The sequence below is a fragment of the Anabrus simplex genome, chromosome 5 (genome assembly GCF_040414725.1).
Source record: "Anabrus simplex isolate iqAnaSimp1 chromosome 5, ASM4041472v1, whole genome shotgun sequence".
Lineage (NCBI taxonomy): Eukaryota > Metazoa > Arthropoda > Insecta > Orthoptera > Tettigoniidae > Anabrus > Anabrus simplex.
In genome coordinates, this window is record NC_090269.1 from 176814114 (window position 1) to 176886202 (window position 72089).

Genomic DNA, 72089 nt, shown 5'->3' on the forward strand with positions numbered 1-72089 from the left:
GTTGATTCCCATAGGGAATCAGAAATAATTGTTCCGAATGAGTAAATTTATAATACCAATATAAATGGTCCGTTATTGGACATTATAAATTTTCCAGCTAACTCATTCCTGGTTGCCAGCGTTTCGCCCCCGTGTGCTAGGCTGGGCTCATCAGTTGGTACCTAGCACACCTACCAAGACGCTGGATAGTGCATACCGTGGAGGCCACTGCGTAGGCTAATTGTAGCCACCGGCAGTGCCAATGCACTATGAGAGACATTGTCTCATTATCAAAAATTGATGCCTGCTTGGCCATCAGATGATGTAGATGTTGATTCCCATAGGGAATCAGAAATAATTGTTCCGAATGAGTAAATTTATAATACCAATATAAATGGTCCGTTATTGGACATTATAAATTTTCCAGCTAACTCATTCCTGGTTGCCAGCGTTTCTCCCCCGTGTGCTAGGCTGGGCTCATCAGTTGGTACCTAGCACACCTACCAAGACGCTGGATAGTGCATACCGTGGAGGCCACTGCGTAGGCTAATTGTAGCCACCGGCTAATGAGATAATGAGACAATGTCTCTCATAGTGCATTGGCACTGCCGGTGGCTACAATTAGCCTATGCAGTGGCCTCCACGGTATGCACTATTCAGCGTCTTGGTAGGTGTGCTAGGTACCAACTGATGAGCCCAGCCTAGCACACGGGGGCGAAACACTGGCAACCAGGAATGAATTAGCTGGAAAATTTATAATGTCCAATAACGGACCATTTATATTGGTATTATTACCTCATTAGTCGAATTAATGGAAAATTTGGAGACGCCCTTAAGCAACATGGCTAAGGGGTGGGGCAAGCTGCTGAAACCGGGCAACATAACGGGGGACATCATTGGAGGTTGAGAAGGTTCAAACCCTGCATTACTCATAAAGAATGGTGGAAGTTGTCTTAGATGATCGGACACTTGTTCCGATGGGGCAGATGTTTGTTGAGTAGCAACAGATTTCCTACTCTCAGTAGCCCTATTAGAGTCCTCTTCTGCAGCCAAGTTTACAGTTTGAACAGGGTCAATTTTAGCACTGTCAAGTGGCCTCTGAAGAGACCGCGTGCAGGTCTTTCGATTTGACACCATGTAGGCGACCTGAATTTTAGCACTAGCGGCCCCAGACAACAATTGATTAACCCTATTCGACATATCCGACAGGTGTTCCACTAGATTACTTGCTTCCTTAGCATAATCATCCTTCAGTTTTAGAGACAATAGGTCCCTAGCCCTATTGTAGAAATGAAACAGTCTAGCCTGAACTCTTTTAAGTTGATTAGCAGAAGGATCACTTACTTCAAAAAAACGAACTACACAAGCTAGCTTGGTGGTATTATCAGTGATCGTGGACAGAGCCTCATCAATGTCCTTCTCCCCAAATACCAGGATACAAATATGAAGTTCTAAAGAATCCTTAAGTTTGGCATTATCTGCCACAACCGTGCCTCCAGATTGGACCTTCCTAATTAGAAGTTCATAAATCAAATCCTCCTTGTGCAAGGACTTCGCAAGGACCAAACATAGTGATGGAAAATCTAACAAAATTTTTAAAATTCCAGCGACCAAAAAAAATTTTAGAGTTTGGTGTTGATTTCTATTACTAGCCATCAAAAGGGGCTTTATCCAGACCCATTCAACCACACCCTGGTACCACTTGTTCCGGGGATTCCATGGTGGACAGAGGTGAAAGAAGGTGCGGGCATAAATGGGTCAAGAAAGGACAATCAGAAGATTGATTTAAAACTTTAAAATTATGGTTATATTTCTTTCTCAGCTCTCCTCTTTTTTTTTTTTTTTTTTCTTAAGAAATAAGACTTTACAAAATTCAGGTACAAAAGATTATAAGATAGGGTAACAATTTTAGAATATTGAATAACAACAACCTTGAGCTTGAAACTCACTAATTATAAATTCTCTAATGAGCGCTGCGTCTCCTTTCAAAAAACGGTCAAGGAGACGACCCTCCCAATTTCTTTTACAGAGTATTCAAAATATATAATGTTTCAAGAGCACCTTTTGCTCCACAAAATTATCTAGGAGTCTAGGAGACTGTTCTCCACACATTACACCATTCCAGCCTTCCAAAGGCATCCTTCAACATTTACATTAACACCCAAGAGCGTCTTCGCTGTATAAAATTTACGTTTTCAACAAAATGTCCAGGCCTATCAAAGGCACAACCTACATTTTACAATTCCAACAGTATTTACTGTCTTAGATGCTCAACAGTCCAACATATTTACACAGAATGAAATAGAATTTCACAGAAGTATCGAATACCCAAACTACCAGGCCTTTGTGGAAAGAAACAATAAGGTTAAAGTTACTGGCCCAAAAATCAAAATGATGTGGAGGCGGACACTTGCACTCTTTGAAATTTGCAATTTAAAGATTGAAACCCTATTTGGGCTTCCAACCTGAAGTTACAGAGGCTAAGCCTATACTACTGAAGTGACTAGATGGTTAAAATTTAAGTTACAAAAGTTACAGACAGAAGACAGTTACAAAGTCATAGTCATCTCAAAGTCAAGTTTATAGGGAACTCGAGAGGATATCACACTCTCTATTCCCGAATTTTGGCTAAGTTCTTTTGACTAGTTTGAAAGTTACATTTTAGAAAATTACAGCTAAATTATTCAAGTTTGAAAACCTCCCCATCGAGCTAGCTTTCAAAGACTATCATTTCTGTAGAACAGCCATTACCTTGAGCTACTGGACTGCTTGATGGTGAACAAGGCATCCCGCCTCCTTTGTAAACACACACACTAGACCGGAACAATGAATAAGACCCTCTGGTCGAAAATGTGCCAGCTTTTATACCCGAAAGGAAGGTTCTAGAGAGCTCTGGGCTAAGGCTCGACACACCCTCAATTTCCATTGGATAATGAAATAGTTACAAGATAAATGTAATTGGCTGAAAAATAAATACACGAAATTTTCTATTGGCCAACATCTCAAGTTGGCGGGAAGAGATCGAAGTATTGACAACTTTAACATACCAAAAGCATAGAATAATCAACTCAATGTAGTAAACCTTAAAATAAAAAATTACTTTAGGATTTTAATAGTTCCTCTTCACACTAAAGGGCATAACATAAGTTTTTTTTATTTGGTAGAGACATCTGTAGAGAAAAGTCCAAACTTCTTGCACTAGTTATTGTGAGTTTTAGATTGAAGATGGCATTTTCCAAGCCACTTCATTTAAATGAATGAAGCAGGTGTACCCCGCGGTACACTTGTGACCATTACTCAACCAAAATTCGTTAAACATGAATACTTAATGAGGCAAACATGTAAAATCAGTTGAACTAAACTATCTGAAAAATATTCAGCTCAAAACATCCATACATATACTACTATAAAAAGACTTACAATTCCAAAAGATTCTGTATTAAGTAATAAGCATAAGATAAATCTTCTTAACATGCCTCTAGGAATTTAACACAAATATGTTTAAAACAATTAGAGCTTAGAGGCGCATGGCTGTGAGCTTGCATCCGGGAGATAGTGGGTTCGAACCTCACTGTCGGCGGCCCTGAAGAGGGTTTTCCTTGGTTTCTGTGCCTTAATTAAGGCCACAATCGCTACCTTCCCACTCCTAGGCTTTTCCTATCCTTTCATTGCCATAAGACCTATCTGTGTTGGTGCAACGTAAAGCCAGTAGTAAAAAAGAAATGTTCAAAACAGCTCAGTGTAATACTTTTGTACACTAGGCAAATGCTAGGGCTGTGCCTTAATTAAGGCCACAACCGCTACCTTCCCACTCCTAGGCTTTTCCTATCCTTTCATTGCCATAAGACCTATCTGTGTTGGTGCAACGTAAAGCCAACAGTAAAAAAGAAATGTTCAAAACAGCTCAGTGTAATACTTTTGTACAGCATATTGTGAAGATTTGTATATGATGTGCTTCATCTCAATACTCATCTGTCACTTTGACTAACATTTTCAACCCTCTTGCTATGGAATATTTCTCTCCTTTCTCCATTAAGACCTACCCCACTCTCTAATACCATCCTTCAACTTGGTAACCATTGGAAGATTACTGATTACATATTAAAGATGAAATATTTCTTAAGGAAGCACATTGAAAAACATTCTACCATACAAAATTTTAAGCACTAAGAAGGTGGCTTGGAGCAAAATAAAATTTTACATATCAGTTGGTAAGTAAATGATTACAGCATACTCAACCAAGTATCTATGAATCTGGGCATGTTGACCTTAGTGCACTTCAGCAATCTTTCAACCTCTCACCACTATGACTAGGAAGGGAGTCGTGTATCTCCTCAGACGGTAGGGAATACACAGCTGTTTGAACCCTCAAGGACTCGCTCCGCAATCTTTTCGACCGCGCATCACATTCACCTTTACCTCCATAACTTGCAACGAGCTGAAATCTGGCTATGCTCTTGCTCCTCTAATCCTTTGTTAGACTGTTGGAAAAAACTGGTACAGCAACAGTTAATTTAAATATAGTGCCCATTGTTGTCTTGATGAGGAAATTCTGAAGTCAGCAGAAGTTGCGGTCTTTTCTTCCACGCGCGACTAAATGTGTTTCACTGTGTTCTTTTGTTTGTGCTGTGTGCATATGAGTCTGAATGCTTAATTCTTCACCAAGCGAGTAGGGCGTGCAATTAGGGGCATGTAGCTGTGAGCACTTGCATTCAGGAGGTAATGGGCTCAAACCCCACTGTCAGCTTCTCTGAGGATAGTTTCACATTTTCACACCAGGCAAATGCTGGGGCTGTACCTTAATTAAGGCCACTCCTTCCCACTTTCAGCCCTTTCTTATTCCATCGTCGCCATGAGACCTATCTTGTGTCAGTGCAATGTAAAGCAACTTGTTAAAAAAAGATTAATTCTGCAGGTTGTGTTATTTATCCTTATAGAAGATACGGATCGTAAGGAACAAGAAAGAATTTATCAACTTCTCTGAAGTGTAGGGAAAAAAAAAGAATTGATGAACCGTGCTTTTCAACAAGAGCAGATTACTGTGAGATGCTATTTGTTTGATGATGACGATTCTGATTGTATGCTATTTGAGGATAGCCAGACTTCTGGTGATGAACATCTGTCAGGAAATGATTCAGTGAATGAAAGTGCACATAATACAGAAACTGAAGAGTCTGGTGAATCTGAACGTGAAACAGACATTCCCTCCATAGTGTCTGATCCACCTCCCTATCTAATTGGTAAGGACAATAAAACAAGGTGGGGGGCCGATGACCTTCGATGTTAGGCCCCTTAAAACAACAAGCATCATCATCATCATCATCATCATCATCAAAACAAGGTGGAATGCTCTCATAATACATAAAACAGGTCATACAAGAAAACGGAATATAGTAAAACCATCTCATATACCAGGGGTGCTATAAGAGAGGCAAGACATGTCTAGTCTTCCTTAGAAGCCTGATAGCTGTATTTCCCAAATGAGGTACTTGAGGAAATTGAAACATATACCAATTTATGGATTGAAAAAAACGGCCTAAGTATGACCGACCACTTAATGCTGCTAACACAAACATTGTAGAAATAAAGGCTGTGATTGGTCTTCTGTATTGGCAGGTGTACACAAATCAAGACATTTAAACCTGAGGGGCCTGTGGATTACAGACGGGACTGGTGTTGAAGCTTTTCACCTTACAATGTCCAGAATAAGATTTCAGTTCATCTTATGTGTACTCAGATTTGTTAATATAAACGATCGAAGTGATAGGATTAAATTTTGTAAGCTAATACACATCAGGAAGGTTTTTGAGGACTTTTTGTCTAGATACATGAATTATTATTCACTTAGTGAATATCTCACAATTGATGAGATGTTAGAGGGCTTTCGTGGTCATTGTTCCTTCAGGCAGTGTATTGCAAATAAGCCAGAAAAATACTGTATCAATGTATTTTCCTTAGTGGATGCCAGAATATTCTACACCTATAAGATGGAAGTATACATAGGTAAACAACCTGATGGGCCTTATATGGTTGATAACAGTGGCAAAAGCTTAGTTGAGTGGCTAGCTCAGCCCATTTCTGGATCCAGTTCCAATATTACTATGTACAATTGGTATACCTCAGTACCACTAGCCAAATCACCACTCAGTAATCACAAACTTACAATGGTCGGGACAATGAAGAAAAATGAACCACAGATTTCCTCAGTCTTTGACCAAACCAACCCTCGTGAAGAAAATAATTTTACTTGCTTTACGTCCCACTAACTACTTTTACAGTTTTTGGAGGCCTCATAAAGAAAATACTAGCATGTTTGCATACTGAGGAGAACAAACACTTCTCTTACATGTTCCTAAAAAGAACAGAAATGTACTTCTCCTTCCTACTTCGCATGACAATGATAAGATCAACCCAGATTCAAGAGAAACCTACAAATCCGATATGCTTACTTTTTATAACCTTACAAAAGGGGGCATCGATGTTGTCGACAAGATGAAATCTAAATTCTTTGTTTCTAAAATCAGTATTCGCTGGCCCCTTACATTATTTTACATGCTTTTGAACATTGAAGCAATCAACAGATTCATTATTTTTAGAGACAGACCAAACGGAAGTGGCATAACTCACCAGAACCATTTGAAGGAGCTCTCAGTCATTACATGATTTATCATTAGGGCCCGGATTCATATGCACTAAAAACTCCAAAAATATGCATGCACATATGCACTAAAAATGTTGAATATATGCATGAAAATATGCACTAAAATAAAACAAAATACACTTACCAAATGCATTATTTCATTTCAACTCAGTGTTAAATTGATAAACATGTTTCATTCCTTGTAAATGATGCATGTCAGTAGGTCATCTACAGTTTTTTCAATGTTTTCAGGGATCAATGACTTTCTGTTATCGGACAGAATTAAGTTATACGCTGAAAATTATCGTTCTACGTCGACGGACGTAACTGGGCAATGCTTGTACACTGGCAACAACTGGTCGGAATTTTCTTCTGGTAAAGACTGCCTGATTCCACTTATGTAGTTGCCTATGGACTGAATCTTCTTCAGTCCTGGGGAGTCCAACACCACACTGAGTTTCCTTTTAACTTCTTCTACAGTTCCACCACGGACACCATTTAAAGAACTAACGGGTGTTTTGAATTAACTGAAGGGATTCATGTAGGAGTGCGCTGCGAGTTTCTAGGCCCTTAATCGCCTTCGAAAGTGACGAATCATGCACATGGACGCAACTGACATATAACAGTTTCAGATTCAAATGCGCACTTTGCTTTACGAACACGAGCAGTATGACTATCATGTATACTTTTAACTACACCTTTCACTTGATTAAAGTTCTCCTGCTAGAACGATATTGCAGATAACCAAGTTTCCCATCTTGTTAGAAAAGGTTCTGGCGGAAGAGAAACCTGAGGCAGATGAGTTTTGTACAACTGTACACAAGCTGGTGTTTTTAGGAACATATTTTTTTCCTACTTGAAAATACTTTGTTGACAGATGGAAAGAGAGTAGGTATTTTTTCTGCAATACAATGCCATCCATGGGCCAAACATGTGACATTGATGCAAAATACTCGAAGAGACTGACTAGCTCTCATTATATACGAAGCTGCATCTGTGATTAAAAGGCGCGCTTTGTAACAATCGCTCTCCGATTCACTAGGCCACAGAAGTCGCAGGGAATCGTTAACAAATCTTGCAACTGTAGCGCGATTGGATTTTTGTAGCACTTTGCACGAAAGTAAATGAGGTTCGCTGGATTCTTCTGGACATAATTTACCCACTATGAAGTTCCGCAATGTATCGACCACACGAATCGGTTGTTCATCTACCGATATGTCAGATCGTATCGAATCCATGACAGAAGCATGCATTGAAAGTAAATAGTTCTCCCTAAGGGTAGATTCTTCCGGTATCCTTTGATTAGCACAATCATTTTCAAGAAACGAGCGTAGAGCTCGATGCTGCAGTCGCTTAAGTGCGGCCAGTATCCAGTATTGGGGAGGTAGTAGGTTCGAACCCCACTGTCGGCAGCCCTGAAAATGGTTTTCCGTGGTTTCCCATTTTCACACCAGGCAAATGCTGGGGCTGTACCTTAATTAAGGCCACGACCGCTTCCTTCCCACTCCTAGCCCTTTCCTGTCTCATCGTCGCAGTAAGACCTATCTGTGTCGGTGCGATGTAAAACAACTATCAAAAAAAATATTCAACCTTCATACAAAAGTTTTACAAATATCAGTGGAAAATATACTAATTTCATGCTGTGTTTCCATGTCGGTTAAAAGTAGTGTTCCGTATTTTTACTCTGTTCTTTTGATCTGATATGTGAAGTTGTTTTCAAATGCTATTCAGTTTGAAACATTTTATCGCATTTTACACTCTTGATTCACAATGAAGTATTTATTTATTTTCCACCTAGTCGATACAATGATTGCCTAAGGCAATTTTTATTGGTCAAAAGTGGTACATGTTTCGTATATTATCAACATCTTCAGCCACATGAATGCATTACTTTGTCAATTTTATATTTTTCATCTAAACTGTGTTATGTGGCTGAAGATGTTGATAATATACGAAACATGTACCACTTTTGACCAATAAAAATTGCCTTAGGCAATCATTGTATCGACTAGGTGGAAAATAAATAAATACTTCATTGTGAATCTATTGAAGTGCGATACGGACCATGAAGCTGATTTTATGTAATTTTACACTCTTGTCGCACACTTGACAGTACACTACATCAACCTCACTTGTACAGTCGTACAGTCACTATCGCCTGATATCCACAGTTTAATTAAAAAAGACTAGAGCTCTTATCTTTAGGCATTTTTACATTTTTATTTCATAAAAACACTGCAATAGATGAAGAGCAAGTTAACAGATGAGCGCACTTGTTTAATCAAACTTTGGGAGGCTACTGTAAGGAGGAAGGAATGTCAGAAAGAAGGAAATAGGTGTTGTGAAAAGGATCATTGCCAATATACATGCTTGTATTGCAAAACTGAAAGCATTTTCCTTCATCAAGCAAGGCTTCTCGTGTTGCCAAGGGATGTACAACATATAGAGTTCATTAGATTTTCATTTCGTTCAGAAATCTTAGATAACCGATCACACACAAGAGAAAAATATATCTGTATATGCACTATCACTCAAAATATGTATGAAAATTCAAAATATGCATTAGCATATGCGCATATGCATTTTTAAATAATCCGGGCCCTGTTCATCATGCATCAGTTGACTGTATTGCTCCTGATACAAAGGTCTGGTTGCGCAGCATTTTGCGTCTTGAAGAAGAGGACCGGTGTCAGCTACCTTTTAGCCAGATACTGCATGCTGTGCTTTTTGTAACAAAAAAATTGTAAAACAAACACCAGATGTGCTTCATTTTCACATTTCATCTGCCCAGAACACATATCACCATCATGTGTCCAGTGCGCAGTAAAAATATTGAAATGGTAGAGGAGGATAATGATGACTAAATACTATTGCCTGGATGAGTTTAGATAAGTTGTGAAATAGTTTTCATTCTTTATTGTATTCACCATGTTTCCAGTGTTATCTTCCTGGAATGAACTTTTATCAAGATTTTTTGAATTGGTGTTAGAGGATGAAGATAACAAACGACTAGTGTATTGTGGAGTTTGGGCATGTCCTGAATGGGTTTTCATTCAGTAATCTGTTATTCGTGTTTACATTTCATCTTCCTAGAACGCAATTTCAAAGAGATTTGTATTCTCTAATGAATGATATTCATTGTTACCATGTTTTTGTGGATCACAGAGCAGTGAAAGAAGGTGCGGGCTTGAATGGGTCTATCTACGATATCAAAATTCATATAAAGTTTTAAAATAAAGGTTATATTTCTTTTCAAATCTCAAAACTTAACAAAGTCTTCACTTACTGAAGGAAAACCAATGTATCAGATACAATGACAACTTAGATACCAGAATAGAAAACCCCAGAATAGGAAATTTAAGACATTTGGGCTTCTAGCCCTTAATTTACAAATTTACAATGCCGCCAATGTAGCGTTTACACAGAAAAGAAGAGAAATCTCCCAAGACAGAGCACCTTGCTCCAACCGATACACATTTACAGCCTTCCAGAGGCACCCCTCAATATTATAGTAAAATTAGCAATCACTGAAAAGAGCTTACATGTTCTCCAACTTTAACCAAGGAGACTGCGCTCCCAATTTCTTACAGCCCACTCAAGGCAACATTACACCAAAAATCTTACAAATTTCTAGCCTCTCTAGGCCCAACTTAGAATTTACAATTTGTACACAGGGGTATCTATTACCCAAACTACTGGGCCTTCGTGGAAAAGAAAAACAGGTTAAATTACTGGCCTGAACTCAAAATGTATGGAGGCGTACACTTGCGCTCCATAAAACTCAGTCTTAAAACTCTACTTGGGCTTGTGGCCCGATGATGCAGAGGCTAATCCCACACTACTGAGGTGACTAGAAGAACAAGTTACTTGGTAATTTACCGGAGAAAAACTGTTACAAAATCATAGTCACCTCAAGTTAAATTGAAGGGGAACTCGAGAGGGTAAAGCACTCTCTATCCCCGATTTACAATTAAAGTCTTTATGAAATTTTACATTAGCCAAAAGAAAGTTTACATTTTAGAAAACAGGTGTTTACATAATTAGAAATTCGAACCTTCCCCTCATGTAAGTCTGCAGAGATAGCTTCAGAAATATAAAACTGGTGGCCATACCTGGGCTGATGTACTGCTTGCCGAAGAATGAGGCTCCCCGCTTCCTGTCTTAACACACACACTCACAGAAATTCAGCGATCAAAGACAAGGTAGCTTGAAAAATCCGCAGCTTATATACCCGGGGGGATGGTTCGAAAGGGTTCTGGACTAAATCCGGACACACCCTCTCATTTTTATTGGCAAATTCAAACGGTACAAGAAGCCTATTGTTGGCTGAAAAATAATTACAGAAAATTCCTTATTGCCCAGATTCAAAAGCTGGTGGAATGAGAAAGGAGTGTTGCAAACCTTGAAATAACAAAATAAATGAAAGTTAATTTAGTTGAGAAAACATAATAACACAAAACTTCTTTAAATCACTAGTTCTTCCACCGTGCAACAGAGTGCATGACTACAGTTTTTGTAAGGGCATCTATGGAGAAAAGTTCAAACTTCTTGAAGTAAACAAACACAAAACAAATAAATTCAGTCAGTTTAGGCAACTTCAAAATAACACATTACTCTGTTATTTATGAGTGACATCTTCTGATTAATATCCCAACTTCATGCAGTAGCTGTTTCACGTTTAGTATGAGAGATAGTGTTCCTTAAGGCGCTTCTTTTAAATGTGCGGAGTTGAGGTGTACCACCCGGTACATTCATAACAGGTAGTTCTGATTGCCAAACATTCTTCAAACTAATGAGCTGAATATTTAGTTTTGATATGTGTAGTAGGGTACCTTATAATGCCAAATACTCTCAACAGGTTAGACATACCTTTGTATAATAAAACCATGGTCCGACATTTCACTTTGGCATCCACCAAACTCACGTCCCACCTCATCATTTTTTCGGCTGGGTGGCCCTCAGCTCTATCGCCAACTCAGCCGGCCCAAGGAACAATAAATAGGCAGACGCCTAGTTGGCTGTTGCCTTCCACCTCCACCATGGCTTTCGCTCTCATCACTGGCGTGGACATTACCTACGACGACCACTTCATCCTCACTGAACTTCACAAGTCTGGCTCCTCCATCCGTAAAGTTACCTGGGTCCAGGATCGTTCAACATCACACCCTTTGTTGCTGGTACTAGCTAACCTACGTCATCCAGTTGACATAGACACCCTGGTAACCACCGGCATGACCATCAATGGCAGACTTCATGCTGTGGTGCCTCCTCCGGACTCCATTAATCAGCAAATGTACTCTAATCCTTCTGCCATTCCCTGTATTTACTCACAGCCTCCCCTTCCAGCCCCCACTGTCACTACATCCATCCTCATCACTACTACTACTACTACTACTACTACTACTACCACTACCACCACCATCACTATTTCTACCAATACTACCCCGTCCACTTCTCCCTTTACTATTACGAGTAGCTACCTCTCTCCAATCATGTCCACACCCACCATGTCCCTCTCTGTCTCTATACCTAGTCCCCAGCAGCCCTCTGCGAACATCCCGGATGACTTCACTACAGCTCAACTAACCTCTCAAGAACAAGCACCTGCTGAAACAGGCCCATCACACGTCTCCCTCTCCGAGTTGTGTCATCCGTGGCATTGATCCAGCTATCACCGAACGGACCATACTGACTGAACTCCAACTGGCAGGCATCCCGGCCCGTCGTGCGTATCATATATTCAACATCAACGGACCAACATACATGATTTTCCTACAACTCCCATCTGCAGCCGACGTAGACCGCCTGATCACCAACGGCGTCCATCTCCAAGGGCGAACCTACCGAGTGGAGCACTCCCGCTCCCCACCCCATATCGTATGCTCCCCTTCTCCTAACCCTCCTCACAGCCACCCACCTGCCCCACCACCCACCCCACCTCCGTAACCTGTTTACCTACCCACTCTGCAACCCACATTCTCCTTTGCCACCTCTCCCGATATTGGACCTTCTTTGTCTTCTCGCCACCTCAATAACCAACATCACAACCACCCTCTACTATCTCCTGTCGCAACACTACCCTAGTTCCTCCAACTTCACATCGAACCCGTATACTGTCCCAGCACCATACATGTAAAACTCTAGTTTGTAATTCTATGTTCTCCTCTTTCTCGTATGCGCGCCTGAGATACGTAAACCAATGTGCATTCCTTTTTTCAATAAACAGGGACCTAGTTGGGGTTTCGATGCTTGGGGGCTGCGATGGCGGGTCTCTCTCCTGGGGTCCCCTTGTGGTTGCCTAACCCCTGCGCCAACTTCCCTTGCTTCTTCCATTATGTATGTACCACACATACTTGCAATGTGCGCTTCGTTTCTCCAAACATTTTTCTTTCTACGGCCAAAGAGCTGCTGTGGCAGGAATGAAATAACTTATTTCACTTCGCTTCACTTTGGCATCCTCACTTATTTTTGTGATCCTCACTTATTTTTGCTTCGGCTGGTTGTCGGCTCAACTCCATCTTCGCACCCAGCTGACCCAACAAGCATATCGGCCAGACGCCAGATTGAAAGTCGGCTATAGATAATGTTCACCTGTGTTGTCCTGGACATCCACCACTCCATCTCGGAAGAAACCATCCTCTCCGACCTCCACACAACGGGAGTGTACAGTGCAACCAGACTCTACAAAGGCTCCATACCAGCACCAGACGTACTTCTATTTCTTACCTCTCCGACCGACCGTGACCATCTTCTCGCCACTGGTGCCCATCTTCGCAGCGGTCTTCATCGCGTGGAACCCACTCCTCGCCAAGTTCTCGACCAACTACCGGACTACTCGACTGATCTTCCTGCATCTGCTGCTTCTACGCCACCTCCCTACATCCCCCCGCCACAACCCTTGTCCTCTCTCTGCATCACTTCTTCAACCACTACCACCACTATTACCACCATCACCTCCTCTGTTCACAACCCCATCACCAATTCTATCACCACCTTGGTTACTTCCCATCCCAACCCTATAATGATAACTAATGTCCCCACCCCTTCCCCATCAAATGAACAACTAGCATCTGAAACTGCCACTGACACGACGCCATCATCATCGCCACATTGCACCTGCGTCATGCGAGGAGTGGGTCCGTTCTTATCCCCAGATACCATCGTCCAAGCCCTCCGTCAGACCGGAACACCAGTGTGCCAAGCAACCCGGATCTTCAATGCCTCAGGACCTACGCACCTCGTTCGCCTTCATCTAACGACTCCAGACACCGCCCAACACCTCATCGACAATGGAATTCATCTCCAAGGCCGCCATCATCAGGTTGAACCCTCTCGTTCTCCTCCCCAACCTTCAACCCGACCTCGCACATCTCGTCGCCATCCCTGGCCAGCTCCACCTTGCCTTCCACCGAGTCCACAAATCTGTTTTTTTCTACCTCCACCCGATTTCTCTCCCACACCACCACCCCTATCAAACCCCCTCCATATATTACTCCTTTCACTGCATCACTTCTCTTGTATCTTCCACAACCTCACCCATTCCTTCACACCTCACATGCACTCCTCACAAGTCCCACAGCCTTTGCATCCACCCTTTAATCTTTGTAACATGTCGCAACTGAAATTGTAAATTGTAAATCTGTAACTAATATTGGCAATAAAATCTCCCAACACATTACACTCCCCCCTCCCTTAGCCAAGAGGCCCCTTTGCTCAACACTCTTTAATATTACACATCTCCTTTCCCCTCTCCTATCAAATCTCCTCAACCCTGCCCAAGCTCCCGGCCAGAGGGAGGGCGTTACCCTTCAGGTAGCTCACCCCACCCCTTCAGGGTGGGGAATGAAAACGTGTAAAAAAAAAAAAAAAAATTCACTTTATTATGTTTTTACAATGCTTAGTAAAGCTAAAGGTTCCACCTATTCAATACGTTATCGTAATGGTCTATTTAGAACATCACATATTTATTTAACTTATCATAAAATACATCTTTGGTACCGGTTTCGGCAATCCACTATGCCATCATCAGCCATTGAGTTTTTTTTATAGCAAGGAACATTCAAAAATTTAAAAATATGCAATAGCAAGTCCTATTCTTACATGAAAAACATTAAAAATATAGCTAAATAGCATAGGCCCATTGTACTATACAAATTAACATGTCTTTTTTGAAAAATACAATATTATTTAGTGCATCTAAAATTATTTTATATATAATTGGCAAAGTCTATGATTTGGTATACCTTATGTACAATAGAATCATGTAAAATTGATAAAAGAATCTACTTTTTGCCATTTAACCAGTTTTTAAAACAACAAGTCCTATTTTACATGGAAAATATTAAAACTTGGCTAGTTAGTATTAACCCTTTTTTTATGTTATACAAGTAACATGTTTTGTTAAAAAATAAAGTATCTTTTTGTGCGTCTAGAATTGTTTTTTAGGTGCTTAAAAAGACTATGGTTTGATATAGTTGCTACACAGGAAATTTGATGTTTCTATAAAAACCTCTGTCATTTTTAACACAGTTTCTTAGTTCCTCGTAATATGCGACTTATACTGTTTTAGATAATAAATACAGGTTTTTCTTCCTTAAAACTTATTGAAACAACAGTCTGTTTGACTATGTAAGTCCTGATGTGTTTTTTCTTGTTTGAGTATTGCTTCTAGTATTTTCCAATGTAAATAACTGTGTGGCTGAGGCCGAAACTATGGTTAAGATCTTGAATATTATTTTATGTGCCAGAAACCATAGTTTCGGCCTCAGCCACACAGTTATTTACATTGGAAAATACTAGAAGCAATACTCAAACAAGAAAAAACACATCAGGACTTACATAGTCAAACAGACTGTTGTTTCAATAAGTTTTAAGGAAGAAGAACCTGTATTTATTATCTAAAACAGTATAAGTCGCATATTATGAGGAACTAAGAAACTGTGTTAAAAATGACAGAGGTTTTTATAGAAACATCAAATTTCCTGTGTAGCAACTATATCAAACCATAGTCTTTTTAAGCACCTAAAAAACAATTCTAGACGCACAAAAAGATACTTTATTTTTTAACAAAACATGTTATTTGTATAACATAAAAAAAGGGTTAATACTAACTAGCCAAGTTTTAATATTTTCCATGTAAAATAGGACTTGTTGTTTTAAAAACTGGTTAAATGGCAAAAAGTAGATTCTTTTATCAATTTTACATGATTCTATTGTACATAAGGTATACCAAATCATAGACTTTGCCAATTATATATAAAATAATTTTAGATGCACTAAATAATATTGTATTTTTCAAAAAAGACATGTTAATTTGTATAGTACAATGGGCCTATGCTATTTAGCTATATTTTTAATGTTTTTCATGTAAGAATAGGACTTGCTATTGCATATTTTTAAATTTTTGAATGTTCCTTGCTATAAAAAAAACTCAATGGCTGATGATGGCATAGTGGATTGCCGAAACCGGTACCAAAGATGTATTTTATGATAAGTTAAATAAATATGTGATGTTCTAAATAGACCATTACGATAACGTATTGAATAGGTGGAACCTTTAGCTTTACTAAGCATTGTAAAATCTTGAGTCAATACGGACAAAAAATGAAGTTTTTAATACTAAACTTTATTATGTGTTTAAACAATAATTTTAGCAGTAATATCACTCATAGATTCTGTGTGGTCGAAAAGACCTGCACGGGTTCTGGCGGGAGGAATAGCAAGGCCAGTTACCAAGGGTTAACTGATGCCCTAATTTGTAAGGTTCTGGAATGTTCATAAGCTGGTCCGACAAGTTTTTAAATGGCAACTGAAATGTGTACGGTACCTTGTATTCCAAGCAAGCAGGAAGTTGGCAGACAGATCACTGCTCTTGGTTAAAGGATAGGTCTAATATCAGTGGCAACCTGTCGTAATAATCCCCCATACCATGATGCCAGAAAAAATGCATCCAAGTCTTTCAAGAATGATACTAAAAAGTGTACACTGTCCGAGTCTCTACAGTGATTTTTATCTTGGGTCAGAGAATGATAAGATTCATTGTAAACTCACATTAACATCATGTAAGTATATATGCACAAGAATTGTCACACCACCACTGTACGCAAAGCTGTTGTTTATGTGGCTTTATTGGGAGTAGACAAATGTCCTTAGAGAGATTTCTTCTCCATCTGTCAGTTCTACCCAAGATGTGTGATGAAACAAGCTATTCCTGGGTGGCCTCTACATACTTTTGTGAACATTATCTATATCTAACTTACCAGAAGTATGGTATGTTGTTTGGCTCATTAGTCTATAGACTGGGTTGATACAGCTCTCCATGCCACATTATCCTGTGCTAACCTTTTCATTTCTACATAACTATTGCATCTACTCTAATCTCTTTGTCATATTCACACCTTGGTTTACCCCTGCCATTCTTACTGCATACACTTCACTCAAAAACTAACTGAACAAGTCCTGGGTGTCTGTAAGATGTGTTACATCATTTTATCTCATCTTACGTTGATGCTAAACAGATCAAGTGTGAATGTGGGGCAGAACATACTCTATAGCACATGCTTCAATGTCTGCTGTGCCCATCCTCCTGATGAACTCTTTCAAGGCACACAGAATGCACTCGATGTAGCAAAGTTTTGGTCGAAATGTGTGTAATGAGACTGAATGTAATTGTAAATATATATTCTAGATGCTTATGGCATGAGAATAATAAAATATATTCTTTCGTGATCCGATCTACCCATCTCACCTTCAGCTTTCTTCTGTAACACCACATTTTAAAAGCTTCTATTCTCTTTCTTTCTGAGCTAGTTATCATCCATGTTTCACTTCCAAACTGCCCCCTTTCTCCCTGGCTAACTCAAAAACTAACTAAACAAGTCCTGGGAAAAAACTCTTTGCAGTTCCAAAATAGATTTCAGTCATTGCAACAAGTTCCAGAAGAAGACACATCAAGTTTTCCGAATAATTTTAAATCCAGTGGAGGTAACCTACAGAAGAAGAAAACCAACTGGAAGTCAAGATCGCCAAAAATTCATCTCTACGCGGACAGTCAAGGGCGGGGTATGGCAGAAGGTATCAAGGATGAGCTGTATAATCCAGAAACTGAGGTTTTAGGACTAATAAAACCAGGTGCCAAAACTGAAGACGTCCTTTAAAGTTGTGATCCTGTGTTGGAGAAGGATAACTACGTGGTGATTGTGAGTGGTACAAATGACATTGCTGCAAATGAAGGTGAGGAACTAATTACGACCCTCAGAGGTAAGATTTCGAAACTACCTGACTCAAAAGTAATTGTAGTTAATGTGCCACCCAGGTATGACCTTATTAGAAGACTTGTGTGTGAACAAAGCTGTACATGATGTAAATATAAAAATCAAGAGATTAAGTAAGAGTTTTAGAAATGTCTATGTAGTAGATAATTTAGGTCTTGGCAGGCAAATGTTCACTAGGCATGGGTTACATCTGAATGGTAATGGAAAAGCAACTCTCTGTAGACAAACTGCTACATATATCAACAGATATTTGCAAACTAATATGCACTTAAGAAAACCCATATCACTAAATTGGCATATATAGGGAAACTTGCCAGAAAACCCAGATCCTTAAATCAAGATCTATGTACAAAGATCTGGGTTCCAGGGATGTTCTCAACTCATGAGTCAAATGTTACCCAATTACAACAGTCAAGTTTTAGGGAGGAAGGGGGTCTGAGATTGCTCTTAGTAAACTGTCAGAGTGTAGTAAACAAACAAATAAAATTCAGTACATTGATGGAATCTTATGAGACTGATGTGGTGATAGGAGTAGAATCATGGTCGAGAGAAGGGCTGGGTAATAGAGAAGTATTTCCAGAAGGGTATACAGTCTATCGTAGAGACCGAGGAGATAAAAAGGGTGAGGGGGGGGGGGGGTTATTCTGGTGAAGGAAACTTATTGTTCACATGAATGGTTTACCGATGAAAGGGATGAAATATTAGGGATAAAATTAGTTTGTGATAATATGAAGGAGGTGGGAATTATAAGAACATATAAGCCTGGAAGAGAGGAAAGAGACATGGAAATATTTGAGAAAATAATAGATTATACTCATAAAAACAATAATAATGATATGGTAATAATTGGGGGAGATCTAAACTTGCCTGAAGTTGAATGGAATGGAGCTGCAAGTGAAGCCCATGAACAGAAACTGGCAAATAAGTTAATTTGGGAGGGAGGATTTACACAAATAGTACAAGAACAGACTCGTCTCAACAATTTGCTAGATGTATTCTTGGTTAAACCATGGGAAATTGTTGATAAAACTGAGGTAATTGAAGGAATAGGTGACCATAAGGCTGTAATAATGGATGTAGGACTTGTACCAAAAATGCTTAATAAGAGGGTCACACAAGACAAGAAATTATACAGAAAAATAAAGTTGATGAATTTGGGACTTACCTTAAATCACAATTCAGTTGTTGGATAAGTGAAGGGAGTAATGTGGATACACTTTGGGCTAAATTTAAAGGAATCATTTGGGAAGGAGAGAAGAGATTTGTACCTGTTAAAAGGCTAAAATGACCTCAGACCCTGTTTATTATACAAGGGAAATAAGGAAATTAAAAAGAAAATGTAGAATAGTAAACAGGAAAATCAAAGAGGGTAGGGAGAATAGAGAAACTAGAAAACAGCTAATGAGGGAACTGAATAGAGTGAAAAAGGAAGCAAAAGAGAAATATATGAATGGCATACATCAAGAGGGTAATGACCACAAAGGGAAATGGAAAAAGATGTATTCATATATTAGGAATCAAAATGGAAAAGGAATCCAAATACCTACAATGGTGGGAGAAGGGGGTGAACACTATTCAACAGATACTGAGAAGGCAAATCTATTTAGTAGGGAATTCAGCGATTCGGTAGAAGATTGTCAGGAGTTCGAAACAGTAACAGAAGATAGAGAGGGAGAGACACATAGGGAAACAAGAAGCTTCTCATTCACAAATAAAGATATTTTCAGAGAAATCCAACTGCTTCAGCAAGGAAAAGCAGCAGGAAGTGATCAAATTACTGGGGAGGTATTAAAGACGATGGGGTGGTATATAGTGCCTTATTTAAAATTTCTCTTTGAATGTCATAAATCGTAGTGCAATACCAAAAGAATGGAAGGAATCTATAATAATACCAATTTATAAAGGAAAGGGTGATAAAAGGAAACCAGAGAACTATAGACCAATCAGCCTGACGAGTATAGTTTGTAAAATACTGGAGAGTTTAATAGCAAAGTACATCAGAGGGATATGTGATGATAAAAATTGGTTCATGAGGAGCCAGTATGGATTTAGAAAGAAATTTTCTTGTGAGGCAGAACTGGTGGGATTTCAGCAGGACATATCAGATCACTTGGATTCAGGAGGTCAGTTAGATTGCATAGCCATAGATCTTTCCAAAGCCTTTGATAGAGTGGAACATGGAATATTATTAAAGAAATTGGAGGGAATAGGATTGGACATAAGGGTTATACGTTGGATAAGAACATTTCTAAATTCAAGGGTTCAGAAAGTCAAAGTAGGAAATAATATATCACAGGAAGAGAAAGTTTGGAAGGGAATCGCACAGGGTAGTATAATCGGTCCGTTACTTTTCTTAATATACACAAATGATTTAGGGAACAATATAACATCAAAAATAAGATTGTATGCAGATGATATAATTGTTTATAGGGAAATAAATAACATTGAGGATTGTTCAGAATTACAAAGGGACCTTGAAAGTATCCAACAGTGGGTTGAAGAAAATAATATGAAGGTTAATCGAGGCAAATCAACTGTTACAACATTTACAAACAGGAGCTTTAAAACTGAATTTGAATATACTTTGGATCAGGTAGTTATCCCAAAAGATGGCAAGTGCATATACTTAGGTGTGAGATTTGAAAGTAATTTGCACTGGAAGGGTCATGTTGATGACATTGTTGGGAAAGCATACAGATCGTTACATGTCATAATGAGGCTACTTAAAAGATGCAACAAAGAATTAAAAGAAAAATGTTACTTAAGTATGGTTCGTCCATCATTGGAATATGCAAACAGTGTTTGGGATCCTCACCAAGAATACCTAATAAAAGAAATAGATAGTGTGCAGAGGAAAGCAGCAAGATTTGTAACAGGGGATTTCAGGAGAAAGAGTAGTGTATGAAAAATGTTAAAGGAACTTGGGTGGGAAACTTTAATTAAGAGAAGGGAGAAAACTAGACTTATAGGAATATATAGAGCCTATACAGGAGAAGAAGCGTGGGGAGAAATCTGTGAGAGGCTTCAGTTGGAAAATAATTATATTGGCAGAACTGACCACAAGTATAATATTAGAAGGAATTTTAGCAAAAGCGACTGGGGTAAATTTTCATTCATTGGGAAGGGCGTGAAGGAGTGGAAGAGTTTACCAGGGGTAGTGTTTGATCCTTTTCCAAAATCTGTACAGGTATTCAAGAAGAGAATAAACAGCAACAGGAAAAATAAATGAAATGTTAGAGGGCATTCGACCAGTGCAGGCTATTGTAAATAAAAAATGTGTGTTAAAAATGAAAATTAATTCCATCCATCCCCTGGTCCATGGAGTTTGGACAGCCAAAGTAGGGGTCTGCCTGTAGGGGTGAAGTACAGTGGGGACTTCAAGGGCCCTGGAACTGCTATGGTAGCTGTGAAGGCCCTTCAGGAACTCTGAAAAGTGGTGGCAAAAGGGGGCTCTGGTTAAGACGCAACAGGTCGTTATGCTACTTAGGTTCCAAAATGGGTAAAAAAAAAAAAAAAGTATATAAATGCAATGTAAATTTTAATCTTATACCAGTTGCATAGTATTATTTGAAGTAACTCCACATACTGTATATGAGTTGACTATGTTTGTAAGTATAGGAGATATTATAAGTAGAATTTTGTAAACAATATAAATTTATTAAGGATGATCTGTTTGTTTAATAGAAAAAAATTGTTAGCATAAATTGTATATTATTGTATTCTAGAAATTTTTTTTCTTGTCTTGTTAATTTAAAATTTAGTGCTTGACAATAATGTATCTTAGCGTACCATTTGCACCGAGGTAGACACCTCATTTGCAAATAAAGAGATTTTGATTTTGATTTGATTTTGAACTGGTGAGCAAAGAGATCCCAAGGAGGAAAGTTTGTTTACTGGCTGACCTTTTATTAGAGGCAGTTAAAGGGATAGGATTGACGACCGTACAAAAGAAGAAATTCAAACAACATTTCTGACATTTATTCCATAAGCACTCAAAAAAAAAAATCACAACACATTCTTGCTGTTTATACAATAACATTTTCACGGTGTTGATTTATCTTTGATCAGACTGTACAACAAAACTAAATTAATCTTCATCGGCGTAGGCAACATGGTTACATTCTGAAAAGACAACATACAAAATATTAGGCCACCAGTGGCTTTAAAAATCGAAAACAAATAATTGTGAGCCTTTCCTAACTTGTTCTGACATTTACAGTTTAATTAGCATAAAACCTTCTCATAATTTCTCAGTGACTAAAATAAAATCAAAATTCCAATTAAACCTATGATAAAAGGCTGATTATCACCTCGATTAATAATTACAATATTTCAAGATAAAGCTGGCCCCGTGGTGTAGGGGTAGCATGCCTGCCTCTTACCCAGAGGCCCCGGGTTCGATTCCCGGCCAGGTCAGGGATTTTTACTTAGACTGAGGGCTGGTTCGAGGTCCACTCAGCCTGCGGGATTAGAATTGAGGTGCTATCTGACGGTGAGATGGCGGCCCCGGTCTAGAAAACCAAGAATAACGGCCGAGAGGATTCGTCGTACTGACCACACGACACCTCGTAATCTGCAGGCCTTCTGGCTGAACAGCAGTCGCTTGGTAGGCCAAGGCCCTTCAAGGGCTGTAGTGCCATGGGGTTTGGCTTTTGGTTTGAAGATAGGTGTTATTAACTTTCCATATTAACAAAAGTATTTCTTGCAATCGTGTGTCCTACTTTAATTCCTCAATTAATTATTTTTAACACTCCTGTTTAATTCTGTTATCAAATTCCTTCATTGTATTTTATTTCATTAATTACACGATCATGTTATCAAATTAACATGAATTAATTTATTCCAATTATTTAACTATTAGTCATGGCTCATTTAATCACCAAATTAATTATTTAATTAATTAATCATTACCTACTTTATTTATTATTCAAACTTTGCTGATTATTAAGTGTTTAATCTTCAATTGTTTAAATCTTTGCCTTTGCCTTTAAACTACATGATGTCATTCATCTGAATTAAATCCAAGAAGAAAACTTAAATCTTGTCGTTAAGCTAGAGTCATTTTAATAAATTCGTCATTAAACACTTCCTTAGAAACAACAAATTGACAAAAGGCAACGCTGAAATAATCTGGACCATCGTGATGAACAAATGAACAGATTAAAACACAATGGTCACAATTAATATCAGAAAATATATTACTAACTACCACATTCACACATGGCCACATGAAAATTTACGTACATTAATTACAGTCGAATCCAGGGCATATTTTTATTATTGCATAATTTTTACTCATGGTCTGGTCAGTGGAATCAAATGGATGAACTTAGGTTCATTAAAACATGTTCGACTTAACATGTGGTACGTGTTTGAATTAGAGTGATCACTTTCACAGAAGGAAATATTTATGTACAACGACGATCAATTATACTTAAAGAGTATTATCCAAAGATCTGGCAGAAAACAATAATCACTACCATCGGGTGGGTCATCTCAAGTTCCTAACACATGGTCAGTAAGCCTCAATTAATTTTTATTATTACATATAAGAAATGTGCCCAAAATGTGCTCCAAATTTCAGTAACACGCTGTGTTCCCAAGACACAAACTTCAAAATCATTATAATTCTATCCCGCGGGATTACCAATATTCCAGGCTAATTCATAAAGTAGAGCACTCAAAATATCATATCCAAGACTAATCCATCATTATTTATCGCTTACGACCATTAAATTTATGTTTAGCCCAGTCTCGTTATTTGAAATTATTATTATTATTAATGATTATTAAATCCGTACCGGGAGGTACACCTCAACGCCATGCATTCAAAACTAGCGCCTAAATGAACTCCTCTATTGGTAAAACAGTGAAACTGAACCTACACCAACTTAGAACTTTACTCAGAAGATGTCACCAATGAAATATTGTTATTGTGAATATGTTTTTATAACTGTTTTTCATTCTGTAATGTGGTAAAGTAATTTTCTATACGAGTCAACTCAGTAGTTTGGGAATAGCCCCTGTTTCATCAGCCTAGAGCCCCTTAGGTTGTTTTAGTGTTCATATTGCCCCCTTCTTACCGGGCATAGCTCAGCCGCAGAACGAGAGTCCCAAGGGTGGACCGTTCGTTGTCGGGCTTTACATATTTTCGAAGGCTGGGAAAGAGACAAGGACTAGCGACAATAACACAAAAATATAAAACAACAAGTTCTGACATTTATTATAAACTAACACATTTAACAATAACAAATTTAATTAACAATCTTGATGAGAAAATTATTTTTCTTCTCCGCCAGTTCCTTTTAATTGCACATAATCTCCACTATTCTCCTCAACATATTTCTGGAAATATACACACGTCTATTAGCCTACATCCGGCTCAACGAAATAATAGCAAAAATAAAAAAATTGTGGGAGGACCTCCTCTCAATATTGATATTATTCTTTATAAGTTAAAAGAAAGTGAAAATTGTCTGATTCCTATTTATCTTGAATGTCGAATTACCAAATTTATTCATTTTAACATTTATCTCAAGTAAACCCTACCTCCTTTAATGTGCTGAATAAAGCGTTACCTTAATTAAGTTGAAAATTAATTCAACCAAAGTCTTATCAAAATATTACTCAAAAATGTCTCCATTGGACTTAAATTTTGCACCATTGTGCCTGTACAATAATTATTCCTCTTAATCTTCCTCTAATATTTCGTCTGACAAACGTAGAGTCAATCTTTGGTATTCGACACTTCTAAGGAACATTTTAACGTCGCAGGCTTTACAAAATTAAATGGTGAACCAAGTCCACGGAAATGATCCTTCCTTATTCATTACTGTTTGACCCTCTAAACCTTTCTTTACTTAAATACCAAATAAAATTCACTAAAGGTTTAAGTTCCAAAAAGTTATGCCAACACAAACAACGACGCTGACAATTAAGACTCAACATAACGAACACGTGGTCTGATCAAAATCATGGTCAAAGAAAATATCACAATGCACTGAAATAATATCAATCACACACACAGCATTCACACTAAGGTACACGAGAATCATTTACACTATTTACAACGAATTCTAACCTTTGAATATTAATTTTTGATTTTTAATCCTAAATATTTGAAATTTCTCGATGACGGTGTCGGGCAAAAAATATTTTTGTCCCTCAGGAATGTGATGAAGTCTGGATAATCACTCAATTAAAGAAGATGAAATTAACAACGTTGATCATGATAATATCGGCGGTGAATGTCTGAAGAAATTGTCAACTACAGAAACGCACATAGAACAGGTCCAATATAAGCATTCGTCTTCATGGTTCATGAGTTACAACATTATTATTACTCAACTCCACATCTATCAATTAACACGTGCTCCACTTGCAGAAATTACGTTCAACAACACGTATTCTCCAAAATCAGACTCAATAAATGGATTCACAAGTCACTAACACACAGTAAATAATCCATCCTCAAGTCAATAAAATATAATAAATGACCCGTCGAGAATCTGCCATATTCCAGGCTCATATTCATCCTTATTGAACACACATTAACATCATACACACAAGATCAAGCAATATTTAAACTCATGACCCTTATTCATTTATTTAACCCGAGATGAAAACTCATTATTATTATTATTATTATTATTATTATTATTATTATTATTATTATTATTATTATTATTATTATTATTATTATTATTGTACCGGGCGGTACATCTCCGCTCCGCTAATTCAAACATTGCGCCAGTTGAAACTCCTCTACTGGAGGAAGCCTGAACTTTAACTACAGTGTTAATTCCCTAGTTTCTCAGAAGATGTCCCTACTTGTAAATTTTGAAGTGTTCTGAACGGTGTCGTTTTCGATGTATTTTTGTTTTGCCTGTAGTAAGAAGTGTGAACATTCTCTTCTAGATGGCACTACTGAAGGACTACAATTATGCACCCTAGTGCGAAGTGAAAGAACTGTGTTTTTGGAGAAATTTTGAGTTCATAAGTTTGTTCTTTGTTAAATTTCTTTCAGTCATTGTTTAGGTTGGCTGTATAACCCTTCACTTTCCGCCAGTTTTGAATTCGACCACTTCTGACATGTAATCTTTTGGTCGTCCAATAAAAGGCTTGTGGGCGGGTGTTCTCATTCCTGAAAGGTCTCGAATGTTCCGCGAGGGTATATAAACTGCTGATTTTCGGGTCTCTGCGCCACTTCAGTAACATCTATCAGTGTGTAAATTATGTAGCAGTGGGCGGGAAGCGCCTCTTTCTTCGGGCAGCAGTTCAACCACCAGGTAATGGCCGTCTTATAACTTCTTTCTTGCTAGCTCAGCAGTTTAACCCTCGGGGAGGGTTCGAAACTTTTATCATGTAATTTTCCTTTTAAAATGTAAAAGACACTTGGTATAAATTCTATCTCTTTAAACTACAAATTGGGATAGAGAGTGCCTACCCTCTCGAGCTCCCTTTCATATTGTTCTTGAGGTGACTACGTTTTCTCAACCATTTTTCTTCGTTTCGAAATGTAATAAGTTTTCCTATCGTGTCACCTCTTTAGTATGGGATTAGCCCTTGCATTAACGGCCTAGTGCCAAGTAGGTTTTAAACAAAATGTATTAGGAGTGCAGTTTCGCCTCCTCTCAAGTTGGTATTTTTGGAGGCCATGTAATTGTCCTGTTTCTTCACTGAATAGGCCTCAGTAGGTTGGGTATTTTTACCCCTGTGTTATTGTAATTGGAGGACAGCTTAAAGGTGGAGTTCGGTGTGGCCTTTAATAGGCTTGAATTTTGAGAGCGGGTTTGCTCTTTCTTAAAAGTTGATTGTGTGTGCCTCGAGGAGGCTTTATTAGGTAATTGGGAGCAAGTACTCCTGGGCATGATTGGGGTTTTCTGCCCCTTTGTCGAATATTGTATTTGGGTAAAGTTGGGCTTTCTGCTCAAGAACGGTGTGTCTGGCTCTCGGAGCCCAAATCCTGTAACACTGTAATTGTACATTCTCGATTTGCTGTTAGGCTACTGAGTACCTCTTATATTTGTTATTTCTTGATCTTGAAAAGAAAAATATAACCTTGTTAAATTTTAAAATTAACTTTAATTTAGTAGATTGAGACCTATTCATCCCAGCACCTTCTTTCACCTCTAACTACCACGGAGAACTCCGTAACAATTATTATTATTATTATTATTATTATTATTATTATTATTATTATTACGGAGTTTTTCCGTGGTAGGTAGAGGTGAAAGAAGGTGCGGGCGTGAACGGGTCTCAAACTACTGAATCAAAGTTAATGTAAAATTTAACAAGGTTATATTTTCTTTTCAAAAACAAGGAAATAACAAGCATGGCAGGTACAAAGTAGCAAATCAAAAGGGTAGTTACAATATTTACAGAATTTGGGCTTCGCGCCCTGACTTTACACTGCTTGGGCAATCAGCTCAGTTTTACCCCAAACACGAGTTTTAACAGAGGGGCAGAAAACCCCATTCATACCTGGGAGCCCTTGCTCCAAATTACACAGAAAAGCCTCCACGAGGCATACAACACTTAATTTTCAAAAAAGCCACTCGCTCTCAAAATTTAAGCCTCTCCCAGGCCACACCAAACTCCACCTTCAAGTTGTCCTCACTGGACATAGACACAGGGGTACAATACCCAACCTACTGAGGTCTATTAAATGAAAAGGGGCAATTACATGACCTCTAAAATAACAATTTGAGAGGAGGCAATCTGCACTCCTAATACACTTGTTTTTAAAAAAACCTAATCTGGCTCTAGGCCACTAATGCAAGGGCTAATCCCATACTACCGAGGTGACTTTAGAAAAGAGCAATTTGTTTTATATTAACGAAGAATAGGTTGAGAAAATAAGTTCACCTCAAAACAATAAGAGTGGGAGCTCGAGAGGGTTAGCACTCTCTATCCCAGAAGGTAGCTTAAAAGAGAATAGAAGAAAGATTGTTACATTTTAGGAAAAGGTTACATGGTGGAACGCTTCGCACCCGCCCCGAGAGTTAAACTGCTGAGCTAGCAAAGAAAGAATTTATTAATCGGCCATTACCTTATTGATGACCGCTGCCGAGGAAAGAGGCGCTTCCCGCCTCCTGCTATGTACTTTATACACTGAAAGATGGAACAGAAGTGGCCCGGAGACCCTAAAATCAGCAGTTTATATCCTCTCGCGGAAAGTTCTAGGCGTTAGGGGAATGAAAACACCCTCCCACAAACTTTTTATTGGCTAGGGTACAGAAACATATCCAAGTTGGGGGAAGATACATCGGATTGGTCGGAAATAACTCAAAGAAATTCGGGATTGGATAAATCTAAAACAAGGGGAAAAAGAGGGGTAAACAGCCAACTTAAATAATAACTGAAAGAAATTTAGCAAAGAACAAACATTTGAAATAAAAATTTCTCCAACAAAATAGTTCTTTGACTTCGCACTAGGTTGCACTATTGTTGATCTTCAGTAGTGTCCTCTAGAAGAGAAAGTTCACACTTCTTACTTCAAGTGAAACAAAACCACATCAAAAATGACACAGTTCAAAAACTCAAAATTTTCCACGTGGTGACATCTTCTGAGAAAGTAGAGAATTAATAGCGTAGATAAAGTTCAGACTTCCTCCAGCAGAGGAGTTTCAACTGGCGCACATTTTAAATTAGCGGAGTGGAGGTGTACCGCCCGGTACAGACCTCCCCCCCCAAAAGTTCCTCCCGGGGTGACACATGAAATTGTTTGAAAACAAGGTCCAAGTTTTGATGTAGATATGGAGATTAATTGCCAAAAAAAAATTTATAAGATTTTCTTAATTTGGTTTGATTTAGTTTCAAAATTTTGTTGTTGCAGATGAAGTAAAGTTTTTAAGTTTGTAGAAGTAGAATTCCGAAGATAGACTTTTAATACTTAAAAGTGATGAAAAATTTTGCAATGTCCACCAAATATTGCTGTTGAATTCCCGAGTGTAGTCATTGCTTATCGTAACTGTCCATGTAGTTGAGGTTGATGAAGTTGGATGGCCAGACCGGCCGTTGCAGCTTGCGTCCAAAGGAGGCCGCTCGGACCCCTCAAGTACCCTGAGATACCGCTCGCCCGCACTATGAGGGGAGCAGTGGTGTTGAAACACGCCGCGCCCGCGGTGAAGGAATACAGGCTGCGGGCAAGTAGCAGGACGTGCGCCGCACATCAGCCTAGGCCGGGAGGAGAGCTCCGGCTCGCCGTGCACATGTCGTCCTCGCTGGGGCCGAGGGGGCCCGTCGTCGAACCCAGCCGCGGCACAGCGCCGCGCGGCTGCGGGGGCACTGAAACATTTAAGCTAGGCGGCAGAATTGTGTTGGACCATCATGTTTCTTTTGAGGGCACCGGCATGTAGAGAGATTGAGGGGCCAGCGGCGTGCAGATATCCATGGCATTTCATCTAAGCCAGCCACTGTGTGTAGTGGAGCAGGAGACGGGAACGTGGTAATGGCCGTGGCAAGGACAGGATGGCAGTTTAACAAATCGGGGGAGGTTTTACAGAAATGCTTACATATAAAATAAAATAGAAGGAGCAGAATGCCTTAAGAGTGGAACTCAAAAAAATATATATAACCTTCATATTCCTATCAAATTATATGAAGCAAGTTGACACAAAATTTACACCGGTTTCACCTGGGACAGGTGAACCCTAAATATCCTCTCGGTGGCTGGATTGCTTACTAACAATGTAACCGGCGTAAGAAAATCGAGAATGATGCATGGCCCATGAAATCTGGGGGCAAGCTTGCCCGCGGGAACAAAATTCTTGACCATCACCTGGTCACCTACCTTCAAAGTGGTGGGTCTCCGTCCACGATCATACTTTTCCCTAACCTTTTCATGAGATACCTTAAGATTGGCTTTAGCCTTCTTCCAAAGATCTTTAATATTATCCGGATCTATTGTCTCGGGTAGAATGTCACTCAGAGACCAAAGGTTAGAGAGCGGCGTGTTGGGAACAAACTTGAACATCAAGGAAGCTGGAGTGAACTTATGAGATTCATGAAACGCCGAATTCAAAGCAAAAGCTAACCAATGCAGGGACGTGTCCCACCTGGAATGATCTTCATGATGATAGGCAATAAGTGCGGACCTGAGATTACGATTAACCCGTTCAGCCAGAGATGGTTGAGGGTAATAAGCAGAAGTAGTTACATGAGAGATGGATAAGTCAAAACAGAATTTACGAAATAAGTTAGATATAAAAGCCTTCGCATTATCAGATACAATATATTGGCACGGACCAAAAGAAGCAAAAATAGAATTTAAGCAAGTAATGGTAGACTGAGCGGTAGCCAGCTTAGTCGGAAATAACCAAGAAAATCTGGTAAAACCATCTACACACACAAGGATGAACTTGTTGGCATTACCCTTTGACTGGGGGAATGGTCCTACATAATCAATATACAGGCGTTCCATGGGGCGCGACGCTTGCTGAGAAGACAAGAGGCCTACCTTGGTGGACATGGTCGGTTTACTAAGCAAACAGGATTTACAAGCCTTTACTAGTTCACGGATTTCACCGTCCATACCTTCCCAGATGAACATTTCACGAATCTTTTCACGAGTTTTAAAGATTCCAAGATGCCCTCCTAATGGGGTCTCATGATAATACTTGAAGATCATAGGTACAAGAACAGCTGGAATGACAACTTTCATCATCTTATCATGCCTCGAAGGGCAACATAGAACACCATTCCTCAGAACATAAGGGACAACATGTTCCCCAGAAGAAAGGGTTTCCATTATCGGAGCCAGCGTCGGATCTTCACGTTGGTATTTCTCGATATCCCTAAAGAGCATGGGAGCATCTGTTAGGATGGCATTAACCTTAGATAGTATGGACTCGGAAGGTGATGAATTGTCGACCGGTTCGTGGGTCTCGACGTCGTTAGAAAACATACGGCTGAGTCCATCAGCAACAACATTTTCGGTACCTCTGATATGTCTAACATCAAACTGGAAGGCAGAAATACGGATGGCCCAGCGGGCTATACGACCAGTACGACGCGGCCTACCTAAGACCCAGCTTAAGGCTTGATTATCTGTCTCCAGGTCGAATTTGACATGTTCCAGATAGAGACGGAACTTCTCTAAGGCGAATAAGACTGCCAAACCTTCGAGCTCATAGATGGAATACTTGGCTTCTTGAGCCGACAATGTCCTAGACGCATAGGCGATGGGGCGCCTCCCTAGTTCAGTCTCTTGAAGAAGGACTGCAGCTACCGCTGACGACGATGCGTCGGTTTGGACAATGAATTTCTTCGAGAAATCAGGCATAGCAAGTACAGGGGCATTACAAAGAGCTAATTTAAGGTCTTCAAAAGCGGCTTGTTGAGAAGGTCCCCACTCGAATTTGATGCCTTTCCTACGAAGAAGGTTTAAGGGCGCCGCTCTATTAGCGAAGTTAGGAATAAACTTCCTGAAGAAATTCACCATACCAATGAACCTGGCGATACCTTTAATGTCTTTGGGAGGTTTAAAATCACGGATGGCCTGTGTTCTAGAATGAACGACTGCTACACCATCCGGTGACACAATATGCCCTAGGAAAGATAGAGGGCTTAGCAAAGGCAACCTTGGACAACTTAACAGTTAACCCAGCCTTACGAAGGCGATCGAGAACTTCTCGCAGATGATCTAGATGTTCTTCAAAAGTCTCTGAAAATACGACGACATCGTCCAAGTAGTGATATAAGTACTCAAATTTGATGTCGGAGAAGACCCTATCTAGTAGCCTAGTGAGTACAGCTGCTCCCGTGGGGAGCCCGAAAGGCACGCGGTTGTATTCGTATAAATTCCAGTCCGTGGCAAACGCTGTAAGATGTTTAGACTCTTCGGCAAGGGGAATTTGATTATAGGCCTGATTCAAGTCCAAGATAGTAAAGAACTTGGCCTTACGAAACCATGAAAAACAAGAATGAAGGTCGGGAAGGGGCACAGATTGTAACACCACCTTCCGATTGAGAGCCCTGTAATCAATGACAGGCCTGAAGCCCCCTTGGGGTTTCGGGACTAAAAAAATAGGCGAAGAATACGCTGACTTAGAGGGCCTAATAATACCGTCCTTCAACATCTGATCGATGATTTCTTTTAGAGCCTTCATTTTAGGTGGAGATAGCCTATAAGGTGGAAAACGGACAGGAATCGAATCCGTGACCTCAATTTTGTATTCAATAAGGTCAGTAACACCAAGAGTATCAGAGAACACCTCGGGAAACGACTGACACAATTTGCGAATACTATCAGCCTGCTCCTCAGGTAGATGCCTAAGGTCTAACAACATCTCATCCTGGGTAGGCGAAATAGAAGAACATGATGCAGAATTACACTTTAATAGAGGGATATTACAATTAGAGGCAAATTTGAAAGTGCAAGACCTACTCTGAAGATCGAGCACAAGACCAGTGTGAGAAATAAAGTCCGCTCCCAATATAATGGGGCAAGACAAGTGCTTGGCCACAAACAATTTAACTTTCCATGTGAATTTAAAAATACGAATTTTGACATATAAGGAACCGAGAATTTCTAATGGAGAGGAATTAGCCGAAACGTATTGGATCGCCGACAAACAATAGTTAGGAAGTTTACAAACAGATTTCAATTTTGAATACCAATCAGCCGAAATAATAGAACAAACACTACCTGAATCTAAGAGAGCTGTTATAGGCTCGTTATTTAACTCAATTTTGAGAAAGGGGACCGGTGCGGGGGTATCCGCCGCAATCCTAAGACACTCTTTGGGACCTTCAAAAGATGAATTTGAAAATTGCTCGTTCCCTGAATTTACAACCTGTTTACCAGGGGCTGAGTCTCGGGAAGATGGATTAGTCGACTCAGCCGAAGCCACTAGTCACTTTTTATTATTGGCATAGGTGGAATTTGCACCAGAAGTTGAGCAGGAGGGGGTGCTATTCGAATTGGGACAATTCTTGGCGATATGTGAGAAAGCCCCACATTTAAAACAGCCTTGTGATGACCCGGCTCCATTCCTTGTCCCACTTGACTTGATCAGTGGACACTTGTTGCGCAGATGGTCAGGCGACCCGCAAGCATAACATTTACGGGGATTGACTGGTCGGCGAGGTGGAGGCCGAGTATTACTAAAGGAAGGCGGGGGTTCTTTCGCGACACGCAAAGAATCGGCGTATCTAACTCCTTCCGCTGAGACGGCCAATGCTTCAAGTTCAGAGAAAGTTTGCGGGCACGCCGCGAAACACAAATATGACCTGTAGGGTGGTGAAATCCCTTCCACAATAGCTTGTACAATCTGATCCTCAGGGAAATGAAGAGCAAACACCCTAGTATAAAACTTAATGTCCTGTATGAAATCAGCCAAGTTTTCTTCCAAGCGTTGTACACGGTAATAGTACTTCTGAATAAGGGAGGACCTGGCCCTAGCCGGGATGAAGTTAGCTAGCAAATGGGCATGGAAATCCTCAATAGATGATTGCTCGGCAATGGCTCTTACGATTTTATCTGAGAGAATACCAATAGCATACGGATAGATAATTTGCAATATTTGACATGGAGAAAGAGAAAACACAAGGGCATGATCCTGAAATTCAACTAGAAATCTAAAAAATGAAATTACATCACTGGTGGTATTAACGGAAAACCTAGAGATGCCTCTGAGCAACATTGCCAATGGATGAGGCAAGCTGCTAAACCCGGGTGACATAGTAGGTAAAAATTTCAATGGCAAGGAAGTTAATTCAGAACGGATGTTACTCAATGATGCACGACGTTCAGATTCGTTGTCCAATGGGGCAGGGATAGTTTGAGCAGCAACGGTTATCCTATTAACTTCTCCCTTGGGAGGCGCTTCCTCACTACCTGCATTCACTGTGGTGGGTAGATCGCTTTTGGGAGGAACCTCCCCTGTTAACAATTGAGTGACCTTGCTAGATAATTCAGACATATTTTCAAGCAGCGTACTAGCTTCCTTCTTCTGAACGTCATTCAACTTTAGAGACAACAGATCGTTAACCCTATTCGAAAAATGATATAGCCTAGCTTGCACACGCTTAATTTGATTAGGAGAAGGATCATTTTCATCAAAAAAACTAACTACAGAAGCTAGCCCAGTAATATTCTCCGTGATCGTGGAAAGAGAGTCGTCAATTTCTTTCTCTCCCAAATTGGGGATGGAAATGGGAAAATCTAGGGACTCTCTAAGCTTGTTTGTGTCTACTGCAACCGTGCCTCCAGATTGTACATTTCTAATAGTCAATTCATAGATCAACTCCTCCTTGCGCAAATAGTTAAGATGGAGAACATCGCGAGGGCCGGGCATGGTGACAGAACAATTTTGAAAAACTCAAAAAATTCCAGCAACTGGGAAAATAGTTAGAGTTCGGAACAAACAATGTTTAGCCGTCAAAAGGGGCTAAATTGAGACCCATTCAACCACGCTCTGCTACCACTTGTTACGGAGTTTTTCCGTGGTAGGTAGAGGTGAAAGAAGGTGCGGGCGTGAACGGGTCTCAAACTACTGAATCAAAGTTAATGTAAAATTTAACAAGGTTATATTTTCTTTTCAAAAACAAGGAAATAACAAGCATGGCAGGTACAAAGTAGCAAATCAAAAGGGTAGTTACAATATTTACAGAATTTGGGCTTCGCGCCCTGACTTTACACTGCTTGGGCAATCAGCTCAGTTTTACCCCAAACACGAGTTTTAACAGAGGGGCAGAAAACCCCATTCATACCTGGGAGCCCTTGCTCCAAATTACACAGAAAAGCCTCCACGAGGCATACAACACTTAATTTTCAAAAGAGCCACTCGCTCTCAAAATTTAAGCCTCTCCCAGGCCACACCAAACTCCACCTTCAAGTTGTCCTCACTGGACATAGACACAGGGATACAATACCCAACCTACTGAGGTCTATTAAATGAAAAGGGGCAATTACATGACCTCTAAAATAACAATTTGAGAGGAGGCAATCTGCACTCCTAATACACTTGTTTTTAAAAAAACCTAATCTGGCTCTAGGCCACTAATGCAAGGGCTAATCCCATACTACCGAGGTGACTTTAGAAAAGAGCAATTTGTTTTATATTAACGAAGAATAGGTTGAGAAAATAAGTTCACCTCAAAACAATAAGAGTGGGAGCTCGAGAGGGTTAGCACTCTCTATCCCAGAAGGTAGCTTAAAAGAGAATAGAAGAAAGATTGTTACATTTTAGGAAAAGGTTACATGGTGGAACGCTTCGCACCCGCCCCGAGAGTTAAACTGCTGAGCTAGCAAAGAAAGAATTTATTAATCGGCCATTACCTTATTGATGACCGCTGCCGAGGAAAGAGGCGCTTCCCGCCTCCTGCTATGTACTTTATACACTGAAAGATGAAACAGAAGTGGCCCGGAGACCCTAAAATCAGCAGTTTATATCCTCTCGCGGAAAGTTCTAGGCGTTAGGGGAATGAAAACACCCTCCCACAAACTTTTTATTGGCTAGGGTACAGAAACATATCCAAGTTGGGGGAAGATACATCGGATTGGTCGGAAATAACTCAAAGAAATTCGGGATTGGATAAATCTAAAACAAGGGGAAAAAGAGGGGTAAACAGCCAACTTAAATAATAACTGAAAGAAATTTAGCAAAGAACAAACATTTGAAATAAAAATTTCTCCAACAAAATAGTTCTTTGACTTCGCACTAGGTTGCACTATTGTTGATCTTCAGTAGTGTCCTCTAGAAGAGAAAGTTCACACTTCTTACTTCAAGTGAAACAAAACCACATCAAAAATGACACAGTTCAAAAACTCAAAATTTTCCACGTGGTGACATCTTCTGAGAAAGTAGAGAATTAATAGCGTAGATAAAGTTCAGACTTCCTCCAGCAGAGGAGTTTCAACTGGCGCACATTTTAAATTAGCGGAGTGGAGGTGTACCGCCCGGTACAATTATTATTATTATTATTATTATTATTATTATTATTAGATGTGCGAGATCTCAAATTCGCGGAAATTGGGATTCGACAGTATGCCAGATGACACTAACACGCCTTAAATCACACATGAAGAAACTCTTACATAGAAATCCGGCGTAACACAACGTGCCGTAAATCTGTCCCACACGACTTCCGAAAAAATTATTTTCGAAAATTAAATTGTTAATTATCGGTGAGGACAATGATTTTTAAGCACACTAGACTATTAAATAGGAGAGCTAGAATAATCGTAGAAGACAGACACACGTTCTAGCTAGACTAATAGAGATCAATAATCATTCACACACAAATGACAAAACTACCATCTCTCATTTGAAAGAAGAGTGAAAATATTCAAATCTACTGCAAGACTAGAAGAAATATTACCACAAATGAATAAGAAAGCATTATTTCTACAAAGATGAAGAGATAAACAGATAAACATTAGTAAAGTGGACTCAAATGAATGATGGAACTGGATCTTCGCCGATGATCTGGAACATGTGGTAAGCTATCTGCCCGTGGTCGCTATCTCCCCATGCCGGAGATCGCTTACATTTTAGCAGAGCTTTGTAGCCTCGAAGTTCCAAGTAAAGTTGCGGCAAGCTTCCTCTTCATAATGTGACAGCCTCTTGAAACACTCGTTCCAACACGTGGCGATTTCTTCCTTCTTCTCGTGGAGTAGAAGCTGAAACTGACAAACAATTTTAGGATGTGCCCTCCACACACACGCGATGAAATTAATGAAGGAAGAATACGTAACTTGTTTTTAAGAAATCTGCCAGGCTCGTTGATCCAAGTATTAGTGAAGGATGAATAATTTTACTGCCAAATAATTAATTCAAGAAGTAACAATCTCGGAGTAGACAGCAAATAGCACGTCGAAGTCCTCAGCACGTCTAAGTTCGCAGCATAAGAACACGTCGAAGTTCGCAGCACAGCACAACACAGCAAGATAAGAGCACAGCCAAAAAGATAAGAGAGCGTTTCTTCTGGAAACACGGGGTTTTATGCATATCCAGGGAAAGCGGTGTGGCACTATAATTGTCCGTAATTGGTCGACGTCTAGCGTTCAACTCTCGAAAGTACTTCTGCCTGAGATTTGACATGTGCTGTCCGCATGTCGAGGCGACCTTGCCCCGCTCCTCAGTGTGTCACGTGGGCCAGCTGATAGCTCCGTAGAAAAAATCAATACATCTCTCCCCTACCAATAAGACCGGTTTTGAACTGGTGAAGCTGTCTCTCTAATGCAGGGCTGGAGAATATCGCTTGCGCTGATGAAATAAAATCTTACACATGCAAATACCATAAATGCTTATTGTAGGCCAAATTTGAAGGGAACAATATCTAGGAGTGCAAGTATACGCCTGTATTCAGTTCGTGTTTCGTGCCATTTACTTAACCTGTTCTTTTCCGCAAAGGCCCTATTGTTTGGGTACTAGATACCCCTGTATAACATTACCTTCCAATTTATGAGTTGTGCCTTGATGGGCGAGTGATTGTTATTTTCTGACATTGCCTTGAATAGGCTGGAAGAACTGAGAGCCTGTTAGCTCTTTTCCAAAATTTTGTAATTGTAAAGAGTGCCTCTGGAAGGCTGGATATTTAGATGTTGAAGAGCAAGTGCTATTGAATTAGGGGATTTCTGCCCCGGAATAATTTGTGCTCTTTTGTAAATTTGAGCTTATATCTCAGGAAATGTAAAGCTAGGTGGCTTAAAGCCCAAAGTGTTAAGGTTCTGAATCTTGGATTTTTACCAATCTTGTTTAATGATTGCTACTTGTACCTGTAATATTGTCATGAAAAAATTGTTAAATTTGAAGTTCTGAAAATATAACCTTCAGTTTAAGTTTTAAATTCAATTCTTGACATTGTTGTTAGACCCATTCACCCCGGCACCTTCTTTAACCTCTTTCTGCTCCACGGGTATCCCCGGAACAAAATCCATCAACAATCTTGGAATTAATTTGAAAAATCAGACGACACAATCGTAATTAAATATCGGGTGATGTACAGACGAAACTCATTTCAGCTCTAATCTAATGGACCACATTCAACTCCATCTCACACTATCTCAAAATGTTGCAATCATAAATCAAATTAAATTTTAAACGTGTGGTCAGTTATTTTTAAATATGACTTTAAATACTAGAAAGATTGGAATCATCCAGAAAATGACTACGTTAAACTACTCTAATAGAATTCAAAATCTTGTTCACACATGTAACTAGTCTACTTTGCCCCATTAAGAAGAATGGAAGTGTGAAATACGAATAAATACTGCAAAAATAGTAGAACCACTGGCTAAGGCAGAGAGATCATTTAGTTTCTATACAGATGTATAGATGTATTTTATAAAAATGGCAATTAAATGTTAATATGCGTTTCGATTCCTGGCCGACGTCTTCACCATTCCAGCACCTCCATCACGTTCACCTTCCCGATGCTAGAATCGCCTTACATGTTTAGCAATTCATGATGACACTGAAGTTGTCGTCCCACGATGAAAATGATGTTCTCCTTGATGTTGCAAGATTCATCTTGAAGGTGACGACGTGATCCAGTGAGTTGTTTTCTCCACGTGCGAGTTGAATGTAGCTGTAACTGACACTATAAATACTAGAGAGTGGTATTAAAATTAGGACTATTCGGCAGTACCATATGGCTGATAAAACGGGCATGAGGGAGTTTTTAAAAAAGTAACTATGATCGTTGGAAAATGGTAAATAAAATGTAAACAGAATCTGGGATGGGTTTAAAGCAATTGTTGAGGAATGTGAAAATAGGTTTGTTCCTTTAAAGGTGGTAAGGAATGGTAATGATCCACTATATTATAACAGAGAAGTAAAGAGACTAAGAAGGAGGTGCAGACTGGAAAGAAATATATTTAGAAATGGTATGGAAGTAAGGAGAAAGAGAAGGAACTTACTGGTGCACCGTACGGGGTACATTATTCGTATTGTGCCTTTTCCCTCACTGCCTCAAATACTCCGGCTAATAATCTAATATAAAAGGTTGGATGGACAAATAAATATAATCATCTCCTAAAAATTCAGGACGACACGCAGGTAAGAATAAAATAATTACATCAACTTAGGTCTGCGACCAAATCATATTACCATCATCTGTATCTGCAAAAAAAAAATCATTTGTATATTCCATCCCATCCAATATGTGCATTCATTTATCTACACCGATATTGGCTTATCTCGGTGAATAACACATGAGAACCATATTTTTTATCAAATCATATATTCGTTCGCTGCAAAATACCTTTCAGGGATACACATTTCAATTAACCTTTTTTTATCGTGGACTCAACTGAGAAATGCACAGCCTTTTCCCCAAATCCGTCCGCAAAACCAATTCCAATTAATTGTAACCAAGAATGAAATAGATCTTTGACTTTATCTATTGATTATTTATAAGTACTCCATCTAATATCTCTTCCAATGATGAATTGAATAAATAACAAGAATTCCAGTTGAAATCCTTATCTCCTATTTTATTGAAAGTTCGTTGTACTTGGAGTGAAGTATAATTACAATTACATATTCTGTTACATTCTTAGGAATTCCAATTCCAAATTGAAATACAATTCAATATTTTCTTATCATATTAAAAGAAATCGTTGACATTAACATATTGCTTAAAAATTATTGAAAAATCACTGAAGTGACTGAAGCACCATGAAATATCGGCGAAATAATGTTTAAATATTGCTTAAAAATTATTGAAAAGTCACTGAAGTGACTGAAGCACCATGAAATATCGGCGAAATAATGTTTAAATATTGCTTAAAATTATTGAAAAGTCACTGAAGTGACTGAAGCACCATGAAATATCGGCGAAATAATGTTTAAATATTGCTTAAAAATTATTGAAAAGTCACTGAAGTGACTGAAGTACCATGAAATATCGGCGAAATAATGTTTAAATATTGCTTAAGAATTATTGAAAAGTCACTGAAGTGACTGAAGCACCATGAAATATCGGCGAAATAATGTTTAAATATTGCTTAAAAATTATTGAAAAGTCACTGAAGTGACTGAAGTACCATGAAATATCGGCGAAACAATGTTTAAATATTGCCTAAAAATTATTGAAAAGTCACTGAAGTGCCTGAAGTACCATGAAATATCTGCGAAATAATGTTTAAATATTGCTTAAAATTATTGAAAAGTCACTGAAGTGACTGAAGCACCATGAAATATCGGCGAAATAATGTTTAAATATTGCCTAAAAATTATTGAAAAGTCACTGAAGTGACTGAAGTACCATGAAATATCGGCGAAATAATGTTTAAATATTGCTTAAAAATTATTGAAAAATCACTGAAGTGACTGAAGCACCATGAAATATCGGCGAAATAATGTTTAAATATTGCTTAAAAATTATTGAAAAATCACTGAAGTGACTGAAGCACCATGAAATATCGGCGAAATAATGTTTAAATATCAAGAATATTAACTAAGTACCACTCAAATATCAACTAGACATCATTAAAATATCATTTGAATTTCATTGAATATCCCTAAAAAATTCATATATATAATCTTTGCTTTCTTTGTTTTCTCAAGTCTTCATTGTGTAATAACGAAAACAACATAAGTAAGTTCCATACATATGGTTCAAAAATTACCATACAGCTATATATCGACTCAAATAAAACCGAAAATAAAATATTCTTTATACTAGGTAAACTAATTTGGTCAAAAAACCATCTGAAAAAAATAAATAGGAGTAGCCTATCATAACATACATGTGCAAACAAGCTAATCAAACATCTAGGAATGCAATACTTCCATTCGTAAATAAACATTTTTCTGCGAAATTAAAACAGAAAATGGTATCGGAAATTTACCTGTCCACAAGCAGTAGTCATTTTAGTCATGAAGACGTTTCCTCCCTCCAAACATGCGTTCGACAGAACTTCAACTTAGGCTTAGCTTATTATGTGAGATTCAACCGAAAAAAAATATGTTGACTTTCAATCGCGAATGCCTTGTTTTAGGATATAATTTTTGATGACCGTATACCATAAGTAGCCTGTAAGTTCATTAACCTCTTACAATCGTATGCATGTGCCACATAACCCGACTTCGTAATTCACATGACGAAAACATCAACTATAACGTAACATTAGCATTATGTTGCTTAAATATTACCAACTGCTCAAATCTAGTCGTATTTCACCGAATACGCATTTTGTCAATAACAATTCCTCATTACTTATACACTTCCCTATCTCCATTATATTAGCCTATAATCTCTTAAGATTATCGATCATAACAACGATTCCACCTAACGAAATCATTCGTTGCTTTAACTGTAGTGCAGTATACGTATAATCCATTCACATAATCTCATCACCTATCATGGTTTTACGGTATTCCGTAACACAAGCAATCACATATTCTCAGCAAAACAATGCGAGTGTTAATATTTCAGGTTCTACTTACTTACTTTTGGTGTCAAGTTATCGTCAAATTAAATTCTATTAATCTAGAAGACGGTCTAATACCATTCTGCATTGCACTGGAGTTGAATTACCCAATGAAAGGCATAAATCTTCAGAATTACATCGATAACGTCGGTTTTCAAAGCTTCACACAAAATAAACAAGCACTCCTACTCGTTGATTATAGATTTGAAACGTCAAAGACTACCTAACTCCATATCTTAAATAAGCTATAAGGATTCCTTTTTAATGACCCTACTCATAGAATTGTATCTTGAAGAATTAAACATTAACCATATTGCAATCATATATTAAATTAAATATTTACTATCGTTCATCCAAATATACGTAATTTTAACTACGAAAATTTAAATATAAGGAACTTGACTTATCTTGCTTTCGTTATTCGACTGGGATGGTCTTCATTCTGGATCTCCCTTGGCTCCCGACTCGAGTTGCGGTTCACGTCATCGTTGGTTACTGGTGACTGGCCTCGGGTGTGTTTGATGACAGCTGGCAAGGGCTCCCACCGGATTGTGATCCCATTCTTCTAGTTTAGTTAGCCATCGTATCTCCGTCGATTACGTGCGGTAAAAACATAATGAAAGATAGCATTAGGGAATAAATAATTTTGAATATATATTTTAGCTATCTAGTAAGTTATTCGTGAAGATGCAATATTTAGCCCAATACTTTAGGTATTTCTTGTTTGTCGCTAGCTTAAAGAATAAGCTGCCGATCTCTAAATCTTCTTTAAGATTTCGGCTATGAGTTCGTGTTGGCAAATCTTATGGGCGATTCACCACCTTCACGCCCGATGCTTTTACTTCGTACTTTACGGTTTATATACCGCCGTAATTATACTATTAGCAGATTTCTTCTGTGAATTCAACCTCTTCTTTTCTTGAATATCAATTCTTGCTCACAATCTCGTTCCGATGATCAATACGATTTAAAAAAAAAAAGAGTCGTAATTTTTTTACTCGGGACAACAATCTGATTCTTTTATCACGGCCATTTGGATTGCTAAGGTCCGATCGTCGCAATATCAACTCATGGCCTACTTGATTGGTTATATCTGCATTTTCTCTTTCATTATGTAACCTCCGTCATTTTTATCGCGATGCATGGCAAGTATTAGGGATGCAACTCCCGATCATTTCGCAAATCGGGCAATGAAATGGTACACTAGGAAATTGAATCTATCAAAGAAGTCAGCTAAGGATAACATGATGGCAAGCATAATTGGCAGTCATACAAATTTTAGTGAAAAGTGGAAGTGTATGAATAGGTACTTTAAGGCAGAAACAGGTTCAAAGAAGGACATTCCAGGAATCATTAATGAACAAGGGGAGTGTGTATGTGAGGATCTTCAAAAGGCAGAAGTATTCAGTCAGCAGTATGTAAATATTGTTGGTTACAAGGATAATGTCCAAATAGGGGATGTGAGTAATACTAAAGAAGTATTAAAATTTACCTATGATAGCAATGGCATTTACAGTAAGATACAACAGTTGAAAACTAGAAAAGCAGCTGGAATTGATAAGATTTCTGGGGATATACTAAAGGCAATGGGTTGGGATATAGTACCATATCTGAAATACGTATTTGATTATTGTTTGGTTGACGGAGCTATACCAAATGAATGGAGAGTTGATACAGAAGCCCGTGTGTATAAAGGAAAGGGTGATAGACATAAAGCTGAAAATTACAGGCCAGTCAGTTTGACATGCATTGTATGTAAGTTTTGGGAAAGCATTCTTTCTGATTTATTAGACATGTTTGCAAAATTAATAACTGGTTTGACAGAAGGCAGTTTGGGTTTAGGAAAGGTTATTCGACTGAAGCTCACCTTGCAGGATTTCAGCAAGATATAGCAGATATCCTGGATTCAGGAGGCCAAATGGACTGTATTGCGATTGACCTATCTAAGGCATTCGATAAGGTAGAGCATGGAAGAGTAATGGCAAAAATGAGTGCAATTGGACTAGAAAAAAGAGTGACTGAATGGGTTGCTATATTTCTAGAAAATAGAACTCAGAGAATTCGAGTAGGTGAAGTTTTATCTGACCCTGTAATGATTAAGAGGGGAATTCCTCAAAGCAGCATTATTGGACCTTTATGTTTTCTTATATATATCAATGATATGTGTAAAGAAGTGGAATCAGAGATAAGGCTTTTCGCAGATAATATTATTCTGTACAGAGTAATAAATAAGTTTTTGAGCGGCTGCAGGGTGACCTCGATAGTGTTGCGAGATGGACAGTGGGAATTGGAATGATGATAAACGGGGTTAAGTCAGGTTGTGAGTTTCACAAATAGGAAAATTCCTCTCAGTTTTACTTACTGCGTTGATGGGGTGAAAGTTCCTTTTGGGGATCATTGTAAGTATCCAGGCGTTAATACAAGAAAAGACCTTCATTGGGGTGTATGTGTATGTTTAGTCCTCAGCCCAAAGGCTGGTTGGATCCTCAACAGCTCCGCCATCAGCTGTCATAGATGGCCTGGGCATCACTGAAGAGGCGTACTAGGGAAATGAGGAGTGAGGTAGTTTCCCGTTGCTTTCCTCACCGAGCCAGAAGTTGCTATTACATATCAGTCTGCCAAGCCCACTGAAATGCATGCACCAACCGACCCTATGAGCAATATTTTCACACCATTCATAGCAGGGACTGGCTGCAGAAGGAATGGCATTACTAGCATCACTCATACCTCAGTCACTTTCATTTTGTCAAAGCCAAGGATAAAGCTGAGACAGATCAATGAAAGTAACAAAATTGCTCTAGCCCATACCAGAAGACATAGTGCACTGTAAACACTACATCTTGTCAGCAAAGGCAGTTCATTGGGGTAATAACATAAATATGATTGTTAATAAAGGGTACAGATCTATGCACATGGTTATGAGGGTATTTAGGGGTTGTAGTAAGGATGTAAAAGAGAGGGCATATAAGTCTTTGGTAAGACCCCAACTAGAGTATGATTCCAGTGTATGGGACCCTCACCAGGATTACTTGATTCACGAACTGGAAAAAATCCAAAGGAAAGCAGCTCGATTTGTTCTGCGTGATTTCCCACAAAAGAGTAGCGTTACAAAAATGTTGCAAAGTTTTGGCTGGGAAGATTTGGGAGAAAGGAGACGAGCTGCTCGATTAAGTGGTATGTTCCGAGCTGTCAGTGGAGAGATGGCATGGGAGGACATCAGTAGATGAATAAGTTTGAGTGGTGTCTTTAAAAGTAGGAAAGATCACAATATGAAGATAAAGTTGGAATTCAAGAGGACAAATTGGGTCAAATATTTGTTTACGGGAAGGGGAGTTATGGATTGGAATAATTTACCAAGGGAGATGTTCAATAGATTTCCAATTACTTTGCGATCATTTAAGAAAAGGCTAGGAAAACAACAGATAGTGAATCTGCCACCTGGGCGACTGCCCTAAATGCAGAACAGTATTGATTGATTGATTGATTGATTGATTGATTGATTGATTGATTGATTGATTGATTGATTGATTGATTGATTGATTGATTGATTGATTGCACGAACCAGACAAAACTCCACTGAAGCGTTGAATGTTACGCTTAACTTTGGTTCGATGCTTGAATTACACCACACGACAATGAACTGTCATCGTAAGTGAATAAGTGGAATAGCAGAGCGGGCTGATGTCGGTAAATGAATGTAGTCCAGGTTGAAATCAGCTGTCGGAAAAGGAGAAATTATAAGAGAGTGATTTAGCGTGAGCACGAAGTTTTATAGCCTCTGACTCGGAGGTGTGTCGCTGTTGTGGAAAGTTATTGGTTCACATGGGTTACATTTCATTGGCTGGGACTGTTCTGGAACTTTATAGAAAGTGATCGTGTGTGCACACGCACTGAGTATACCTTGAGAACCCGGTCGGTCACGTGGCTCCCCAATGTTCCGGTCGATCGTGTGCTAGCAGATCAATACTCTGCCTTGTTGAAAACTTGTCAAGCAAGTTCTTACACACGGACTTGTTCCCGTTTGACAAAATCTAGCCCTTGACTTCCAATAAGACACTCGAGGCTGGCTCGTAAATTTAATGCATATGCATATTACTCAGCAAATTTGACAAGGATACTTTCTTTAGCGGAAGAAATTATTCAGTAGCTTTGTTTATAAATATTGTTCCCGAAAATTTGGATCACAAGTCGCACTATTGTAATGGTTTTAACTCTCAACAGCTGGCTGGTTTACACGAAGTTTTGAGTTCTCGGCTCCAACGGTGTCACAAAGTAAGTGAGGACTCGCGAACAGGTTGTTCTATTAGTTCTGACACTCCCTCGATGGACGATTCTCTTTAAAGAGGATGATTACTTAGGAGTTTATTCTCTATTTTGGCGGATGATATACCTTTAATTTAGCCTCGTTGTGGACCGCTTCGTAGGACTCGTCAAAAATTTGGATTTTGTATGAATTGTTGCCAAATACTTTAATAATTTTGTAGGGTCGCACAAACTACGGTTCAAATTTAGCATAGACCTTACTGGTTGGTTCAGACACAGTGGGTTTCTTCAGTAAAACATATTCTTTTAATCTGAGAGATCGATGCAATTTCTGTCCTTGCACTATTTTCTGTCGTCTTTCGGCATGGCGCTTTAAGGATTTAATGGAGTTTTCAACTATTTCCTGTGGAGTGGGCTTTGGAGTGCCGGGGTATTGGATGATGTTATCCCACGGTCTCACACGATACTGATTAAAGTGAAATACTGAAGGGATATGAGAAGTGGCTTCGTGAATAGTGCCATTTGAACATTCCGTGATAATAGGGAGCACATCTACCCATTTCCAATGTGCATCTCCACAGAATATTCGACAAAACTTTACCAGCTCTTGTATCACATATTCTGCTGGATTACTGCATAGATGCCGTACCAAATTTAGGACGTGCTTGATATCTAGCTGGATCATTGGCTGTTTAAATTCTACGGAGGTAAAGTGCGGTCCGTGATCCATCAGAAGAGCTTTAGGCTTTCCCATATGAGGGATGATGTTATGAGTGATTCTCCATAAAACAGATCTTGAGTTAGAAGGGTAGAGGAAATGAAATTTATGGAAGCCAACTGTATCTAGTCACTTTCTAGATACCGGCAACCTGTTACTCTTATTCATCTATTAAATAACCATGTATAGGGATTAACCTTGATTGTTCCTTGATGAGCACACAATTAAAATCGTGTCTTACAAATACGAAATAAAACAGTGATACATTTCACAAAAGTAAGTGATAACTTTCTAAGTGAAGTGCCGTTAACAATATTTTTGTTAGGAAGTGTAATCTTTGATAATCCCAGTGTAGTTAGACAACATGAATTTCTTCTTCCTCCTCTTCTTCTTCTAATTTTTCTTGATATTTGATTGGGCTCGGTATTTAACTAACACCCAGTTCCAATACTGTATGAATGAAACACTTCCGAACACTCAGAACCACTTAGTTATGGTGACTAATAAACACTTTATCTCACATATTTTAAAGCTGGTAAAACTGTGAACTTACTGGCTATTATCATGAACGGATTTGACCGTAGTAATTGGAAGTAATGCAATATTCAGAAAGTACTTTAGGACAATGATCACTGGTAGGAGTGAAAATCTACATCTTGTGGGTATAATGGTAATAGACTTAGGAGTAAGCACGTGGACACAAGGTACTATATCTTCACGCCGAAGTGACCCATCTTGGCGTCTTGCTACATTGACATACGAGAACGGGTCTACAATTGGGAAGGACATATAACTCAACAACTTAAGGATCTAGTATTAAGGATGGGATAACACAAATAGAGGGTTGTAATGTAGATTTTACTCAATGTGTAATGGAGACTTACCAAGGACGTGTGTTATTGCGAACGACGTGTTACCCTAAACCTTACCTACCAAAGAGAATGTTACTTACTGAATCCGGATCTTTCTAACAAAAGAACAACGCACTATGACATATGAGCTCGAGTCGACAAATGACAGTGGCAGTGCGAACATGGTTCTCAGTACCTGTTAGGGTCGTATTCATGAACGAGACTTTGACTTCGACTTACGTAAGTTCACTTAGTTGAGTTTCGTGGAAGTCTGTTTCATAGACGCAACTTTTACAAAGTAGACTCTGGCGTAAGTAGACTTTGGTAAGTTACGATGTGAAGAATTAGATATGAAGTTGGCAATGAAAACAATGGAAGAGCAGTGTAGCATCTCCCATCACTCAATGTTTTTTATTTAATAAAGAAGCAGAAGAAGAAGAAGTTCAGCTGTTTCTTGCGTTATAGACTCTAAACTCAATCAAATCCAGTTAATACAGTTAATTTTTATTTCTCGACGATGGATGGAAAGAAAAAATTGCCAGCCTTCAACAGCTATGAAAGGCTAACAACTATGTTACTAGAACTAGTGAAAGAGAAGAAAGATAGCCTATAGTTGAAATCGAAATCAATAAACTTCATCTCGTGGTTGACTATGCCCTGACAATTGAAACTAAAAATCCCTTTCCTATTACGGAAAACCTCAGCATGGTTGCCACCTGGGCTTATTATTGGTACATGGGTGGAATCAATAGCTCCAACCACTCCAGGGAAACGGGATCTTTCATACACACGTCGCGCATTAGTTCGACATTCAGCTTCATTTGGGAACGAAACAAACTGTGGTCTCTTTCGGGCAGTCAGGATCGATATTCTTCTGATTATTCTACATACTGAGGGCTGGCTTACTCTTCGTAAATCAGCGGAATCAATTTGGAATTTACCTGAAAACCATGGAAGTGTGAAAGGCTATTGTATTTACTATAAGAATGCATTAATCTGTACCGTTACTGATCATCCCTTAACCTAACTAGACAACATGATGAGTAGAAAGTACAAAGACTGTGCGCTAAATTAACAATAATTTTACTCTTACGTGTAGCATAATATCTTAACGACCGGGCGATTTGTCCGTGTGGTTAGGGGCGCGCGGCTGTGAGCTTGCATTCGGGACATAGTAGGTTCGAACCCCACTGTCGGCAGCCCTGAAGATTGTTTCCCGTGGTTTCCCATTTTCAAACCAGGCAAATGCTGGAGGTCTGTACCTTTATTAAGGCCACGGCCGCTTTCTACCCATTCCTTGGTCTTTCCTATCCCATCATCGCCATAAGACTTATCTGTATCGATGTGACGTAAAGCAAACAGCAAAAAAAATCTTAACGAAATTAGCAACTGTATCATTGGAGGTATGGGTGATCCTCGATTATTATGTTTCTGTAATTCGTCTTCAAACATCGTTAGTACATCTAATACTGTACGTTTGTCGAATCTATATCGTTTTCTGAACTCATTTTCTGTATAAAATTGAACTAGGTTCCGTGCATCTCTTATAATACGCCGAGGATTCGGCACAACGTACTGAATAATTTCCTGGATCTCTTCAATTTCGTCTACAAAATTAACTACATCGGCAATATCTGCCACTTTATTATTTTTCTGATCTCAGAGTCTACTTAAGTACGGAACATCGGCGACTTGGAAGTAAAGTCGCCATCTAAGTTTACTTACCTCCAAGTAACGATTATGAAATGGAAATGGCGACTTACCGTGTTCTAAGTCTAAGTCAAAGCCTGGAATTTCTTATAGTATGATTTCCGTATCATCTAAAAATCTGTTTAATATGTATATTACCTCCGGTGTCGGGTTGTAAACAAGACAATCAACACTTGTTGGAAGCGGTAGTCGTAAACGTATTATACTTGCAAGTAACCGTATTCGAGCCTGAATATATAACGGACACTGTAGAATGAGGTGATTTGCATCCGCCTCATTTGAACCACACTGACATGTCGGTTGGTTGAGAATGTTGAATCGATACTTATACATTGGCGTAAGCGCATGGTTGAAACGTAGCCTAATAATATTTATTATATGGCGCCGTGTGTATGTTGTTCGTTGATACCAGTGTTGGAGTGGCAGAGAGGGTTGGATTCTGTGATAGAATTTCCCTTTTATTCTTGCAGTTTCATTCCAGAACTGTTGCCATGTTTATTTTTGAAGTTTCTTTAGTATTTAAATTAGATCAGTTACTGGAGTCATAAATGTCATTGGAGGGGTGTTGAGCAGTGATGCTTGTTTGGCAGCTTTATCCGCTTTTTCATTACCGGGAATACTTGTATGCGCCGGAATCCATAAATTTTAATCTGAGTACCAGTATTATGTAGGTCATATAGTAGCTGCTTAACATTATAAACATACCAGTTCAGCGTGAATTTAGAGGACTGGATCGATTGTAATGCTGATAGAGAATCTGTGAAGATATTGGCATTCGAGATTGCTTCGTTTTTTATATACAGGAGTGTTTGTCTGACCGCTATAAGTTCTGCTGTGAATATAGAGAAATCCGGGTGGAGTTTATATAGTTCAATGTGTTGTATTCTTTCACAATAAAACGCTGCGCCTACTCCGCATGAATTCTTAGATCCATCGGTATAGAAATTATGTCCAATATTAGAGTATGATAAATGAAGTTTTTTCGAGGTTGATGCAAACGTAGAGGTTTTATACTGTAGGAATATAAAACTAGTAGTTGTAGCTTTTATAGTATCTGGGTAGTATTGGACTACTTCATACGATGCCGTATAATGGGGAAGGTTTGCGCTCCTTATGATACTGGTTTTAAATGTCGATACATGTTGGAATACGCTTATTAGAGCAGGGGTTCTTTTATCTCTTATATTATATGAATTTATCTTTCATAAAGTAGTTGGAGTTTCGGTACAATAGGATTAGAAATTGTTATTAAACGTCGTAGTAGGTACTTGGAAGCAAGGTACTGCCGGCGAATATGGAGTGGTGTTTCTCCCGTTTCAACTTACAAAGCATTCGTTGGTGTAGATTTCAATGCACCAAAACAAATACGTAATGCTTGGTGTTGTATAGTATTTAGCTTATTCAGTGTTGCGGGATTAGCAATATCAATGATATGTGCGCAATAATTTAATCTTGACGAATTGTAGCGCAGTGCACTATATTGGCTGTTGTAGAGTCTGCTCCCATGTTCTTCTCGTTATAGCTTTGAGGAGTTTTGTATAATTAGCCGCCGTATTTCTGAGGGAGTGGATATGTCTAGAAAAATTTAGTTTGTTATCTAGGATGACGCCTACATATTTACGATATGTATTTATCGGTATCTCATAGGAAGCCACTGTTAGTGGTTCAGTGTTGTAGATCCGTTTCTGCGTAAAAATGAGTGTTGAACACTTAGGTGGATAGTGGTAAACAATGGACACTTAACCAGTTCTGTACTTCAAGCATTACTTTAGTAATAGTATTACGGGCACAATCAATATCCCTCTTTGATGTATATACGACTATATCATCTGCATAAAAGGATACGTGCATATTGTAGTACAAGTTGTTCTAGGTTTGGGAGATACAAGGCAAATAATTTGCCACTAAAATATCGCCCTGTGGAATTCCATCCGTAGCCTGACGTGAAATAGGTGGAGAATCAGGGTGTTTTATTATAAGCGCTCTGTATGTATGGAGGTTTCGGAGTAGTGTGATGAAAGCCCCCGTATATCCAGAAAGATTGCAATTGTGTGATATTTGCGTGTTTTAGCAAGCAATATGTCAGTTATTAGTATATTAAAGGCATTTTGTGAACTGGGACCTTTAAAATATGCATATTGGCATTTGTGAACTAATTCATGGTATTCTAAGTACCTTGAAAACGTTGTAGTATTATTTTTAAAAATGTTTTGCGTATGCAAGATGCTAATACTATTCCACGAATATTCTTGTGATCATTCAACGGTAGCCTTGGTTTGGGAATAGGTATTAAGAAAAATTTAAACCAGTCGTCCGGAGGGGTGGAGGTTTGTAGGATTTGATTGTAGTGATTAACACGTGCTTGTAAGGCCTGGTTGGAGAGTGCTTTTATCATCGTGTAATTAATGTAATCCGGACCAGGTGTGGATGTTTTACATTTTTGTAACTTTGCTGTAAGTTCACGTTGGGTGATGTTCTGTAACAAAACCTGAGATGATAGTCGAGAATCGTTGCTTTTAGGGACAAACTGTGGGATCACCGTATTCGGAGTTAATGAGTAAAGGAATTGTTCCAATATATCTGGCTGAATTAAAGGTCTAGTAATTTGTGTGGAGACACGCGACAGTGCTCTGACCGCGTTCCATAAACTTGTTACTGATATATATATTTATGGAAAGAATTTATGTTTGCCAAGCTTTGCGTCTTTTTTGATGGAATACGCGACGTATTGTAGCAGTATGGCATTTCAGGCGAATATAATTCGCTAAGTTTAATGTTTTCCGATAGATTTTAAAAAGACGTTCCGTTTAAGAATTAGGTGGTGGCATTCATCATCCCACCATCTGAGGCCACCAATATTGTGGGAGTGTGCATTGGGTGCTGGTTTAAATGGGTGATAACATTAGAGATATTGATATATCATTTGACAGAGCTTATTGTAATTAAACTCATCGACTGTATGTTTTACAACGTGTTTGAGTATAAATATCTTGAACGTCTCGGGATCAAACTTATGTAAAGAGCGTGTTGTACTCATTACTTGATTGGACCATGGGGGTTTCACTATTGTTCCGCAACCATGAGTGATAAATATTGGATAGTGATCACTGCTATGGGTATCACCTAATGTACGCCAGGTAGTTGTGGATGCTATATTATAACTGCATAATGGAATATCCTCTGCACTGGGTGGTGCTCCAGGGGGGTTAGTCTGGTCGGTGACCCATCATTGAGAATGACTAGTTTACTTTGCTGTATTGCTTTTAAGTAGTTCCCCTAGGTGTATCTAATTGGGAACCCCATTGGGTATGGTGAATATTCATGTCCCCTAAAATAAGTAGCTGACTGGTGTCATGGAATTGTTAAAAAAAATTGTTGCCATTGCATATATGATATATATATTGATCAGGTGGGCAATATATATTTATGACATGTATATTGTAATTATTATACCAAGTATATATATATATGTTAGGTATTTGATATTGGGGATGAAATAGCTGATATGTGAATGATTGATGTATTAAAAATGCTACTCCATCATACCCCGCGCCGTCTATGCGTTCAATTTGGAAAAAAGGTATTTAAAAACGTTATCGGGCGCAAGCCATGTCTCTTGGAGGAGTAGGCCTACTATATCCGGGGATTTTTCTTTTATCAATATTCGCAATTCATGGTGTTTATTCCGAATACTTCTAGCATTCCATTGAATTATCTTCATTGTCTTTATTGAATAGGAGCTGGAGGCTGTCGCAGAATTGTCCAATCATGGATAACATATTCGGTTGGTCCTTAAGTAATGGGGGTAGTAGCAACATGAGCGTACGTAAGCAATGTATGACTTGGTCCTTTTGGGTATCATATTGAGAGGGCAAAGCTGCTGGTTTTACCGTTTGCTGTGATAAGTGTTGTCTTGATGTAGATGGGATCTGTTGAGGATGTGAAGGGGGTGTTGCTGAGCTGGCATTGATGCGTGCCGAGGAAGTTAATAGTGTTGCAGAATTTGCATGTGTCCCATACGATCATATCCGGGAGTTGGTTTGGGTGGCAAATCTTCAACAATAACCTGTCTAAATTTCCGCTTACGCTGAGCTTCAATAACAGTTGAAATCGCAGAGTATTCCAGGGGGGGGGATTTTGAAGAGTATCTTGTGGAGCTATTGTCTGTGGGTATAGACGCGAAGCAGCCTCAGAAAAAGATACATTCTCTAAGCACATTCGTTTTTTATTTCTATTTGGCGTTTGTGTACCTCACATTCAGTCGCTCCCGATACATGTTGCTTATTACTATGTACTTATTACATTGTATTATATTAGGTAGGCAATCAGCTGTCGCGTGATTTAAGGCAAAATTCTTGCATCTAAAAGTGGAAGATTGACAATTTCTTGGAGTGTGGCCATATCTTTGGCATTTCGCACAAATAATTGGAAAAAAATAAATGGAATAACTTCTAACACAACTTGAAAAATAGATACACATTTGGGAAGATGTTTCGCACAAAAGACAACTTTGACTGAGCCAGTCGGCACGTATACTACCTTCCCGTCTTCCGTAGTCTGACTATTTAACCGTTGTACAGAATATACCTATATATCACTTTTAATTAGGTCTAATATGTCAGCTTCTGTATGATTTTTGTCAACTCCTCTAATTATACCAATCTGAAATAGGTTTGAGTGTGGAATAAATGCACGTAACTTGTGTGAGGCAAGAAAATTACTCTGTAAAAATGAATTAGCATGTAAGGCAAATAGAAATGCGATCTGAATCCTGTTTCTCCCTTTTGGTTGAATGGAGTGAACATGGAAATTATTTTCATGTAGAATTCTTCCGAGTGCCATTGGGTGTAGGTTGCCAATGTTATTCGTACTTTTACCGGACACAAATACGATATATGGTCCTTGATAATTGGCTGGGTAACTATATGCAGCAAACTTATTGTTAGTGGTTTTAGTAGTTGAATTATGAGCATTAGTAGGTGTAGGATTATTAGTCACCGAGGTATCCTTAGAGTCATTTGCTGAATGATTCGTCTTCACTGTTTCTTCAAGATCTACATTATCGTTAGCTAAAGGATCAAGTTCTTCACCTCCGCCACTATCACTATCCATGTTGTCCCACGCTTTGCACTCTACCACTCTTCAAGCACTAAGTTGAAAAATCTAGAACCGACTCGATACAACCGCACGTGCTGTACAACCGCACCACTCAACAGAGCGAACGAGACTATGAACATCAATTTCAAAAGAGCACTAGGCCAGGATCCGCCATCTTGGAGCGTGCTTCACGAAGAACACAGAAAAGACAGATATACCAACCAGGCATGCCGAAAAATGTCACAGCACACCGTGACACCTAGCGAGGAAATTGAAAAGCATGAATTCTGTTCAATATGCGACAAAAGGGTTGAAGAAAATGATGCAGCTGTGACCTGCTATGGGTTATGCCAGTGATGGCACCACCTCTCATGTGCGGAGCTACAACAAGGTCAATTTAATGCTCTTAAATCAACCAATAAAAAGAAGTCAAAACTTCTATGGTTATGTATTAGCTGTGAACAAGATTTCAGCCTATATAAATCAGGAAAGAACATGCAGGGAGCACTGGAAGACATGCGTACGAAACTAACTATGAAAATAAATGAAATGGCTGAAGCTAACTGTAGAATGCCTCAAAAAGAAAAGTAAACAACGAGACTAAATCAATATAGAACATGATTACAGCCCTCAGAAGGTAAAGGCTAACCAAATGACAGAAGAAAGATCAAAATCAGCGAAACAAAAGCTACTATCAACGACTCAAACATAGAATATGCAGGACAAATCTTTGAACACCACTGCAATAAAATGGTGAAGAAGATGAACATAACAGTTTTAAAGAAATAAATAACAGAAGAAGAAGTAAGCATTACCAACAGGTTATCATAGGAACCTCTATAGATAACACAATTCAAGCAGCAAAAAGAAATGCATGGCTGTACTTGGGTAAACTATCCAAAAGCACCACAACAGAAAGCGTCAAAACTTCCTTCAACAGAATGGAATAGAAGAAAATATAATATGTGAGGAGTTAAATTCCCCGGATACTTTTAAATCGTTCAAAATAGGATTCCCATATAGGCAACTAAAGTCAACAGAAGATCCAAGATTTTGGCCTAAAGGAGTGGTTTTGTTTCCAACGTCGACACAGAAACAGGCCAACTCAGGGAATCAACCTGGAAACTTACATGTGAAGATGAAACCAATGCAAACAAAAATAAGAACGTCCACAAAAAATGCAAAAATTGATACCGTAAAAAATGAATAACAATTACACCACAGATTTATTCAAGACACTACTTTGGAACATTGAAGGTTTAAAAAGCACCCTGGATTTGATACCTGAAAACTTATTCCAACCATATGATGCAGTAATCTTAACTGAAACATTCCTCACCGTAGAATGGAATACCAAAATCTATTACTCCATGCATTTTCACGCAACACAAGGTCTACGTGGCAGACCTAAAGGCGGTATCACCTTGCTATTAAAAGCCCCACTGTCCTCATTCAGTGTTATGATGGAAAGCGATACCATTCTAATCGCAAAAACAAAGCTATGCATAATAATCGCTGTATACTTTCAGCCCGAATATAAAAAAGAAGATATCATCGATGAGCTGGCCACAGCAATAAATATGATACTTCGGAACGAAAGAAACATATTAATTGGGAGATTTAAACTGCAGAGTCAACATTAGTCAAAAGAAATTGGAGAACGTAGTCGAGTACAGTATTTAGAAAACGAAGGCATGATAATGGTAAATAAAAGAGACTCTAAAACATATATATGTATAAATGGTTGCAGCAAAATTTATCTAGACTTCAGCAATGTAAGGTCAACACAACAGAAGGTACTATCAAATATAGTTGCAAGGAAGCACCTACAAGTTGACACTATCATAAAACTAGAAGAGTTGCAAAAATGAAGAAGAAAAACCCAAGAGGGGGAGAAGAGTTGACCAAATTAGATTAGCTGAAATAGACACAGATGCAATAAGAGAAAATATTCGTGAAAGCAATGTAGATAATCCCATTGCCAGTTTTGAAAGATGTATCAAAGATATCGTTATGTATAAAACAAGCAACAAAAGCGAAACCCTGGTTTAATCACAACTGCTATAAAGCAAGGAAAGACACTCTGAAGGCACTGAGATGCGCGAGAATAACGCCGTCAGAAACATCCTCACGAAAATATAATGACAAAAGAAAGAATTGTAAAACAACAATTAGAAAAGCAACAGACGTGTTTCAAGACAAAGAAGAGCAAAAACAAATAGAAGAGGCAGAACAACAATGGTACAAAGCAGTACTGCCCAAACAACCACATTTTCTAAGCAACCTCCCGATTAAAATATGGAAAGAACATCAAAGTCTTGCAGACAAAAGAACTCGAACAGAAGAGCTAAATGAAGACGAGTATCCAGATGTTAATTTCAATACTTTTACGGTAGAAGAAGTAGAACGTGTAAAAAAACAAAACGAAAGACAAAAACGTTTGTGGTCCAGACGGAATTTACTATAAAAATCTTAAAGGTACAGCAACACACCTCAAGAAAATATGGACAGACCTATACAACGAATGCATAAAGCAAGGAAAAATACCTCATAACTGGAGACTTTCTACACATAAAATTTTGTACAAAGGGAAAGGAGACATTAGAGATCCAAACGCATATAATGGAATAGCTCCCGAATATACTGCCCGAAAAATATTGACAAGCCTTGTAACAAAACCTCAATACAGCCTGGTTGAAGGATCAATACCGGAAGAGCAATTTGGATTCATGAAGGGTAAATCCACTTTCCAAGCAGTAAAATGTTTACAAGGGGATGTAGAAGATGCCTTAAAATTCCACAGAAGTTATCTACACGCTGTATTTATAGACTACACCAAGGCCTTCGACCTCATAAATAGAAATAAAGCAATCGATAAACTGGAAAAACTCATTGGGAAAAATTACATCACAGGGTTTTTAATGAACATTCTGAACAAAAATTTCGTACAGATTGATGACAATATTGATATATCAGATCCAATAGAACAAACAAATGGAGTTTTACAAGGTGATCCGCTTAGCCCGCTCCTATTTAACAGAGTAACTGCGGGACATAACTCAGAGCATTAGAACAGAAAATGAATGTATGCATATGCGGACGACATGGTGCTTGTATCAACTAAGTTAATGAATCTCCAGGAGGCTTTCAACAAACTTACAGTATGGGCAACCGAGAACGAACTTCAATTAAATGAAAACAAAACTGTGTCAATGACTTTCAGAAAAGGAGGCAAACCGGCAGCTATCGATGTAATAATTGATAAAACAGACACTCTATCGATCGTAACACATTACAAATATTTGGAATCACATTACAGACTCATGGAAATGTATACAGTATCCATGTTCGGAAGAGAGTTATCACTGCTTTATCAACTATGGACAGTGTACCGGAAGGTACACCTCAACCCAGTGCATTTAAATGAAGCGCCTTGAAGAACGCTATCTAATAAATCTTTAAACAACTAGTGCGAGAAGTTGGATCGGTGGTCAACAGAAGTCGCTACTAAAGTGATAGAGTAATGTGTTATTGTAAGGTTTCCTAAATTGACTGAATGCTTTGGGTATCACAGTTAGCAACACTTCTAGCTCTCTCCGCCAACTTGGGATCTCAACCAATTGAAAAATTCATGTATTGATTTTTCTACCAATAACATGCTTCTTTTAACTTTTCTATTGTCCAATAAAATGAGAGGTTGTGTCCAGTTTTAGTCCAGAGCCTTCTCGGACCTTCCTCTCGGGTATAAAAACTGACGCCTTTTCGAGTTAACTTGTCTTACTGATCGTCGTGTTATTGAGAGGAGGCGGAGGCCTCATCCATCGGCAGACAGAACATCAGCTAAAGTAATGGTCACCATTTTTCTATCGCAGTAGTTATCTCCGCAAGCTAACTCGAGGGGAAGGTTTCCAATCTTTAGCTATGTAACAGTCAGTTTCCTAAAATGTTAACTTTCTTCCTTCTCATGTAAAAGTTCAAGTAAGTAAAAGGTACTTAAAGTGAAAACCGGGGATAGAGAGTGTGTTACCCTCACGATCTCCCCTTCAATTAATCTTGAGGTGACTACGATTTTGTAACTGTTTTCACTATTGCAAATTGTAATTTAACTTGTCCACGTAGTCACCTCAGTAGTTTGGGATCAGCCTCTGCATCGTCGGGCCACAAGCCCAAGTTTAGAGCCAATAATTGTACCTGTTGCTTTCCATAAAGGCCCGGTAGAATTAGTATTTCTATACTCCTGTAAAAACGTTTCTGTTAAGTGGTTAAACTGTTGAATGTCGAAGGCAGTGATATCTGTTTGAACTATTAAATGTAGGTTGTGGCTAAAGAAGCCTGAAGGTGTAAATTGTTTTGAGCAGCGATGCTCCAATCTCTTAACTTAAAGGTTGCCTTGAGTAGGCTGTAAGGGTTTGGGAGTGCGGTCTCCTTGGTTGAATTGTAGAGCATTGAAGCCCTTTTCTTCAAAAGTAAAATAAATATGTGTGAATATTGAATGGTGCCTTTGGAAGGCCATAACGTGTAACGTTTGGAGCAAAGTGCTCTTAAAAATTGTGTTTTGAATATCCTGTAAAAGAAATTGGGAGATTCGTCTGCTTGGCTATCTGTCTGTAAATAGGGAGCTCAAATTGTAAATAAGGAGCTCAAATTGTAACGAACCTTTTCTAGGCTTTTTTATTTTGTACCAAACTAGCTCTGTACCTGAAATCATGTTGTTTGTTAAAATTTAATATCTGAAAAGAAATATAACCTTAATTTTTTAAGTTTTAAATGAATCTTTTGACTGTCGTAGATTGACCCACTCAAACCAGAACCCTCTTTCACCTCTCTGTTCCACTAAAGCTCCGTAACAAACAGTATACCGAATTTACTGAAGTTATCATTAAATGCTGCGTTAAAAATGTTTAAGTTAAAAATCATCCCAATAGTGACATATGGTTTGACATTAATCTGGGACCAACTAAGAAATAACAACCTCAAGGAAATCGAAAAATTAAAAGCAAGATTCCTGAAAAAGTTCTTGTGTATTTCAAAGTAGGCCCTATACATAATCACGTCTAGAATATGTTCTCGCAAGAGAATCATTCTATATTGAGGATTTGAGATACGACTTATATCTGCCATCAACAGAAGCATACTAGTGTCTACTCCGAGATCTGTAAGGTGAAAAAGAAGAAGTATTTCCTGAATTTTACGCTACTGTTTCATGGACAACAGAGAATGGATAAAAGCCAATTATGTTGTTGTTGTTGTTGTTGTTGTTGTTGGAGAGGTTATGGGCTCAATTATTTCACCCAGCCACAACACTTATTATCGTGATATTGCACTTAGAATGCGAAATCACACGCAATTATTCACACTACGAATGTCACACGCAATGAGTCTCACTACGCAGGGCACAAGAACAAAGTTGAGCATCATGTCTATGTACACATCCTAAGTAGCGCGTAACATAACAAAGGAAGTGCGTAGAAGTAAAAAACAGTGGAAGCAGGAGTATGTAACCGTGCGAACAATAAAAAGACAGTAATTTACAAATGAATATAAGAGTCATATTGATTGATAGCATGTATTATAGCAGGAGACATATCGGTAAGCAAAGGAGACATTTGTGGGGAGAGCTTTCAGAAGACTGATAAGACGAGAAATAAAAGCCGGATGAAAAGAATCATACACAGGGCATTAGAATAATAAATGATTTACATCAGCACTCGGAGTACCACATATACAGGAGGAGTGGGGGAGAGGTTAAAACGATGTTTATACAGAGGAGTAAGGGCATGATTGAAGCGAAGACGAATAATGTTGGTAATGTGACGGCGAGAATAGTTACCCTTCAAATACCAAGGAGAGGGAGGAATACAAGGCTGAATATTGTAATAATAGCGACCTTTATAAGAAGCTGATCGAGTCCAATCTTCTTGCCACTGACGATAAGCGGAATGTTTAAGAACAGGGTAAAAATCGGGTAGAGGAACTGTAATTTTAAGTAGGGATTTTCTATCACGAGCAGCTCGCTTAGCGAATAAATCCGCCTGTTCATTCCCATAGATACCTATATGACTAGGGATCCAGACAAAAGTGAGAACCACTCCAGATTGATGCAAGGAATAAATTAGACTTTTAACATGATACAAATACCAGTTAAAAGAAAGATGAGATGACATGAGCGACTGAACGGCACTGAAAGAATCCGTATAAATAGCTGCTTTAGGTATAGAATGATGCTTAATGTACGTGAGGGCTTGACGAATAGCAAAAATTTCCGCAGTGTAGATAGAAAAGTCACTGGGTAAACGATAGAGTTCAGCAACATTGGTATTGGCAATATAGAACGCTGCTCCAACACCAAAAGAATTTTTGAGCCGTCTGTATATATGTTGACGCCAGAGTCACTTACAGCAAAACGTAGTTTTTTAAAAGGAGGGCCAGTCAAAGAAGAACCAGGAATAGAAGAGGAAAAAGAAGATGTAGGGGAGATAATGATAGAAGGGACAAAAAATAAATAGTCAAAATGTACTGAATAAAAGGGAGAAGAAGCAGTGCGTAAGATAGTATTTTTATAGGAGAGAAGAAATTGATATTCATACAACAAAGCAGGCATCTTACGACGGCGGGCCTGTGAAAGAAGAGAGTATTCATCTAATAACTGCAATTTAGGAAGCAGTAGGTGTTGAGCCAGGGCAAATCTTTTAAGTAAATATTTAGATGTTATCATTTTACGGCGAATTGGAAGAGGGAGCTCACCGGTCTCGACAAGGAGAGCATTAGTAGGGATTGACAACAATGCTCCAACACAAGTTCTCAGGGCTTTAAATTGTAAAGTATTTAAGTGGTTAAGAAAAGAATCCGGCGCAGTATCTATAACATACGCACAGTAGTTGAGTCTAAAGCGAATAGTAGCGGGATATAACAACTGAGCTGTGCCAGGGTCAGCACCCCATGATCGTCTAGTAACCGCTTGGAGAATTTTAATATGCGTATCAGAAGAATTACGTAACTGAGTAATATGATGTTTCCAAGATAATGAGCGGTCTAGCATGATACCAAGGTATTTATGGGAGGAACAAAAAGGAATGACATGAGAATCGAAAACAAGTGGCTCATAGTTAAACCTACGCTTAGAGGTAAAAAGCATTGCACAGCATTTGGAGGTGGAAAGTTGAAGACCATGGAAAGTAAGCCATGTAATGACTTGCTCCATTAGCTGATATATATGGTGACGACACACATCGACATTACTATGAGAAAAATAAAGAACTATATCATCAGCATAAAAGAGAATGCGAGCTTTTTGTGTAGCCAATTGTTCAAGATTACCCATATACTGGGCGAACAGCAGACCACTTAAAATGTCTCCCTGAGGAACACCGGCAGGTGACAGACGACAAGGAAGAGAAGAATAAGCGGATTTAAGTGAAAGTTTCCGATACGTAAACAAATTACGCAAGATGTGGAGAACAAGAGCAGAAAAACCTTTCTGTGCGAGATTAGTCCAGAGAAGATGAAGTGGTATGGAGTCAAAAGCTCCTCGTATGTCCAAAAAAATAGCAATAAGACAATCCTTACGAATTTGCGCTAATAAGATATCTATAATTAAAATGTTAATAGCATCTTGAGCACAACGACCTTTAAAGTAGGCGAATTGATATTTGGGAACCAAATTATAATATTCAAGAGACCATAGGATTCGTTGAAGGTGATTTTTTAAAAACGTCTTGCGGATACACGAACCAAGGACAATCCCTCGAAAGCTATTAGCGTCAGTGTGAAGTTGACCAGGTTTGGGGATAGGCACCAAAAAAAGAATCATTCCAAGAGGTAGGAACAGAAGTAGTGAGAAGTATAATATTATAGAGAGTTCATAAAGCTTGTTTAGCACGTAGAGGGAGGATCCGGAGCTTATCATATGATATATAATCAGGGCCTGGAGACAAACTCTTTGCGTTACACAAGGTGGCCTCAAGTTCAGAAAGGTGTATAGGTTGGAGTAATACAGAAAAGCGGGTAGAGCATGGAGACAGGGGGATAGTAAAGTCGGGCACAACATAACCAGGAGTGAGTGAGTTGAGAAAGATAGATAGAATCTGTGGAAAGGTGACAGAGGGTGAAATGTATTGAGAAGCTCGGGTAAGTGAGCGAATTGCACTCCATAAATGAGAAGACGAAGTATGAGCGTTTAGGGAGAAAATAAAGTATCGGCAGGCAGCACGGCGTTTAGAAAGAAAAACTCGTCAAGCGTAAGCAATATGTTGTTTAAGACGGAAATATTGATGGGGGGGCCAATGTTTTCCTATATATCCGGAATAAGCTACGTCATTTAAGAACCAGATTATGGCACTCTGAGTCCCACCATCGTAAAAAGGGATAGGGACGAGAAGAGTGAGAAGAAATAGGTATATAGGGATGGAAAAGATCGAGATAATCTTGTATAAATTGAAAGAGAGTAGAAAAGGACAAAATAGTATCCGAAATAAGCTCAATACGATGGGTAACATAAGAAATAAAAGATACTCTATCAAAGTGACGGAGGGAGCGAACATTACTGATACATGTAGGAGTGGAAGAAGAACTAGGAAACCTACCAAGACCATACGTAAGAATAACAGGGAAATGGTCACTAGAATGTGTATCAGAAAGACGATACCAAGTTACAACCGAAGCCATTGCAGGACGACATAATGATAACTCCACAGCACTGGGAGGAGAGCCGGGGGAGTGAGGCGCGTGGGATAACCATCGTTTAAAATGACAAAGTCGTGCGATTGGGAAGCAGTCAGGAAATAAGAACCCAGGGAAGTATCACTACTGCTTCCCCACATAGAATGATGAAGATTAAAGTCCGCTAAGAGGAGAAGCTCGTTATGAGAAGAAAATTGCTGCAAGAATCGACACCATTGAATATGAGAAATTGAAAGATCTGGAGGGCAGTAAAGGTTAATAATGGAAAGGCGATTGTATGAGATACCGATAACAAACGTATGGGGTAGACAATACGAGATATGAAGACGTTGATAGGATAAACTATGGTGAATAAATAAAGCAACACCACCGTGACCAACACCATCACAACGCTCAACATTAAAGCCATTTAAATAAAACTCAGAGGATGGGGAAAACCAAGTCTCCTGTAAGGCTATAATGAAAGGGGAATAATGTTTACGATGGTGATTAAACCCAAAGGTATTTATGATCGCAATCTCGATCAGTTTACCGGATATGCTTAGGCAGAATTAGAAAAAACTGGTAGAAGTCACAAACTAGCTAATAGACTTCTCTGCTTATTTCGTGAATTACTATTTCGTTTAAGAAAAGTGTAAGAAATACGTTGTAGTAAGTAAGTCATACAACTGCTCTTGGTCTATATTTTTTCTCACATCAGTTTGGTATCTTGTGAAATTGCTAGTGTTATTGAATTTTTATGTAGGTTTTCGTACTCTAACGTGTTGCAATGAGCGGGCGAGACAGCTAAGAAAAGAGAACTCTAGCGGCGCTTGAAGGAAGTATCTCCAGGCCGAGTCTAGTGTGCTGTATTTCCCGGCCTTATGCATCTCGTAGGCAACGGTATAATGAGGTCTGGTCACGCTACCATAATCCTGTGCGGTGGCGGCCATATTGGGTCTTAAGCATCATTATGATGTGGATGGGCCCGATATGATAATATGAAATATATTTGCATTTTTAAGGGAAATGGGATACTGCGCTACACCAAATTGTCAGAATAAGTCAACTGGCGGTATTATAGTGTTTTGCTTTCCAGTGATAAGCAATGGTGAACTCAGTTGATACGGTAAAAAATAACAGGCGTTATTAATGGCAACCCACTTATATTTCCGTCTTGTTCGAGGTTAGTAAGTTATTACAATGGAATTATTTCTAAAGAATCACATGATTATATAAACGATTTTTGTATTTGTGGGTTCCATTACGTATTTTCTTCTGATATTATTTTGATGAATCGCAATTTGTACAGAAGCCTGTAGATGGACGGTAACACTGAAGTGGAATTCGGTCCCAAAAATGTTTCTAATCCACCCAACTCTTTAAAATGTTTTAGGAAAGTTTCCAAACAAACATGTTTTTTAAGAAGCAGCAAATGTAATAGGAACTATATAATAATATTAGTCGTGTTTTCTTTATTTTTCGAGTTAAGTACACAAGGGAGGTCGTTTAGGAAAAAATGAAGTATGGAGCCTGGCATAATAAGCTAAGTGACAGAAAAAAGATAGGACTCAGTTAAGGGCCCCGTAGTCGCCAATCGGGGCTTTCGAGTTAAAAGACCCTGGGGTCTCTTTTAGTCACCCTTTACGACAGGCAAGGGGATAGCGTGGATGTTATTCTACCACCCACACTCACGAGGGGGCGGGTAAAGATTATGGAAGCCTATACAAACAGGTTCGCAGTTATATACCGCAAGTGTTATCCCACTCCTACAACAGTGATACATCTGATTCCAATGATAAGTGTAGTCCAATATTCACATAATGCCTAAGTATTCATCTTATTCTTGTTTTACTGAGCTCGACAGCTGCAGTCGCTTAAGTGCGGCCAGTATCCTGTAATCGGGAGAGAGTGGGTTCTAACCTCACTGTAGCCAGCCCTGAAGATGGTTTTCTGTGGTTTCCCATTTTCACACCAGGCAAATGCTGGGGCTGTTCCTTAATAAAGGCCACGGCCGCTTCCTTCCCATTCCTAGGCCTTTCTTATCCCATCGTCGCTATAAGACTTATCTGTGTCAGTGCGACGTAAAGCAAATAGCGAACAAATCTCCTTTTTATGCGGTTGACGTCGCACAGACACAGGTAGGTCTTATGGTGACGGTGGGATAGGAAAAGGCTAGGAGTGGGAACGAAGCGACCGTGGCCTCGTAATTAAGGAACGGCCCCAGAATTTGCCTGGTGTGAGCAATGGGGAAACCACGGATTATCATCCTCAGGGTTGCGGTGGAGTTCGAACTCACTATCTCTCGAATGAAAGTTGATAGCTAAGTGATCGAAACCGCACAGCTTCTTGCTCAGTCTTCTTCTTCTTCTTCCTCTTATGATGATGATGATCATGATGATGATGATGATGAGTATTACCTTGAGTTTTTTTGCCAAAAGCCAACTGAAGACTGTAGCCATACAAGTTATTATCACCGGTTTACAAATGATGTTGACATAAATATAATACAGATGTCGGGTTTGAACTATTTTGTGGGGACAGTAGAATACATCCAGGGTATTCTCTTCCTGTCGTAAGATGCGACTAAAGGGGTTCTCAGAGACACTTAACTTGAGAGCGTGGGTTGGCGACCACGGGACCCTTAGCTGAGTTTTGGCATTCTTTCCACTTACTTGTGCCAAGCTCCTCACCTTTTCTATCGTATCCGACCTCCCTTGGTCAACCCTTGTTCTTTTCCGACCCCGACGGTATTAGAGCAGTCGAAGCTTTGGGAGTCTTTCATTTTCACGAACTTCGTGGCCTTGTCTTTCTTTGGTCAATACCACAATTTTTCGAAGTGTCGGGTCGTTTCAAAATTTCCCCTCTGATTAGTGTTAAAAGTGGATGGTTGCCCAATAGGACTTCATCTTTAAACAATAATCACCACCACTTTGTACTACTCAGCTGCATAGGTTATCCATAAATTAGTTAGAGTAGCTAAGAACATCACTCTTGTTATACATGAGAAGAGTATTTTTGCCTCAGAACCCAAAGAACTTACCAGATCAATGGATAACAACAGCGTGCGGCCAGTATCCACTATTCGGGAGATAGTTTGTTCGAACACCACTGTCGGCAGCCCAGAAAATGGTTTTCCGTGGTTTTCCATTTTCACACCAGGCTGTACCTTAGTTAAGGCCACGGCCTCTTCCTTCCCACTCCTAGCCCTTTCCTGCCCCATCGTTGCCATAAGACCTATCTGTGTCGGTGCGACCTAAAGCAACTGGCAAAAAAACGATAACAGCTGACATAATTTATTGCACTCAACTCAAGAGGCATTCAGTCTTTGTCAACATGCCGAAGTACCGGGCGAGTTGGCCGTGCGCGTAGAGGCGCGCGGCTGTGAGCTTGCGTCCGGGAGATAGTAGGTTCGAATCCCACTATCGGCAGCCCTGAAAATGGTTTTCCGTGGTTTCCCATTTTCACACCAGGCAAATGCTGGGGCTGTACCTTAATTAAGGCCACGGCCGCTTCCTTCCAACTCCTAGGCCATTCCTATCCCATCGTCGCCATAAGACCTATCTGTGTCGGTGCGACGTAAAGCCCATAGCAAAAGAAAAATCCGAAGTAACCTTTTAGAAACGCAGTACCCGTTACTACTTTCTTGGTAAAGGAAATGCTCAAGGAAATTTACTACAACTGTCTAAATAATTTTAAGTTCAATATTTCATCTATTCATGATATAATGGAGGTTATGTACAGATTTCTACGTTTCTGTCAATGAGATTAAGTATTTTGACAGACGATATTGGTTAGAAACACGGTAAGATTGAGTAATATAGAATTGAAAGAGTATACATGAGCACTTCTTCTGATTATTCTTTCTCAAAAAATGAAATTTAGGTTCTATTAATGATCTTCCTATTCAAATAGCTGTGAATGCATTAATGTCATTTACGAGTTGTACAGTTATATATACATGAACAATACATGCCGAGTTAAATTCTGCATGAGAAATAGTTGATCGTTTGATTTTTGTTCAATATTTGGTGCCTAAATCCTCTAAATTCGAATACACTTGCCTTTGGTTACGTTCACTTAAAGACCCAATATGTCGGCTCCATAAGTAGCATTCGTGAATTGACCTTCCTGAACAGACCTTGCACCACTGTATTTGCACGAGAGACATCTACTACCAACCGGATGAACTATGCGTGTGCAAACTTTGTGATAACCCATGTGACAGATATCACGTAATGACATGTGAGCGCAGACAAAATTCTCTGAAAGTGCTATATCTCCTCTACTTATGCACATTGTGCGAAATAAAATAGTTATGTCACATACTTAGATAACACATCGATAGTCACAACCACATGAAGGTTGCCTCTCTTTGAGGTCGGAATTTGTCCGAACAGGTCCATTGCATAGAATTCTTTCGATCCAGACGGCAAAATAGGGATTGGATTTTGCTGCAATAAGTGGGAACTTGATTTGGCCATCTGACATATGTCACACGTTCTTACAATATTCCTCACAAAAATCCTCAACCTTCCCAAGTGAATGATTCCTGAATGGTTGCAACGGTCTTATCCATACCGCCATGACCCGTAATACGATGTGTGTGCCAAGTAAGAGGTTCATTTATTCTAAGCGGGATTAAAGCTTTCAATCTTGATTTAGACGAATCTACAAACTTATAGTGTTCCATTAAGATATCGGAAATTCTTAGCCAGCCTCTCTGCCTTTCTATATCTTGGCTCGCCTGGAGTAAGCTTATTCTCAAGAAAATTAATAATGGGTCGTAACTTAGAGTCTCTTCTCAGCACCTGTTGAAGATTATTGAGTTTAAATAAAAATTCATGGTCTTCTTGTACTAGTTCGATTCGACACACCTCAAAGTGTTTCAGAATTAGGGTTCCTGCTTAAACAGTCTGCCAATAGATTATTCTTTCCTGAACAGTGCTCAAGTTGGAGGTTACACTGTTGTACGAAAAGTGACCATCTAAAAACTCGATCAGAAGCCATTTTTGTCTTTAGCATGAAAGTTAAGGCACGTTGGTCAGTTCTGTCAATCAATACTGATTTGTATTTAGGGCAGCCGCTCAGGGGGAAGATTCCCTATCTGTTGTTTTTCTAGCTTTTTCTTAAATGATTTCAAAGAAATTGGAAATATATTGAACATCTCCCTTGGTAAGTTATTTCAATCCCTAACTCCCCTTCCTATAAATGAGTATTTGCCAATATTGTACCCTTGAATTCCAAGTTTATCTTCATATTTTGATCTTTCCTGCTTTTAAAGATGCCACTCAAACTTATTCGTCTACTAATGTAATTCCACGCCATTTCTCCGCTGACAGCTCGGAACATACCACTTAAAACCATCACTCTCATTTTTGTTCCGTATAGAAAACAGCGATCTCACGTTTACAAAAGGAGTATATTTGTTACTCCACCTATTCAATACAATTAATACCACATTGTGTGGTTAAATATACATAGAAATGCTAAATTTTAAGGGGATATATTTCGCCCTTCTTTTATTGGACATCATCAGACTTGTTTAATCTTCAAACATTCATTGTTTAGAGGACATTGACACTTATAATTTATAAAAATTGAACTGTGATCTCTTAAGGTAATAACACTAAGGAATAGTAGTTATAAAATATTGTAAACATTGTAAACAAATTTGAAATCAATATCCAAAAGAAAATTTTTGTCATATAAAATTCTAAAAACAGCACATGTCTGACACTGAAGTGGATCCTCTTCGTAAGAAAATTCGAGCATATACTGAACCCGAGTGACTTAGGCCCAAAGTCAATCATGATTTGATTGATAAAATAATATATGGTACATTTATTGAAATACAGAAGTGTAGTTGAAAACATTTCATATATGTAATGTCGAAATAAGAGCGAAGGAAGGACGACAGACTGGAGCCTGACGGATTAGCTCGACACACCAACATTTAGCTACTTCACGGCAGGGTATCTCATTAGTTGGCGAACAAGGAAATACAGAGTCCACAAATAAGTCTTGGTCAGAAAGAGAAAGGGGATAGTTTGACAAAGGAAGCTCGCTACATGAGTAATGCACTGGGATATTTTTGGCAGGTCGGAAATTCCGTGACGTCATGGAAAGCTACAGCGGCTGCGAGTACATTCGCTAGCCTAGGTTCGGGCAGGTGGAGATTTAAATCACGTGACCGCTTGCCGGCCAATCGTAAAAATTTCATGGAAGACTCAGGGATACCATCTTAAGGAATGATGGATGAGATATTCTCGTAACTTCAAAATTAATCAGTAATAAATTATTGTGAGTACACGGATCGATGTAATGAATTTATTAGATGTCACGCATGGGAAAATAATCAATAATTATTGGCAAATTAAATAAATTGAAGGCTGGATTTCTTGGAAACCAGACAGCTTGAATCTCATTGGCTGGACGAAGACCACGTTGTAAGGGACGCTTCCGAAGGCGCGAAATGTGAGGAGCTAAATCCACCCGTATCTCCTAAATCTGTGATCACCAGGAGTTCATATTTAATCCAGCAGATATGCTAGCGGAGTGGATTAATTTGATGTAAATTTTAACGTCCAATTCGGAGTGCAAGTACCGATATTAAAAATCCATCCCCTCCCTCAGGGGTATGACGTTAATGAATCCGCGGGAGAAAGCTTCATCCATATATACGGGACAAGGGATCCTTGCCAACACACTTGAAATAAATCTCTGGAGGTGAACCGTCGGTCGCAGCTAACTTCGAATTTTACGGGCATACAGTAACTCAACATTTAATGGCGCGAGCATCTGCCAGTGTTTATAAGATGTGATCGCGCTCAAGCAACATGAACTGGAAATAGTTAACGTAGGACAGTGTTTGTCAGTTATAAAAATCAGTGAAGTAAATTAATTGCACTGCAAGAGAGTAATATAAATTGTACCACAATAAGTACGTAAATAACAGACTGTGTGACGAACAGTACTCTAAGGGAATAGTAGCCTGTACTTTGCAATATCGAACCGCTATCATGAACACTTCAAGAGTGCCATCTGAAACGGGCGTATCGCGTCGGACGACATAAATCGCGACGGGCGTAAAAGTTAACACCTCGTCGTATGTGTCCAGGTCCATTGTGCGGTAATTGGACGAAGATTAAAATAGTGTAAATATTAAATTTTTGGGTCTAGGATATTAATTTGTTGTATAAAAGTTAAAGTATTCAGTGTTAACGTTGTCAGTGGTGAAGTTTTGGTGATAATTAAGGTATTAGTGTAAAATGGTAATGTGCCAGGAAATCTTTTTTGGAACTACGCCATCAAGAATGGAGGAGTAAAATGCAGAGAGGGGCCGAAAGGAGCCTCTCATCTGCAAAGCTGTAATGGAATACCGAGAAACTAAGATGAGTACTAAACTGTAAATAATATTTGGGAAATGTTATCGTGATGGGAAAAATGGGAATAATTTGATTAGACTTGGTTACCTTCTGTAACAAGATGAGTCGCTTAACGACCCCATCCTAAATTTGTAGCACGGACAGTAGTAAATATAACAATGTAAATAATCGGGTCTTTTATGTATTCAGTTTGTTGGAGATGTAAATTTTGTAGATATAGCGTAGTACGTTAAGTCATGCATGCATTCATAATTTCTTTGTAGTCAAGAATAATTTTCTTTACATTTGATTTTGGTTATTATAGTTAAATAAGACCCGATATGTGTTTTTCTGTTTTGTCATTTTAACGAGATATGTAATGACACTGAAGGAAAATCCAGCTTCGCCATACCAGTTGTGTTTTGTTGTGATTAGTATGTTCGTATTTTCAAAGTGAAGTTGTTAAATTTGTGAGAAGCGATTATAATAATAATATTCCAAGTAAATCATATCTGGCTTGATTAGTGCCAGAATAAATCGGAACTGTAAAAGGGGTTATGCGTTAAACATATTAAGAGTGGACTAATAATAATAATAAATAAAAATAAAACTACTTTTTCTAGAAGAAATTTTTTTATATAATTTGGAAATAATAATAATTCATGAGATATTGGAAATTTTTAGTGAGCCGTGCGTATTAATAAATTTAAGTGATCATGTGTTGAGTTTATCGGAAATCATTTAATGACGGGATGTCGTTTTTAATTCGGAAGTAAAGTGTGTGGTAATTTAACTTGATAAATTAATAATATTGAAATTTAAGATCGGTGCTAATAATCCGTACATGTTAATGAACGTGTGGTTTAAATTACGGTCCAATATTTTTACGCATAAATGTCGTGTCTTAAAGTTGCAATTCATTAGCCGGAACACGTAGGACTAATATTACGAAACCATGATTGTCAAATTTTGGTAAATATAATTGCAAATTGTTACGATTATTTGTGGAGAACGAACTAAGGCGTAGATCGAATTGAGATAGAAATGTTAAAGAATCTGCAGTCAGATAATAAAAGGTCGTACGATGTCGAAAGTGGAATGAATAAGTCAGTTGATAATTCTGTGAGAAATAAATGAATCAAGGAATATTGAGATAGAAAAGGAAATAAATTCCGTACGAGAGACACTTAGGATATTGAAATGAGTGTAAAATGTACGGGCAGTGTCACAGAGAAATACTGAGTTACGTAGCGGGTAGAATTCGAACCCGTGACAGCATGCACGAAATAAATAGACTGCACAGCTATTCGTCGAGATACTACGGATCTAAGGATAATGAGAGTTCAGATTCCACATAAATGATCGTATAGTGTAATCATTGTAATGACGAGCAATGACAATCATGATGTCGTGATAATAATAATAATAAATATTGCAGATAAAGGATTGGACCGCTTTAATTAATTGAGCGTTGATAAAGATGTTAAACGGGAATCTAAATGATAATATGCAACCGATAATAATAATAACAATGTAAGGACGATGTTAAATCATCGCGGTCAGCTTAATAAAAATTGTCATAATAATAACAGTAATGATGCCGTTGGTTGATCAGTGAAATAATTATGATTGCGACCGATATCTTAATATATTTTGGCGGAAGTGACCGATTCATTAATAATAATAACCTCTTGAGTGACGTGAATAATAATAATAAAATCTGGAGTCACCTATTTAATAATAATAATAATAACCACAAGAGGGATATAATAATAATAACATTAATAACCATTTGTGTTTGCATCCCACATAATAATGACGATATTAATCAAACGTGGCAGTGCCAGGAACCGTTGAATAATAATAATAATAATAATAATAATAATAATTTCGAGGATGATAAATTTAATGGATAAATGAATATTCTGACGATAGTGGATTAAATTAATTGGTGACAACATCCCTCGATTCGTATGTTTGAATAATAAGAGTGATAAATATTAGTCATTTGTGACCTCGTTATAGTACGGTTTCCGCACGGGACGAATTACAGTAATACTTGGTGTGTTTGTTTTCTTCGCCCGCGATGCGAGGGGGGTCATTGCCACGGTATTTCCCACCGCTTCTCGTTATCTCATCTGTGGCAG